Raw genomic sequence first — 72,089 nt, forward strand, 5'->3', positions numbered from 1 at the left:
GGACCCTTAATCCAATATAATTGATATTATTATAAGAAGGTGTTTGGACACAGAAAGACAAATGGGACTATGTCCTGAGATTCTGAGACAGCCATTCAACTCATATGCTAGAAGGATTGCTGGAAAGTCACCATCAGAAGCCAGGCGAGTGGCATGGAACAGATGTCAGTGGAAACATGGGTCTGTAAACAATTTAATGTCAGACTTGTAGCCTCCAGAATTGTGAGACTAAATTTCTGTTTTAAGATACTCAGTTTTAAGCACTTTGTTACAGCATTACTGGTAAATCGTGTGTCTTGACCCAATGGAGATGTTCCAGCTCAAAGACCAAAGTAAACATCAGGCACAGACTGAAACATGAATTTTATTGGGGGGCTTATGTGCAGGAGTAGAATCAGACAGCTCAGGAGGTGGCCATCTGAAGACTGAAAGTAGAAGGGAAGGCAGGGTTTTATAGTGGACATAGACAAAGAAGACACAGAACCAGGAGTGGGCATGCACATGGTTCTAAGAAAGTTAACTGCTTCTTAAAGTTTGTCTCTCTCGGCATAACTTCCTACAGAGTTAAAGTTGGGGAAAAGACAAGGAAGGCACAAAGCTGAGAAAGTACATGCAAGAATGTGTATAATGCCTGAGAAAGAATTGGACAATATTGGAAACTGCAAAAACATATTATGTTATAATGTACACTACCACACAACTCTTAAAATTCTTGTGCAACCTCTTCTGCTTACAAGTCCCTGAGCATGGGAATAGGAGGTTACAGGTTTACAGCTTGCAATACTGAGAAATGATGTCACAATTGCAATGTAAATAGCAACACAATGAACAAATAATACTGTCAGTATGCCAATAAGAACAGTATAACTCCTATTCATGGATGCTTAAGTGTGCCAAGAAGAAAAGGAGTCTACAAAACTTAATTTTTTAAAAATGGTTTATAGACCTCTCCCTTTGCAAGTATGCTAAGGCATTGGTGGCATTTGTATGTTCCTCAGATATATATAAGCTGCAAGCAGTGCCAGGCAGGGCACAGGCAACACCTTGACTGGCAGTAAGCATGTGTAAACCCATGAGGTTTTGTAGCACTACTTTTTTATTTTCTCAGTTTCTCTATTTAAGAGACATGTTTTATTTGTTATCTTAAGAACATGGGCAGTTAAATTAGTTAAATCTGTTACTTGTGTTACATCATTTAAAGCTCTGGTACTAGAGAGAAAAATACTAAGGGGTTATTCCTACTGTATTAAAGATCACTTTCCTTTAAGATCAAGTGATCTTGTAAAGCTGGGAAATTCTCTGGTGCACTGGGCAAAACTTTGTGAATGCTCTCTCACAGAAAAGGATATTCTAGAATAAATTTACTATCCAATATGATGGGAGATATGGCCAAAAACATTTTTCACATAACCAAACAGCACCGGAGGAGGCAAATATGATCCAGTTCATTTGCAGCTGCTTTGTTTTCCTGTTCATTCAGGCTGCCATACTGTGATGTTTCAATCACACTTTAACTTGGGCAGCCATCCCATGTGTCAGTACACAGCTAAATCAGAAGTATTATGTATTTCAATACCCAGAGGAGTTCAGGTGCTTAGTATGTCCTACTTAGCAACTCTCCAGATCAAGCCATCTCAAACAGATGTCACAGATGGGCCGGTCTTGCTTACATTACCTCTTAACAGTTGGTCTGGTTGTGGAGTGCTGCTATGGCTGCAGCTTAATCAAGGAAAACAGATGAACTTAGATGAAGCAGGAAATATGCCTAGCAAAAGCCAAACATAAATGTTTAGTGGGTACCTGAATAGGAAGATCTTATCTTGTTCGTAAAATTACTGTAGAGTTTTCTCCCATAGGGCCTAAGATATTTGCCACTAATGGGTGGGCATTAGCCTTATAATACCACACATTTTGTTCCTCCACAGGAGCAGGCCTTAGTGCCAATTGTGTCCTTTTAGGTTCTAAACACATCCCTCTGGCAATTATTTCCCTGGTAGATATATTTCTTGTGCCTCCTTTATATTGCAGTGTTGTTGGTTCTCTTGAGAACAGGAAGATGGGCTCCAGGGCTACACCAGTCTGTCTTATAGCACCCTCCAGCAGTATGCAACAGAATGAGACTGGAGGCAGTGTCCACTGAAGAACCAAGGAGATGCAGCCTTTTCCAGCAGGTCAAACTATAGACGGCCATATTAGTAAGTTGTTTTCATGCACCTCTGGGGCATGTCTAGAAGGTGTGACTGTTACCTTTATAGTTTAAGGGGGTCAATGCAACGGGCCATGCCAATAGTTCAAATGGGGAGACATCATGTACAGCACTATGATCCTGATTTAAATATGAAAGCACTTTACTTAAAACAGTGGTCCATTTTTTTCTTTACATTTTTTAGGGTTATGCTAGTTAATGGGTAAAATATAATTTGTATACTTGCCTTGGCTTTCTTTTAAAAGTCACATTTTTTGTTGAAGGTGCAGCTTTGATGAGCAGCTGACTGGAAGCACTTTCCAAGAAGCATTAGAGCAAAATGATGTGACTGACAAAGAAATTTGGCTATTTTTGATCCATATAACATTTTAAAATTAGCTAAAACCTTAACTAGTAGCACTATAGTCATCTAATATTTTGCAGATCAGTAACCAAGAGGTCAAGAAATCTTTTAATTTTTATAATGTTGTCTAAACATTTTTATGAAACTTATGTAATATAAAAATAACTATTTAGCATTTCATTTTTCACAAGATGAAAGAACAAACTCTTTGCAACTATTTGAAATAAAATGTTGTCCTTTAGGGTATGCCTTGAGGAATCAAAATGCTTAATGTTCTCAGGTTTGAAACATATTTAGTTTCATATTCAACTAAAGTTAACGAAAAGACTTAGTTCTTTTAAAAGTGAGAGAACTTGATATTCTTAAACAATCAAGAACATGATAAAGTTAATAAAAAGTACAAGAAATTAGTCCAATAAAACACAAACATTCTGCTTTACATTGATTATTGGGAAAAAATACCTTTATAACATTTTGCTAGAACAGACCAATAACCCAAGGAAACTTTGTTACTTTAATAGAGAGAAAAGTAAATTGTTTTTTGCATCAATATTTTTTTATACTAAAGCTTTACAAAAATTTTAATAGACTCATTAAATCTTTCGTAACTTTGATCATAATTTCCTCTTCTTTGAACCTTCTGCAATTTTCTATATTCAGAATTTGTCATTTTCTTCTCCCTTATTCTGTAACAATTATTTAGGACAAAATTACTTTTTTTCTTCCTTTTAATGAAAACGTAACCTTTAAATATTTCATACTTAAATTACCAAAATAATTTTGGAAACTGTCTTTAAGTAAACATCTTACAACATAAAAGTACCATCAAAATCAAACTTGTCAGAATAATGCTGTCATGGTTAGGGACAGGTGTCAACTTGGCCAAGTTGTGGTACCTGTTCATCTGATTGGGCAAGCGCTGGCCTGTCTGTTGCAATGAGGACATTTCATAGGATTAGGTCATGATCACATCAGCTACATCCACAGCTGATTCCATTTGTAATCAGCCAAGGGGGAGTGTCTTCTGCAATTAGTGATGCTAAATCCAATCATGGGAAGCCTTTTAAGGAGGACTCAGAGGAGACAGGTCCCATTCCTGTTTTGGCTCGTGAGCCTCTCCTGTGGAGTTCATCCAGACCATCCATCGGAGCCATCAGCTTCGCAGCCTGCCCTGTTGATTTTGGACTCTGCGTTCCTATGGTCACGTGAGACACTTTCATAAATTTTATATTTGCAAGTGTTCCCTGTTGTTTCTGTTTCTCTAGAGAACCCCAACTAATACAAATGCTAAATACTTAAAATACTTTAGTCAATGCATTTTGAATAGTAATAATGAAATCTTTTGATAAGGATTGATGGAACATATAGATATTACATTGTTCCCCCATAAGAAGCTCAATGATTCAATACATGATGATATTTTGTATTTAGAGTTTGGTTAAAACTTTTAGGGGTGTATCAGATTTAAGTATACGTCCATTACTGTAGGACATCAAATGAGGGTAAATGTGACAATCTTCTGTAACAGTTATCAACCATAGTATTTTAGAGGGATTTCTCATACTTTTGCCATTTGGTACCTGATGACTGCTCCTTTATGCCAACCTTTCTTTGTGTAATCATAAGGCAGCTTCCTCAGCAGGTGTGGAACATTTTAGGCAGATACAGTCTAAAACATCTGATTTTGGTTACTAGAAGAAGTTTTCTCAATTTAATTAATTCCCTGGCAGAGTATACTCTCATACCCACAGCTTCATTTACTGGCCAAACGGGGCTGTTACAGGGACTTTGTACCAGTCTGACAATATTTACTTTTTCTTATTCTTTAATTGTACCAGTTATTTCTTTTTTTTTATTAATTAACAGAAAAAAAGAAATTAACCCAACATTTAGAAATCATACCATTCTACATATGCAATCAGTAATTCTTAACATCATCACATAGATGCATGATCATCGTTTCTTAGTACATTTGCATCGGTTTATAAGAACTAGCAACACAACAGGAAAAGATATAGAATGTTAATATACAGAAAAAAAGTAATAATAATAATAACAAAAAAACAAAAAAACCTATAGCTCAGATGCAGCTTCATTCAGTGTTTTAACATGATTACTTTAAATTAGGTATTATTGTGCTGTTCAATTTTGAGTTTTTGTATCTAGTCCCGTTGCACAGTCTGTATCCCTTCAGCTCCAATTATCCATTATCTTACCCTGTTTCTAACTCCTGCTGGATTTTATAACCAATGACATATTCCAAGTTTATTCTCGAATGTCTGTTCACATCAGTGGGACCATACAGTATTTGCCCTTTAGTTTTTGGCTAGACTCACTCAGTATAATGTTCTCTAGGTCCATCCATGTTATTACATGCTTCATAAGTTTATCCTGTCTTAAAGCTGCATAATATTCCACCGTATGTATATACCACAGTTTGTTTAGCCACTTGTCTGTTGATGGACATTTTGGCTGTTTCCATCTCTTGGCAATTGTAAATTACGCTGCTATAAACATTGGTGTACAAATGTCCATTTGTGTCTTTGCCCTTAAGTCCTTTGAGTTGATACCCAGCAATGGTATTGCTGGGTCATATGGCAATTCTTTATTCAACTTTTTTGAGGAACCACCAAACTGCCTTCCACAGTATGTGCAACATTTGACATTCCCACCAACAGTGGATAAGTGTGCCTCTTTCTCCACATCCTCTCCAGCACTTGTCATTTTCTGTTTTGTTGATAATGGCCATTCTGGTGGGTGTGAGATGATATCTCATTGTGGTTTTGATTTGCATTTCTCTAATGGCCAGGGACATTGAGCATCTCTTCATGTGCCTTTTGGCCATTTGTATTTCCTCTTCTGATAGGTGTCTGTTCAAGTCTTTTTCCCATTTTGTAATTGGGTTGGTTGCCTTTTTGTTCTTGATGAGTTGAACAATCTCTTTATAAATTCTGGATACTAGACCTTTATCTGATATGTCATTTCCAAATATTGTCTCCCATTGTGTAGGCTGTCTTTCTACTTTCTTGATGAAGTTCTTTGATGCACAAAAGTGTTTAATTTTGAGGAGCTCCCATTTATTTATCTCCTTCTTCAGTGCTCTTGCTTTAGGTTTAATGCCCATAAAACCACCTCCAATTGTAAGTTTCATAAGATATCTCCCAACCTTTTCCTCTAACTCTTTTATGGTCTTAGACCTAATGTTTAGATCTTTGATTCATTTGGAGTTAACTTTTGTATAGGGTGTGAGGTATGGGTCTTCTTTCATTCTTTTGCATATGGATATCCAGTTCTCTAGGCACCATTTGTTGAAGAGACTGTTCTGTCCCAGGTGAGTTGGCTTGACTGCCTTATCAAAGATCAAATGTCCATAGATGAGAGGGTCTATATCTGAGCACTCTATTTGATTCCATTGGTTGATATATCTATCTTTATGCCAATACCATGCTCTTTTGACCACTGTGGCTTCACAATATGCCTTAAAGTCAGGCAGCGCAAGACCTCCAGCTTCGTTTTTTTTTCCTCAAGATGTTTTTAGCAATTCGGGGCACCCTGCCCTTCCAGATAAATTTGCTTATTGGTTTTTCTGTTTCTGAAAAATAAGTTGTTGGGATTTTCATTGGTATTGCATTGAATCTGTAAATCAATTTAGGTAGGATTGACATCTTAACTATAATTAGTCTTCCAATCCATGAACACGGTATGCCCTTCCATCTATTTAGGTCTTCTGTGATTTCTTTTAACAGTTTTCTATAGTTTTCTTTATATAGGTTTTTGTCTCTTTAGTTACATTTATTCCTAGGTATTTTATTCTTTTAGTTGCAATCGTAAATGGGATTCGTTTCTTGATTTCCCCTCAGCTTGTTCACTGCTAGTGTATAGAAATGCTACAGATTTTTGAATGTTGATCTTGTAACCTGTTACTTTGCTGTACTCATTTATTAGCTCTAGTAGTTTTGTTGTGGATTTTTCCGGGTTTTCGATGTATAGTATCATATCGTCTGCAAACAGTGATAGTTTTACTTCTTCCTTTCTAATTTTGATGCCTTGTATTTCTTTATCTTGTCTAATTGCTCTGGCTAGAACCTCCAACACGATGTTGAATAATAGTGGTGATAGTGGATATTGTTGTCTTGTTCCTGATCTTAGGGGGGAAGTTTTCAATTTTTCCCCATTGAGGATGATATTAGCTGTGGGTTTTTCATATATTCCCTCTATCATTTTAAGGAAGTTCCCTTGTATTCCTATCTTTTGAAGTGTTTTCAACAGGAAAGGATGTTGAATCTTGTCAAATGCCTTCTCTGCATCAATTGAGATGATCATGTGATTTTTCTGCTTTGATTTGTTGATATGGTGTATTACATTAATTGATTTTCTTATGTTGAACCATCCTTGCATACCTGGGACGAATCCTACTTGGTCATGATGTATAATTCTTTTAATGTGTTGTTGGATATGATTTGCTAGAATTTTATTGAGGATTTTTGCATCTATATTCATTAGAGAGATTGGTCTGTAGTTTTCTTTTTTTGTAATATCTTTGCCTGGTTTTGGTATGAGGGTGATGTTGGCTTCATAGAATGAATTAGGTAGTTTTCCCTCCACTTCGATTTTTTTGAAGAGTTTGAGGAGAGTTGGTACTAATTCTTTCTGGAATGTTTGATAGAATTCACATGTGAAGCCGTCTGGTCCTGGACTTTTCTATTTAGGGAGCTTTTGAATGACTAAATTAATCTCTTTACTTGTGATTGTTTTGTTGAGGTCATCTATTTCTTCTTGAATCAAAGTTGATTGTTCATGTCTTTCCAGGAACCCTTCCATTTCATCTAAATTGTTGTATTTATTAGCATAAAGTTGTTCATAGTATCCTGTTATTACCTCCTTTATTTCTGTGAGATCAGTAGTTATGTCTCCTCTTCCATTTCTGATCTTATTTATTTGCATCCTCTCTCTTCTTCTTTTTGTCAATCTTGCTAAGGGCCCGTCAATCTTATTGATTTTCTCTTAGAACCAACTTCTGGTCTTATTGATTTTCTCTATTGTTTTCATGTTTTCAATTTCATTTATTTCTGCTATAATCTTTGTTATTTCTTTCCTTTTGCTTGCTTTGGGATTAGTTTGCTGTTCTTTCTCCAGTTCTTCCAAGTGGACAGTTAATTCCTGCATTTTCGCCTTTTCTTCTTTTCTGATATAGGCGTTCAGGGCAATAAATTTCTCTCTTAGCACTGCCTTTGCTGCATCCCATAAGTTCTGATATGTTGTGTTTTCATTTTCATTCACCTCGAGGTATTTACTAATTTCTCCTGCAATTTCTTCTTTGACCCACTTGTTGTTCAAGAGTGTGTTGTTGAGCCTCCATGTATTTGTGAATTTTCTGGCACTCTGCCTATTATTGATTTCCAACTTCATTCCTTTATGATCCGAGAAAGCGTTGTGTATGATTTCAATCTTTTTAAATTTGTTAAGACTGGCTTTGTGACCCAGCATATGGTCTATCTTTGAGAATGATCCATGAGCACTTGAGAAAAAGGTGTATCCTGCTGTTGTGGGATGTAATGTCCTATAAATGTCTGTTAAGTCTAGCTCATTTATAGTAGTATTCAGATTCTCTATTTCTTTATTGATCCTCTGTCTAGATGTTCTGTCCATTGATGAGAGTGGTGAATTGAAGTCTCCAACTATTATGGTATATGTGTCTATTTCCCTTTTCAGTCTATTCCTCACGTATTTTGGGGCATTCTGTTTCGGTGCATAAATATTTATGATGGTTATGTCTTCCTGTTTAATTGTTCCTTTTATTAGTAGATAGTGTCCTTGTTTGTCTCTTTTAATTGTTTTACATTTGAAGTCTAATTTGTTAGATATTAGTATAGCCACTCCTGCTCTTTTCTGGTTGTTATTTGCATGAAATATCTTTTCCCAACCTTTCACTTTCAACCTATGTTTATCTTTGGGTCTAAGATGTGTTTCCTGTAGACAGCATATGGAAGGATCCTGTTTTTTAATCCATTCTGCCAGTCTATGTCTTTTGATTGGGGAATTCAGTCCATTAACATTTAGTGTTATTACTGTTTGGATAATATTTTCCTCTATCATTTTACCTTTTGTATTATATATATCATATCTGACTTTCCTTCCTTCTACACTCTTCTCCATACCTCTCTCTTCTATCTTTTCGTATCTGACTCTAGTGCTCCCTTTAGTATTTCTTGCAGAGCTGGTCTCTTGGTCACAAATTCTCTCAGTGACTTTTTGTCTGAGAATATTTTAATTTCTCCCTCATTTTTGAAGGACAATTTTGCTGGATATAGGAGTCTTGGTTGGCAGTTTTTTTTCTCTTTTAGTAATTTAAATATATCATCCCACTGTCTTCTAGCTTCCATGGTTTCTGCTGAGAAATCTACACATAGTCTTATTGGGTTTCCCTTGTATGTGATGGATTGTTTTTCTCTTGCTGCTTTCAAGATCCTCTCTTTCTCTTTGACCTCTGACATTCTAACTAGTAAGTGTCTTGGAGAACGCCTATTTGGGTCTATTCTCTTTGGGGCGCGCTGCACTTCTTGGATCTGTAATTTTAGATCTTTCATAAGAGTTGGGAAATTTTCAGTGATAATTTCTTCCATTAGTTTCTCTCCTCCTTTTCCCTTCTCTTTTCCTTCTGGGACACCCACAACACGTATATTTGTGCGGTTCATATTGTCCTTGAGTTCCCTGATACCCTGTTCAAATTTTTCCATTCTTTTCCTGATATTTTCTGTTTCTTTTTGGAATTCAGATGTTCCATCCTCCAAATCACTAATTCTATCTTCTGTCTCTTTAAATCTATCATTGTACGTATCCATTGCTTTTTCCATCTTTTTTACTTTATCCTTCAGTTCCATAAGTTCTGTGATTTGTTTTTTCAGATTTTCTATTTCTTCTTTTCGTTCAGCCCATGTCTTCTTCATGTCTGTATTAGTTAGGGTTCTCTAGAGAAACAGAATCAACAGGGAACACTTGCAAATATAAAATTTATGAAAGTGTCTCACGTGACCATAGGAATGCAGAGTCCAAAATCCACAGGGCAGGCTGCGATGCTGATGACTCCAATGGATGGCCTGGATGAACTCCACAGGAGAGGCTCACCAGCCAAAGCAGGAACGGAACCTGTCTCCTCTGAGTCTCCTTAAAAGGCTTCCCATGATTGGATTTAGCATCACTAATTGCAGAAGACACTCCCCTTTGGCTGATTACAAATGGAATCAGCTGTGGATGTAGCTGACGTGATCATGACCTAATCCTATGAAATGTCCTCATTGCAACAGACAGGCCAGCGCTTGCCCAATCAGATGAACAGGTACCACAACTTGGCCAAGTTGACACCTGTCCCTAACCATGACAATGTCCTCCCTCAATTTATCGATTTCATTTTTGAAATGGTTTTCCATTTCTGTTCCTATATTCAGCATTAGTTGTCTCAGCTCCTGTATCTCATTTGAACTATTGGTTTGTTCCTTTGACTGGGCCATATTTTCAATTTTCTGAGCATGATCTGTTATCTTCTGCTGGCGTCTGGGCATTTAGTCAGATTTCCCTGGGTGTTGGACCGAACAGGTTGAAAGATTTTTCTGTGAAATCTCTGGGTTCTGTTTTTCTTATCCTGCCCAGTAGGTGGTGCTCGTGGCACACGTTTGTCTGCTGGTCCCACCATTAAAAGGTGCTGTGGGTCCTTTAACTTTGGAAAACTCTCGCCGTGGGGCAGGTACGCCAACCGAAGCGGCTTGGAAGAGGGCCAGCTGGCCCGGGGGTCTGAACGCATGGAGGGTCACCGGCCGCCGCAGCCCGTGAGAGCGCCCGTCCAAATTTCCTATTAGGCCCAGGGCGCCAAGCGTGGCGGGAGGGCACCAGCCGCCATGGCCCAGGAAATTGCACAGTTCCCAGCCGGACTGGGGAGTCACGTGTTTGGAAGGCACCCCCCGTCACCCTTCTCCGCGGCCTGGGGATTTCCGATCCAATTCTCTCAGTTGGTCCGGGGGGCCGCATGTGGTGGGGGCGCCAGCTGCCGCGGCTTGAGGGGACCGCCTGTCCAATTGTCCCAGCTGGTCCGGGAAGGAGGAAGGGAGGGATTCTGGCCACTTGCCGCCCCTCCTGGGGAACCCTGCGCCCCTTGGCGATCTCACCGAAGCGGGTTCTCTCAGCCAGTCAGCCATTCCAGTATGAGGTACTCTGTCTTTTTGATCTCTGTCATCGCTCCGGGAGCTGTTCTGTATCGTTCCTACTCCCCTAGTAGCTGTTCTGGAGGAGGAACTAAGATCCGCGCGTCTTACTAAGCCACCATCTTCTCCGGAAGTCCTGTACCAGTTATTTCTTGATGCCCTGCCAGGGATTCCAGGTTTTTGGATTGCAATCTTTTTTAGTTAACGTAACTCTAATCTTAGACAGACCTTCTTGTCAGCCTCCTAATTTAAAAATCTGGTACACCTTCACGTCCATATCATCATTTATTTTATTAAATTCCTCTGAAAGTCCTGTTACTAAAGTGGAGGTGGAAGTCTGTATATCTCTTTCAAACTGCAACTTTCTTACAGATTTCTCTGTCTTCCTTGAGGCAGACTGTTCTAGCTGGCCATACCACACATAACAACAGCCAACTGACTGCAGCACAGTCAATTAAGAAGAGGACTCCTCCATCCAAGGGATCACCAAGGAAGCAGATCATTTTGGGATTTCCCACACAAAGTCTCCTTTCCCAGGATTCTTGCTGCTAGTAGAGGAGCTTCCTTGTGATCCTGGCTGGCTCACCAATTGTCCTGGCCCAATGGGGATTTTCCACATGAAAGAATAAAGAAAACACCAGGCATAGACTGAGGCATGAATTTCACTGGGGGACTTATGAACAGGAGAAGACATCATAAAGTTCCAGAGTCATCCACCTGGAGATTGAAAGTAGCACCCCGCATTGTTTAGAGGGGAAGGTAGGGATTTATAGTGGACATAGAGAAAGAAGGCACAGAGTAAAGAGAGTGGATGCACATGTTGCTAACAAAGTCAATTGTTTTTTAATGTTTGTATCTCTGAGCACAACTTCTTAAAATGTTGACTTTGGGGAAAGATAACAAAAGCACGGGGCTGAGAGTACATACAGAAATGCGCATAATTGCTGACAAAGTTGGGAGAGTTTGGGCATATTGAACAATGCAAAAACATTATTTTGTTACACCAAGACAGACATCTATTAAATACATTAGATTTAGCTTGTTTTATGATTATATATTGTGGCTGATTCAGAAACATTGATCCATATGCCTGATTCTCATTTATAGCATTAAAAACAGGTAATCACGAGTGGGTGATGGTGGCACAGTGGCAGAGTTCTCACCTGCTATGCCAGGGACCCGGGTTTGATTCCTGGTGCCTGCCCATGTTAAGAAAAAAATGGGTCATAATTCCATACTCACAGTTGAATATAGGTTCAAATTACTGTAAGTCTATCAACTAGAACTTACAGAATTCTGACAAATTTGGATTCACTACTTGGATATTCTGAAAATTACAGGCAGGAAAAACAAAATGTAATGAAAAGTGCATTGGATATTTAAAATACATAATGAAATAATTACATGGAATATAGTATGTTCAAGGTTTGAAAATATAAAACCACATAAGAAATAAAAAGTTTAAAGTATCAGATGCAAGTAGGATGCATGGTGTATGTAGGTTATAATTGATTTATGTTAGGATCTCAGGGTAAAATCTATACTGTGAAATTATTTGTGCAATTCAATGTCTTAGTTTCAAAGCCAAGAGGGTATTTTTGTAGTACCGAGGCTGTTGTGATTCCATCCCAAGTTAACTTTACGAATAAGATAGGAATATTCATCTTTGATATCATACCATTGTACCCTTTATATATACATATATATTCTTTTCTTCTGGAAGTATTCTGTGAGTAAAATGAATTCACTACAGTTCATGCAAAATGGTAACATAACAGTTCACATGTCATCAAGTTAAACTTGCTCACCGGGAGATCTGGTTAATCATGGCAAGAACGCCACTACCTTTGCAGTTATGAAATAAAACTAATGATGCATGCTCATGTGGACTGAGATCCAGGGATTTATGTAGAGGAAAATCAACAACATGTGAAACCCCCAGGTAGAAGCAGCTATTCAGTCTCTGGGCATTTTCTATCCTTTTCATGTATTTCTCCTAAGACACCAATGACATTATATTGCCCTTTTTATTTAAAGGTGTGCTTATCCCTGATATTCAGTGAAGAGTTAAAGTACAAGACTTCTTTTTTTTTTTCAGTTTTTACCTTTGCTTATAATATAGTATTTGGTCTATAGTTGTGCTCATGTATCTTTTGTTAACTAATGTTAAAGTAAATCAATGAATAAATTCATAGATATTTCTTCAGGAAAAGTGGGACTGTTATTTATTGAAATATATTTTTAATTTTTAAATAATTTTTATTTAAAACTTTGTAGGTTTATATAAATTAGGCAGAAAGTACAGAGTTCCCATATACTATCCCTCCTAACACCACAGTTTTCCCTATTATTAACATTTAGCATTAAAGTGATACTTTGTTGCATTTGATTAAACAATATTATTATAAATATAATTATACTATTAACTATAATCTATAGCAGTCTGTAGTTTACATTACCATTTATTCTTTTTAATTTGTTCCTGTAACATATATACTTGGTACAGTGTTTCAGTTTAGGATAATGGATAAATTTTGGGAAAAGATAGTAGTGACAGTAGCACAACATTTTGAAGGTAATTAACACCACTAATTGTATATTTGAAAGTGGTTAAAATTAGTTATTTTTAAACTATTTGCTTCATTAGTCCATCTGAAAGACTTCCAAAATAATCTTGTTTCTTTCTTTTGTAAATTAACTTCATTATAATATCTTACGTTAAATTACTTAAATTACAGAACAAAATTCTGAAACCAGGCTTAGCTCTTTCTTCAAATATTGACTCATAGAATTTCTGTAGGGTTGAAATAAAGTTAGAGACACACACACACACACACATGCACACACACAAGCAATTCATACTTTATCTTCAAAATTCTATTTAATTATTTATAAATTTAATATATGAATGCTAAAATACCCCAAGAAAGAGTGAAATATTATGTATAAACGCCCTAGTTTTGATATAATATATACAATGAAACATATAATTACTTGAAAGTATGCTTTTTATATGGTGTAAAAGTTCGTGACTGTTAGACATTAATATATTACTTAATTTTCAATCCATATATCTGTTGTTATTATGACAAGTTTCTGTGAAAGATATGGATTTAACTGCTTGGTTATAATTGCATAATCACTTCCTGTCTTATGTCTATGACACTGCAAGTTTCTAAAACTTCAGTATTTAGATATGCTGTTGACCTACAATAATTATCTTTTCAGTCAAAAGTGTTTTAGACTGCAAGAGTTAGAGTTGATCACATAATAAGTAGTCCATTAACCCACACATTTACTATGGTCTCAAGTATAACGTAGCCAAATCTGCAAGTAAAATGTAGCGTGCATACTTAAAATAAAATAATGTATCTGATGAGAGGTCAAATCTGTTTTCTGTCTATATAAATGTGTAATTTATCAGTAGGTATCTCATCTACTCCTCACCATTGAATTCTTAGGGTAAAAGCAAATATTTATTGTGGTTCCCTTTTCCCTAAACTATACTTGACTTCAGGACAAAATAATCCCACAGGCCAAGTATCGATGTAATTTTAATCAATGTCAAATTACTGGATTACATAATCTACCACAAATAGAATTAATAATGGAGGACACAAATGCAAAGTCAGTCTAATAAGCATTAAAGAAAATTAAGTAAGAAACTAGTCATCTGGAAACAAAATTTGAAAAACTAAAAGTAACTAGCAGAAATATTAGCTATGGAAAATAATAATAAAAATAAAGAGCACATTAAGTAGCATAAAGTGCAGAATGGATATAATAGAAACATATTGGCATACTAGAGGAGAAGACTGCATGAATAATTTAAAAGAGAGAAAGAGCAAAAACAAAGTTGACACCAGACATTTTAGCAGCAATACTGGATTTGAAAGTAATATCTTCAAAGTATTAGAGCAAAAGAATTTAGAAACTACCTTATCCTAGACAGCAAAACACTATTTAAGTGTGATGGAGGAATATGATGATTCTCATGCCCAGAAGGCCTCAGAGGTTCTGCCACAAAAAGATAAACATTGTAAGCAATGTGAAAAGGAATGTATGAAGTAAGAAATGCACAATTCCAGGGAGTGTTGCAAGACATATTTGAAGTAAAAGTGAACAATTATCTTGACTGAAGTTTGTTGTCTCTGTTGTTGCTGCTAATGTTTTTGTATTCAAAATCAGCAAATACAGCATGGAGGCACAATATTAGAATATTAACAGTGTCCACATATTTGAAAACTGTAAATGGGTAATTGATTCCTAAAACTCAACCTAAAATCGACTCTTCAATTTTAAATAAAAATTTTTGATTAAATATTATAGTACGTATAAGACTAACTGACCCACTATATTAAGATAACAGAAACATATCCGAATATATCAATAATAACAATAAATGTAAATGAATCAAATTCAAAGACAAAATTAACATATCAAACAAAAAGCAAACAATTTCAGATAAATGTTGCTGTTTCTACCAGTATCCCTAGTGTCTTGGACAATGCCTGGAACATAAAAGGTGAAGAAATACTAACTCAAGATCGATTATAAGTTCAAAAGTAAAATTTTAAACTATAAAAGTGCTACAAGAAAATAGAGGAGAAAATTTAGGTGACCTTTAGTTCATTGGTGACTTTTTAAAATACAATACCAAAAGTACAATCCATGAAATAAAAACTGATAAAATGGATTTCATTGAACTTAAAACTTCTTGTCTGAAAAGGAACTTTTAAGTGTAAGAAAAACAAGCCACAGTCTGAGAGGAAATATTTGTAGAACACATGATGCAAAATGATTTGCATCCACAATGTAGAAAGAATACTTCAAACTCAACAATAAGTAAACAAATAAACCAGTTATAAGATGGGCAAAAGGCCTGAAAAAACACTTCACCAAAGAGGATACACACATGGTAAAATGAGCATATAAAAAATTCTCATCACCATATGTCATTTGAGGGTTGCAAATTAAACAAAAATAGATACCACTGCATACCTATTTAAATGATTAAAATTCAAACACTGACAGGTATGTGAAATAACAAGAACTCATCATTCTTTACTGTTGGGAATGCAATGTGGTGCAGCCAATTTGGAAGACAGTCTGCCAGTTCTTTATATACCTAAATATGCTCACTAAATGATCCAGCAATCTTGCTTCTAGGTATCTACCCAAATGACTAGAAAAAATGCCCATATCAAAACTTGCAACCAAATGTTTATATCAGCTTTATTCCTAACTGCCAAACATTGAAAGCAACCAAATTGTATTTCAATAAGTGGACGGATAAACAAGCCATGGTACATGCACAATGGAGTAATATTTGGTGATTAAAAAATAATAATAACTATCAAGTTGTGAAAAGGCAAGGAGGAAACTTAAATGCATATTGTTAAGTGAAAGAAACTGTTGGAAAAGCTACATACTGTATGTTGTGGTTTAGTAAATCTGCCGGAATGCAATATGTCAGAAATGGATTGGCTTTTACGAAGGGGGTTTCTTTCTTAGCTTCTCTGGGGAAAACTCCAGACTTCAGCTTTTAGCTAGCATCTCCTGGACATTTTATTCTCTGTTTCCAAGTATCTGTGCTTTCTCCAAAATGTCTCCTTCTTAAAGGACTCCAATAAGAAGATTAAGACCCACTTTGAATGAGTGGGGTAACATCTCCATTGAAACAACCTAGTCACAAGGTCCTACCCAACAATAGGCCTGCCCCCACAGGATTGGATTAAAAAAACACAACTTTTTCTGGGGATACATAACAGTTTCAAACCAGCATAATCCACCCTCCGGATCCCCAAAGGACATTTTCTTTCTATATGCAAAATATTTTCATTCCATCATAATATCACAAAAACCTTAAACCATTTCAGCAACAATACAACTATAATACAAAGTAAAAAACAGTAGAAAGTCTTATCAAAATCAGTTACAGGCATGCTTTGTTCTAGGGCCAATTTATCATCTGGCTGGGGACCTGTAAAACTCAGAACAAGTTATCTGCTGTCAAAATGTGAAGGAGGGACAGTCAAAGGATAAAAATCCTCATTTTCATAAGGAGAAATTGGAAAGAAAACAGGGGTCACCAGACCCAAACAATTCCAAAAACCTGCATGATATACTCCATTAGATTTCAGTGTCTGCAAATCATTTATACAATGATGCTTTATCCTTGGAGCTTCACAGAGTGGAAATCCCACCCTTTTCAAGGGCTTCTGCAGTAGCTTTGCTTTCTCCAAATGCTGGGGTGAGGGTTGCAACATTGGGGAATGGTGGTGAGACCACCTTGTTCTTGGCCATACCCTCCCCAAGTGTCTGGGTGAGACATGGACTCTCTGTCATCTTTGGGCCATGTGATAAACCCCTTCAGCACAGTGAAGTGGTAGACAGGCTATTCCCAATCACTGGAGAATGTGTTCCACCCTCTTTGAGATCTGGGGCAGTGCCTTCCTTCCAGCATAACAGGGCAGCTGAGCTCCACTCAATTCCTCAGGCATCTGAGAGCCCTGGGGAGATAACATTTTGCCTGAAAAATGGGGCAGAAGGCCCACCCTCTGTAAAGTTCTTGACAATCTCGTCCTCTCCACATACATGGGCAGGTCTTTCTTGGACTGAGATTCCCTGGCTCCAGACCCTACCTTCCATGGTTCTGCCTTTAAAGTCATTTTTCCTTTTATGTGTCCTTTTTCTGTCTCTTTTTGTCCAAACTGGCAGTGGTTGCATTCATAAAGATCTCACAAAAAACATGTTGTTTTGGCATGCAGCATACAAGGGTCACAACTATCAGACAACAGGAATTTCCACAAATCCTTTTGGATAACTTCAAATCCTATCTTAGCTTTTTATGAAATAGCTGACTGGCTCTATGCTTATTTAAATGATCGCATGGGGCACGATTCTCTGGGGTCTTACTTTCCTGAATCCCAGAATTTTCCAGACCATCGATTTCTTGTTTCTTTGTACCTAAGAGATCAGTTCTCATCTTATCCCTTTCCTCTTGCATTTTACTATAAGCCACAAGGAGAAGCCAGGCTGCATTTTCCCAATTTATTTGTAAATTTCCTAAGCTGTATTTCTCAGATCATCACTTTAAAATTATCCCTTCCATCCAGCACTAGGACTCAATTTTGCCAAATCTGCCACTTTAAAACAAGTGTTGCCTTCCTTCCAGTTTACAATAGCACATTTATCAATTCTAAGACCTCATTGGAAGAAACTTTACTGTCCATATTTCTACCAACAGTTTCTTCAGAGCAAATTAGGCCTTCTCTACCAAGCATCTCATAATTCTCCAGAATCTTCCCCTTAACCATTTATAAAATTGTCCTAACATTTTTGGTATTTGCAAATTGCAGCACCCCACTTCTTTGATACCAAAAACTATTTCAGCTTGTTAAAGCTACCAAAATACAATATATCAGAAATCGATTTGTTTTTACAAAGGGGTTTTATTAAATTAAAAGTACAATTCTGAGGTCATGGAAATGTCCAAATTAAGGCATCAACAAAAGGATATCTTCACTGATGAAAGGCCAATTGTGTCCAGTTCCTCTGTCACATGGGAAGGCACATGGTGATGTCTGCTGGTTGTTCTCTCCTGGGTTCATTCAAAATAGCTCTCTCAACTTCTTGGGCTCTTCTGGTTCCGGTTGTGGTGTTTTCTTTCTAAGCTCCTCTGGGAAAACTCTTGATTTCATCTCTTAGCTTAGCACCCTCTGGGGCATTTTCTTTTCTGTCTCTAAGTGTTTTTCTCCAAAATACTTTCTCTTAAAGGACTCCAGAAGCAGATTAAGACCCGTTGTGCTGGTTTGAAGGGAAGTATGCCCCCTAAGAAAAGCCATGTTTTAATATGGATCCCATTTCTTAAAGGTAGAATAATCTCTATTCAATGCTGTGTATTTGGGACTGTGATGGGATCATCTCCCTGGTTGATGAGATTTAGTTAAGAACGGTTGTTAAACTGGATTAGGGGATGACATGTCTCCACCTATCTGAGTGGGTCTTGATTAGTTTCTGAAGTCCTATAAAAGAGGAAACATTTTGGAGAATGAGAGACTCAGAGAGGGCAGAGAATGCTGCAACACTACAAAGCAGAGAGTCCACCAGCCAGCGACCTTTGGAGATGAAGAAGGGAAATGCCTCCCGGGGAGCTTCATGAAACCAGAAGCCAGGAGAGTAAGCTAGCAGATGACGCTGTGTCTGCCATGTGCCCTTCCAGCCGAGAGAGAAACCCTGACTGTGTTCGCCATGTGCCTTTCCAGATGAGAGAGAAACCCTGAACTTCCTCGGCCTTCTTGAACCAAGGTATCTTTCCCTAGATGCCTTTGATTGGACATTTCTTTAGACTTGTTTTAATCGGGACATTTTCTCGGCCTTAGAACTGTAAACTAGCAACTCATTAAATTCCCCTTTTTAAAAGCCATTCCGTTTCTGGTATATTGCATTCTGGCAGCTAGCAAACTAGAACAGATTTTGGTACCGGAGAGTGGGGTGCTGCTGCTGCAGTTTGCAAATACCAAACATGTTGGAACGGCTTTTTAAATGGATAAGGGGAAGATTCTGGAAGAATCTTGATAGAGAAGCTTGTGAGAAGCTTGATAGAGAAGGCCTAGAATGCTTTGGAGAGACTGTTGGTAGAAATGTGGACTCTAAAGATACCTCTGATGAGGACTTAGAAAGAAATGAGGCACGTGTTATTGAAAACTGGAAGGAAGGTGATCCTTGTTTTAAAATGGCAGATAATCTGGCAAAGTTGACTAATGGTATTGGCTGGAAGGCAGATTTTAAAAGCCATGAACTTGGATATTTAGCAGAAGAGATCTCCAAATTAAATGTTGAAAGTGCAGCCTGGTTTCTCCTTGCAGCTTATAGTGAAATGCGACAGGAAAGAGATAAGCTGAAAAGTGAACTCTTGGGTACAAAGAAACCAGAAATTGATGTCCTAGAAAATTCTGGGCTTCCAGGAGAGGAGATCCCAGAGAATAGAACCCTGTGTGAGGATTTAACCAAATGTGAAACCAGTCAGACATTTCAGAGAAAGTCAGGATCAGACATGGAGTTATCCAGGAAAGATTTGTGGAAACTCCTTATATCTAATGGGCATGATCCAAGGCTACTGCATAGAAAGCCAACGAGAGTGCTGTGGGACCTGTATAAACAGAGCTGCTGCCAGTCTGGACTGAGGGGTTCAGAGAAGGGACACATTGGAGGAAAAATAACTTCAGAGGCAAAACCGTGGAGGCTGAGGTCTGAAGTCAGGAAGCTTCGGGCCAGGAGAGTGGACCCACCCAAGCCCGTGGAGAGGGTGAGTTTGCCCCAAAGGCAGAGAATGGGCCTTCCACCTCGTTGCAGTGGGAGAGTCATGCCGCCTCAGGTCTTGGAGAGAGTGAAGCACGTTCCTTGGGGTTTGGGGAGAGCCTGGCTGCCACCACATGGAGGGGTTGAGCGTGTGCCCCAGAGATGGCAGAGAGCCCGGGTGTGGCCCCAATGCTTGGAGAGGGTGGAGTCGAGAAAAAGGTGGTCTCCCCAATATCCCCCAAGGTTGCATTCAGAGAGAGGCAGGCATAGGCATTTGGAAAGGGTGGGACTGCCACTTTCTAAAGCCCTGAGGATAAATGAGTCTCAGACTTTGAAATCTAATGGACTTTGCCCTGCAGGTTTTCGAAACTGTATGGGTCCAGTGACCCCTGTGTTCCTTCCTCCCTATGGAAATGTGTATATGTATCCTATGAGTGTTCCTCCTTTATATGTTGGCAGCAAATAACTTGTTATGAGTTTTCAAAGGTCCAGAGCAAATGGAGAGAATTTTGCCTTAGGACGGACCATGCCTGTAACTGACTTGATGAGATTTTATACTGTCTCTAATTTTCTACTTCATTGTATTGCTACTGATAGGTTTAAGGATTTCTGATATTGTTATGAAATTAATGTATTTTGTATTTGGGAAAAACATGTCTTTTTTAGGGGCCAGAGGGTGGAATGTGCTGGTTTGAAGGGAAGTATGCCCCCTAAGAAAAGCCATGTTTTAATATGGATCCCATTTCTTAAAGGTAGAATAATCTCTATTCAATGCTGTGTATTTGGGACTGTGATGGGATCATCTCCCTGGTTGATGAGATTTAGTTAAGAACGGTTGTTAAACTGGATTAGGGGATGACATGTCTCCACCTATCTGAGTGGGTCTTGATTAGTTTCTGAAGTCCTATAAAAGAGGAAACATTTTGGAGAATGAGAGACTCAGAGAGGGCAGAGAATGCTGCAACACTACAAAGCAGAGAGTCCACCAGCCAGCGACCTTTGGAGATGAAGAAGGGAAATGCCTCCCGGGGAGCTTCATGAAACCAGAAGCCAGGAGAGTAAGCTAGCAGATGACGCTGTGTCTGCCATGTGCCCTTCCAGCCGAGAGAGAAACCCTGACTGTGTTCGCCATGTGCCTTTCCAGATGAGAGAGAAACCCTGAACTTCATCGGCCTTCTTGAACCAAGGTATCTTTCCCTAGATGCCTTTGATTGGACATTTCTTTAGACTTGTTTTAATCGGGACATTTTCTCGGCCTTAGAACTGTAAACTAGCAACTCATTAAATTCCCCTTTTTAAAAGCCATTCCGTTTCTGGTATATTGCATTCTGGCAGCTAGCAAACTAGAACACCCGTCTTGAATGGGCGGGGTCACATCTCCATTGAACCAATCTAACTAAAAGTTTCCTCCCTTTTAATACATCCTCCCATATAAGATTGGATTAAAAAAGCATGGATTCTCTGGAGTACATAACAATTTCAAACTAGAACACATCATGATTAAAATTACATGATATTCTGGAAAACACAAAACTATAGGAACAGTAAAAAGATAGCTTCCAGGGTTTCAGAGAAAGGGGAGGGGATGAAAAGCTAGATGGAGGACAGTGCATTTTTAGGGCCATGACTTTTCTGTTTAATACTGCAGTGGTGAATACTTGGCATTGTGAATTTGTTAAAACTCATAGAAGTGTAAAACACAGTGTGATCCTTAAAGTACACTATGGATTTAGTTAAGAGTAATGAATAGTATTGGTTCAATAATGATAGCACTGTAACAATATGCCACTCTAATGTAAGATTTTAATAATAGGAGGAATTCTGGGGGTGAAAGGGCATATATGGGAACCCTCTGTACTTTTTGCATGATATTTCTGTAAACCTAATGCTCTAAAAATAGTCTATTAAAAATTCAAAAAATCAAAACAAAGTCAAAGGGTGAAAAAAGAAGCCTAGACAGAGAGTGACAAATAAAAATAAAAAATAAAACACTATCAAAAGTGATCAAATTAGCAGCTAAAGGCAACATTTTTCAGATTGGTCAAAAACAAAGCAAGACCAGGCAAATAAAAATTGTTCTAAATCTCTTTATAATAATGGACCCCTAAAACATAACTTCTTAGAAAGTTTAAAATTAAAAGTCATGGAAAAAATTTACTAGAAAAATACTAATTTGAAATAATTTTATTAACATATGGCCAAATACATTTGAAATTTAGCATTTGGGGCACAGAGGAATAGTAAATAATGGAAGACATTTAACTCACTAGGAAGAAAAACAACTACACATTTAATAAAACTCTGAAATAAACAGAAAAAGAGATGAAACTATAGTGAGAATCTGATAAATCCAGAAATATAGTAAAAGATTATATAATAAATCTCACTTAATTAATGGTTTAGAGAAAACACAAATATCCTTAAAGATACAAGAAATTAACAGCCTTGTTCATACTTATATCTATATCTATCTCTCTCTCTAGCTATCTAAAAGAATGAAATCATAGTGAATCAGTTTTATAAACCATACTTTCTAACCAAAATGCTATAAAATAATTTCCTAAATATTTAACAATTATTGAGGGACACTAAAATGCATAAGCACAACATAAATCAGTAGCTTCTAAATAATATATAGGTTGACAGTGAAATCATGAGGAAAATTTAAAATTAATGAAAAATGATTTGATAATAACAAATAGCGAAACTATTGGAGGTAATAGCAATAATTTTCATAGCAGTAGTGCTTATATTAAAAAAGAATAAACAGAAACTAAACAACTGTTAGAAACAAAAGAATTTAGAATAACAAAATTTCATAGAAAAACAAGAGAAAAGTGAAGACAGACATAATTTGAAGGATGAAATTATTTTGAATTAAATACTCTGTAAAGACTAATAAAATGTTAAAAGTTGACTATTAATATTAGTGAAAGAAAGCTATGAAGAACCTTACATTAATACATTTGAAAAATTAGATGACATGATATGCTTAGAAAGATATATCAAACAGGTTTAAGAATATATACAATGCTTTAATCCTTCCTTTATATATTAAAGGAAATAAAGCAGAACTTAAAATACCATTGCTGGGTATCTACTCAAAGGACCTAAGGGCAAAGACACAAACGGACATTTGCACACCAATGTTTACAGCAGTGTTATGTACAATTGCAAAGAGATGAAAACAGCCAAAATGTCCATCAACAGAAGAGTGGCTAAACAAACTGTGGTATATACATACAATGGAATATTATGCAGCTTTAAGACAGGATAAACTTATGAAGCATGTAATAACATGGATGGACATAGAGAACATTATGCTGAGTGAGTCTAGCCAAAAACTAAAGGACAAATACTGTATGGTCCCACTGATGTGAACGGACATTCAAGAATAAACTTGGAATATGTCATTGGTAACAGAGTCCAGCAGGAGTTAGAAACAGAGTAAGATAATGGGTAATTGGAGCTGAAGGGATACAGACTGTGCAACAGGACTAGATACAAAAACTCAAAAATGGACAGCACAATAATACCTAATTGTAAAGTAATCATGTTAAAACACTGAATGAAGTTGCATCTGAGCTATAGTTTTTTTTTTTTACTATTATTACTACTTTTATTTCTTTTCTCTATATTAACATTCTATATCTTTTTCTGTTGTGTTGCTAGTTCTTCTAAACTGATGCAAATGTACTAAGAAACGATGATCATGCATCTATGTGATGATGTTAAGAATTACTGATTGCATATGTAGAATGGTATGATTTCTAAATGTTGGGTTAATTTCTTTTTTCCGTTAATTAATAAAAAAAAAAAAGCCCTCTCAGAAAGAGAAACAAAGCAAACAAACGAAAAAAATCCTCTCAGAAAGAAAATACAAGTTCCAGACAGTATTTCAGGTAATTTCTTCAAAACTTTAAAGGAAAAGATCAGTTACTTTTATTTCTGTTCCATAGAATAGAAAAAGCAGACATATTTTCTAAATCATTGTATACCTAATCTCATTCTTTAATGTAATTAAAAATTTAATCCTATAGTATAATTAAATAATAATATATTTAAAAAATCATGTTCAACCCAGGAATATAGGGACATTATAACATTAAAACTTTACATAAGCTATATATATACACATATATATTGTGTGTGTATGCGTGTATGTATACATGTGCTGTATGTTCCATAAACTCACCTCATAGATTCAGAGGAAGCATTTGATAAAATTCAGCACCTAGCCAAAATGAAATATCTTAGAAAGCTGAGGATATATTTGATAAAATATCTACTTTGAAAGAACAAAGCATCGTTTATACCTAGAAAATATTAGAACTATTTACTTTAAAAATGAAAAGAAAACAAAAGTATGTTTCATTATCTCTTTTACTCATCAATGAGCTTGAATTCCTAGGGAGTGTATAAGGAAAAAAAATTAAGGCATACTTATACAAAAAGAAGGAATAAACTATTTACGCATAGTATGGTCTTCTTTAAAAAATAATATGTAAGAAAATTATTAGTACTATTAAAAGAATTTAGCAGGAAGTTTTCTAAGATCATTAAAAAAAACAACTTAGCTGTACTTCTAAACACGAACAGCAGATAGTGTGAAAATCTAATTTTGAACTTAATAAAAAATAAGACAGAAGTAAATCTAACAAAGTACATTTGAGAACTGTAACAATATATTTTAAAACTTCACTGTAAGATGTTATGTGAAACTTGAATAAATGATAGAGGTAGCAAATTCATGACTGAGAAGTCTCAGTTATAATATTGCAATTTCTCCCCAAATTGATTTCTACAGTTAATGTAATTTAATTTTATTCTAAAAGAAATGCATTATCTTTTTTTTTAATTCATATGAAAAATGAAGGGATCAAAATAGCCAAGATCTTTCTAAAGAAGGCAAAGAAAATTATACTGTTGACTTTGAAGATGTTAATATAAAGATATTAATTTTGAGAGTAGAGTATTGATGCAAGGGGATGATGCAAGGCAATTGGCCGATGCAACCGGTTATAGTGCCCAGAGAATAAAATATTAATATATGGAACTTAGATTTATGATTGAATTGATATTGTGGATGATTGGGGAAAGGAGGACTAAATCATTCCATCTGCTGTAGATAACTGCAGACAACTATAATTTCATATGCTGTGTGATTTCCCTTCCTGCAGCAAACCTATCTCTCTTGATTGTAGCCATATTCTATTGGTGTTTGGCTGCTAGATATAGACTAGAAATTAATATTATATATATATAATATTTAATAATGTTTGTTAGGTTATATAAAATATAGACAATCTGAGATAATGCCATGCTGAAGAATTTAGACTTGAAGTATCACAATATGTTCAACCTACATTTCCTTACATTTTCTCATAATTGGAATGGATCAGTGGTTTTAGCTGAGTCCTAGAACTGAATAGAGTTGTTAGTGCATGCCTCTATTTTAAAATAACGATGTGCTAGACACATTTCTATGACTCACAAGGTAGAGAAAAAGTTAAATCATCACTCTTCACCCTATTCTAGACGTGGCCTAGATTTGTTCATGAGTAGAAAAAAAGGGTTGGTACGTTTCCCATCTCATGTTTTCCCATTCATCTCACGTCTTATGAGATTTCCTCAGGAGAATGCCAGGGTATGCCAGGAAGGGAATAAATACCTCTACCAGTGGATGGAGCCTCACTGCTGTACAGAAGCATACAAACTGTGCGGTTACTTCACCTATGAAAAAACTGTTTATGTGTTCCCTGGTGTTTTGAGGGACATAGAGCTATATTCTTGTCTTCCCTTGGAAAATTCTAAAGGCAAAAAGCAGTCGAAGTTCCTCATGACCACAGAGCAAAGAAAAATTGCTGAAGCAGGTAGAGCTTGCACTTCCATAATTTGCTGTTTCCAAAAGTGCCAGCACTGCATCTTGTATAAATGTGCACGAAAGAGGACACACTTGGAAATATGCAGAGAGAACCTCTTGCTGGAGCAAGTTGACATAGGGGCAAAATAGGCAGGTTGGGGTATATTGCTGAAATCAGAGAACTTTCAAGCACTCCTGGGATGTTTTAGAGACTCCAGGTCACTGGACGTCAGTATTAAATATCCCAATCAAATCACTCAGAAATAACTCAAAAATAAAAGAACCAGTGTTTGCTTCACCAGAGGAATGAATGAACGTACCAGCATTCATCAAGTAAGACCTATTTTTTTTTTTCCTTTTCATTCCTAGAGGAACCATGTTCTGCTAGCAACTTAAGGAAGAATTACAATAAGAAGTAGAAGACCCATTGGAGAAAAGTGAAGAAAATTCTTCTTCCCAATTACAGGACTCTGGAATTCTCCATGAAAATATAATAATTGCAAACACTGAGTGAGTACTTACTAAGTACTGGACATTTTTAGTGTATTAATGCATTTAATCCTTGCAACTATCTTATGGGGTTGTAATCATCATTACTCCAATTTTAGAATTGAGGATACTAAGGTGCATAGGAGTTGAATAACTTACCTAAGGTAATTGTTCTACTTTGCTAGCTGCCAGAAAGCAATATACCAGAAATGGAATGGCTTTTAAAAGGGGAATTTAATAAGTTGCTAGTTTATAGTTCTTATGGCCAAGAAAATGTCCCAATCAAAACAAGTCTATAGAAATGTCCAATCAAAGGCATCCAGGGAAAGATACCTTGATTCAAGCAGGCCGATGAAGTTCAGGGTTTCTCTCTCAAGTGAGAAGGCACATGGCAAACACATTCAGGACTTTTCTCTCAACTGGAAGTGCACATGGTGAACATGGTGTCATCTGCTAACTTTCTCTCCTGGCTTCCTATTTCATGAAGCTCCCCAGGAGACATTTGCCCTCTTCATCTCCAAAGGTCGCTGGCTCGTGGGTTCTCTGATTCCCGTGGCTATATCATTCTTCTCTGCTCTCTCTGAATCTCTTATTCTCCAAAATATTTCCCTTTTATAGGACTTCAGAAACTAATCAAGACCCACTCAAATGGGTGGAGACATGTCATCACCTAATCCAGTTTAACAACCACTCTCGATTATATCACATCTCCAGGAAGATGATCTAATTACAGTTTCAAATATACAATGCTGAATAGGGATTAGAAGAAATGGCTGCCTTTACAAAATGGGATTAGAATTAAAACATGGCTTTTCTAGGGGTCATATATCCTTTCAAACCAGCACAGTAATGCACTTAGAAAGTGACATAGCTGGTATTCACATTTGAGCAATCTGTCTCTGGAGCATATCTTTTTAGCCACTGTTCTTAACTACATCCAATAGTGATAGAATCTTTGAAGAGAGTGAAATAATGTATTGAAATTTTATTTATATTAAGAAACAGGACTCTTCAAACATCATGCAGTACCTGGAAAAGTTTCTTAGAATTCCAGAGAAATTATCAAAAGACTGGATTGGGAGAGTCAAGCAAGCTTTTTGAATGTGGTTGTGTAAAAAAAATAAAATCTTTGTTTTTTCCTTTTGGTGTATGCCTAATATATTGATTTCCTATTTTTTATGTTTCCCAGCCTCTTAAGGTGGGAAACATAAAAACACACAAAAGTTATTGTGTTAAGTTATTGATTTCCTATTTTTTTCAAATAATAAGGTGGTATATAGGAATCCCGTATTTTATGCATGATTGTTCCATAAGCCTAAAACTTTCCTAATAAAGAAAGGAATGTTGCAAGCTTCAATGTTAATCTATGCATTTATATTAAAATTAAAGAAGAATACTGCAACACTTCCACGGTAATGAAGCCTCCAGCATTCTGCTTTATCTAATAGACAGTGCAATTTCTTTCACTACCTAGTGTTTCTTTATCAGGTAAGGAAAAGAATTTTGCATTCGTAATCTTAAGGGCTGATTTAAAAGGAGAAATATGATGGAATTACTGAACAATTTAGTGCCTGATTTGATTCTCTTCATTTTTACCACTGCAAGATTTTTGAAAATCCCTATTAGGTCAATCACGTAAAGGTCTTGGTTAATCAAAATTTCCAGGTAGTATGTTTATTTTATCTCAAAAGAAGCTCCTGTGAAATTATCATTCTATGTGCCTTTTCAAATTGAGGATTTAGAGGATTCTGAGTCTGATCTGGACACGTCTTCTGCAAAGCAAGAACTTCTTAACTTTTGGGAAAACGGCACAGAAAGGGTGGGACGTATTGATAATTTATTTTTTTCTGACATCATTGGACAGAATAAGAAAGCAAATGAATGTAGTAAGCTTACTTACTATATGAATAGATTGTTTTAGACAGGAGCCATTGCAGATTAAAAAAAAAAAATCATCAGGAATCTAAGGAGTATAGGTAACAAGTTAGTTCAAATGGTGCATATGCCTAGGTGGAATACAGATCTTTAAAATGTCCTCAATAGTCTGACTTCCTGAGTCCTTTTCACTTTCTTGATGAGCTATATAGGATGCAAAGAAGCTCCATACCTGGCGAGCTGGAAAGGTGACCTCGTTTGTTTTGTCAGACAGACAGCAAAAGGGTGATGTATGCATGTTGGACAAGGCAGGCACAGAAAGGATTATAATTCTATTTAGAAAGTTTCATTACTAAAATTTTCATTCAATAAGCATCCCATAAATTTGTCCAACATCGACATTTAACCCAGATCTGGACAGCTGTCTCAGTTAACCACTTCATAGGCTCAGCTTCGGAATCAGTGCAGAGTCCCAAAGACCAAGAATAGAAGAAAATGCCCAGCCTCTCAAAGTGGGAAACATAAAAACACACAAAAGTTATATTTCACATATCACAGCTGTAGGCTTTTAACTATTCAGGAGTGACTATCCGTTGTTTTTAGGAATGAAAACCTAATAAGGAATGTTGCTCCTGGGAAGGTTCTCCATGTATCAATTTGCTGATATGCTAGAGACTTGACTGTAAATTCTATGATGTACTTATTTTGACCTTGTTTTATCAGCCTAATCCTCTGAAGTGCTTAAACCTGGAATTGCTTTTATACGTCTCTTGCAGAAAAGTCAAAATTCTTAGCTAAACATAGGCCTTAAATTGCTTCAACTTGTTTTTTTTTTTTTTCCTTTTTATTATACCTGCTTCATTATTAAAAAATGTTTTGAGGCAGTAATGCATTATTTAGTATTTTAAGTTATAGTTGGAAATTTAGCTTCTAGGGAGGTTACATTAGAAGTAAACCAAGAAATGAACGCTTAAGGATTTTCCTCACATACAATTATCTAAAAATGTGTTTTTAGATAAAAAAGCAATATTCTTCTATTTTTAACTTCTTTTGGACCTTCTTTATTACTTTTTAAGTATCACCTTTATACGTGTAAATAAAATTGAATCAAAACTCTATTATCTGCAATGATGGATATCCAAAATGGCACCATTTTTTACAGTGTATTACAGTGTAGTAGATTATGTGGAATATACATATTTTCAAAAGACTGTAAAAATGTAAAAACATTTTTAGTATAATTGTTTCATGAAAGATTACTCTCTTAAAGTTTCATGTTTCTCTTCCTGCTAATCGTATTTATAACAAACGTAAAACTCTTTTTTAATGCTTTTTAAATACATTTTAAAATAATTACTTTTTCTTCAGTATGTTTTATTATATTTATTGACAATTGTGTTTCAGCAATGTATTTTTTTGTCATAATCTTTCAATTCCTCAGGGTATTTTAAGAGCTAATTGTTGGCTTTACACTTTTGGAAACTCAATTTTATCTGTTCCACCTGGAATTATCAATATCTGGAGGACAAGAAATTAACAGAATGAATTTAAGACTGGTTGACATGTCAGAATGCCAATTTGTCCACCAACAATGTGCTATGACTATTATCTGATGATTAGAATACAGAGGGAGTAATTGATGGAGGCAAAATACAGTGTAAATCAAAACATATTTTGATATCCATAGCTGAAGAACAAACTGTGACCTAAATAAAAACACAAATTTACCCCTTATATTCATGGGGTGAGTCACTCTTCTTTATTTTAGATTGAACCTATTGCCTAAACTTCTTTTTGGTTTGGTATTTCAGAACAAACTTTCCTCTGTGCATTTATTTACACACAAAGATAGACATATGATTTTTAAATTTCTTTACTCGATAAAGACTTTAGGAAGCCCATCATTTTTCTCTGGGTAGGGATAAAAACATATTAGCATTTTCAAAATGATTTTGCCTTGATTATATTTAGATGCTGTTATTTTGTTTTAGAAAACCCCCCCAGTTCATTTTAAAAAATCATATAAAACAAGGTAAATGTGCATTCATTTTGGAAAAGCACCTCACCTCCTTTTAAAAGTAAGTCCTGGGTGGGCCACAGCGGCTCAGCAGGTAGAGTTCTCGCTTGCCATGCCAGAGACCTGAGTTTGATTCCTGGTGCCTGCCCATGATAGAAAAAAATAAAAGTAAATCCTGGTTATTGTAACAAGAGTGAAAATCCCTAAATTTACATTCATACAGTGGTGTTTTGTTGCACCTGAACTTAAATTCAATTATGGTTTAATTGCATAAATATTTTCTCAGTCTTTTAACTTCTAAAGGAGATACATATTTTTTTTTTAGATTTGTAGTTAATTTTAAAATTATTTATTTGTTCTATGGAAAGAGGATTGCCTCAATTTATATTTGATATATTAAAGGCAGCTTTAATGTGGTGAATTAGACATATAGTTAGTGAAGCAAATTAAATATATGGCATATCTATAGTCTATTTATGTCTTGGTATGGAAACATTGTATATCCTTAGACTATTATTCTTTATAAAATGATCACTGATCTTTTTAGACCTAATCTCATATGAACAAAACTACTGAAAAAATTTTGAACTTTGGGGAAAAACTGCATAGAGATGATTCCTCAAAGTTGAGCATAAACCATTTTTTTGTGTGTAAAAGAATAGGATATCTTGAGAATGGCCATAGAAGGGATTTTCATGAATTTTTTTCCATTGGTAACAGTTCAGAAATGAACAAATTACTTATCTGGTATGAACTTACTAGCTGATGACTGTCAGAGTATAGAAAGTTCCCACATTTTTATTTTTTTTTTCCATTGCAAATACTTTTCTTAGAACATCCAAATAATCCACTCAGCCACAGATTTAGAACGATTTGCTCTGTCTTATATGATAGGAAATCATCTTTTCTAATAAAAAATAATCTTAAATTGTGTGATTCTTCAAAGAGGCCTAATTAATGAAGTGAATAATAGCATGTGCTGATTATACCTAAGAAGGAAGCATTATTCTGAAATATATTTACAAATGCCTATCCTAGACCTTTCTTTGGCTTAAGAAATTAAAGATTTGTATTTTTTTTTATTCCCTAAACTCCTGCTTAACATTTACAACACCAAGAAAAATATCACACTGCTCAGGCATACGCTGATGGAACTTGAGAAGAAACAGAGTTTTTTAATGGATAACTCTAATTTTTTTTACTCCAATAAAAAGACTGAGGCATGGGGAGACAATGAGATCTTCTGAACAAGGAAGAACCTGTTAAACTGATATTTGAATGTATATAACAATTGTAAGTGGTATTCCTTCTCTGACGAACATCTCCTATAGCAAAGGAGCCAATTTCCTTCCCAAGTCAAATTATTCCACATGTAGGAGCCTCATACCATTTAAAGGAATTAAATGATTTACCAAAGATCAAAATGAAAATTAATATCAGAATTAGTATATACTAGTTTTAAATAATTCACATCAATGGAATGTATTATGGCAAAATTAAATTTTAATTATTTAATTTCAAATAGTATATTGATTTGGAAGATCTAATAGTTTAGTCTTAGACTGGATAAAGAAAGAGCAATTAATTATTTTAATAATATATCAATTATACGTCAAAGTAACTTTACTTGAAAAAAAATTTTTGAAATAATACTTATCAGACTATTATTCACACTATGAAGAAAAGCATTTTCTAACACCTATCATGTGTAATCAGCCATTTAAAAATAGCATTGTTTTTAGTAAAATTATTGTTTAAAACCTCACTGATTGAGGAGGGAATATTCAAGTTTTTTGATAATCAGGATGGGGCGGTGCAATGGTGGCTCAGTGACAGAATTCTCGCCTGCCATGCTAGAAACTCGGGTTTTCAGAGCTTGCCCGCGCCAAAATAAAGAAAAAAAAAAGATAATCAGAATGACCTTCTCATGATACAGTGTTAACATCCTCTCACCTTGTATTGTGGCTTGAGTGTGTTTCCATATCCTTTCTTCTGCAATATTTGTGTATAACTACTTCTAGAGTATCATGTCTTTTTCTATTCATGAAACTCTACATGTATTCTGTCATGAGGACCTAAGATGCTTCTATGTTCTATGAAATGCTGTTTTGTTGAAATAAACATTGTTTAATACATAATACTTCAGAGGCAATTCTAGCAAAAACTGAACAAGAAGTCACTGGCAATGATGAATGATGATCACAGTTTAAAACAATTCTTTGTAATGTCTCTGTAATTCTCTCTCTCTCTCTCTCTCTCTCTCTCTCTCTCTCTCTCTCTCTCTCTCTCTCTCTCTCTCTCTCTCTCTCCCTCCCTCCCTCCCTCCCTCCCTCCCTCTCTCTCTCTCTCTCTTTCTCTCTCTCTCTCTCTCTCTCTCTCTCTCTCTCTCTCTCTCTCTCTCTCTCTCTCCCCTTGCTTCCCCCTCTACAGCTTTATCCCCTGTCCCCACTCATTCTTTTTCTTATTCTCTTTCTCAGCAGGAATACAGTGTTTGGCAATGCAGATTCTGAAACAAAATAACATACCTGTAGATGAATTTAATGATATCTTAAGAAAATAAGCAAACTAACTGTGAGAAACAAAGAAGGAAATTGAAAACCAGAGCAATAAACCACTGTTCTCAAAGATATCTTGTTTGGATTATTAGGGACTTAGATTTATATTAGGTCAGAGATCAGTTCTTTGGCTGAAACAGTATTTATAGGTAGAATAGGGATGCCTACTTAACTACAAACTTCAAATTGTTAAGATCTCTGCACATGTTTTGGAAGGGTAGCCTAGGGAAAATTTTTTTCCATTGGTTCATAGAGAAAATCTTCAGCCTACAAATAGGACAGAAAACCAGTTTTTCCTGGCAGTCTTAACTTTGGATCTGTCTAACCAGTATTAGCTTCAAATACATGTAGGCCTATAATGCATGTCAGGAAACAACAATAAAATACAGTTTTTGGAGGATGGTAGCTATGTTTTTCCTGGCAGAAGCAAATGCAAAGCCATTTCAGAAAAGACATAAAGTTAAATCAAAGTAAAAATTAAAAATCTACATGTAATGCTTCACTGAACATTCATTCAATTTAGAAATGAAAACATGAATGATTTTTTATATCACAACTGAAAGTTAACAGATACAAACAAAAATTGAAGATCTTTGAGAAACTTTAGATACTAAAACTATTTTGAATAATTCATATATTCATATTTTGAACATATGAATAGATATGTTTAAAATAAGGATGCTGAGCACACTATTGAGATAGGCAAGTTTGAAAAAGAACCAAAATTAACTATCGTGAGTGGAAAGTATTGTTGCTTTTTCTTAATTAGATGTTAGTTTTAAAATGCTTTAAATTTAACTGTGGAGAAACTTAATGAATTGTAACACAGATTTGAGTAAATTAACCACAATGCACCATAGAGAGGAAAAAGAGATGCCAAATTACCAGAGAGGTGATGGGATGTGGAAGAGAGAAAGAGAAGTTGCAACATATATCTAGTATGAGTTCAGATAGACAGAATAGGATAGAAGCAAGAATTGATAAATTAAGGCAAAGAACTTTAAGAAGCAGTAAAATTGCAAAATTTGAGTTCCAAACATAACAAATGAATGAAAATAAAAATGAATTTATAGCTAAATCAAAAGATTGAAAATGTGGAATTCCAACATAAAGCAAAGGGAACACAAAGGTAGATAATTACAGCAGAATATTACTTAGATTAGCAACACACTTTTCACTTGCAACAAATGAAATTAGAAAAGAATGGGCCAAAAAGAATTTTCCAAATGGAATTGTGTAGACAAATATGCTATTTCAAGAGTTTGTATAGAATAAGGAGGGGAAATTATATTGATATAGAAGAAACAAACAAACCAAAAACATATAAGACCATTTAAGAGTAGAGGGGATATACACAACACTTACCAAATTATTAACTAAGATATCTATTGCATGAAGAAATACATTGAATCCAGAATCATTCAGATTCAAGGTGGAACATGATCTATGTAAAGATAAGCATTTTTGGCATTTATTTGTTATGACAAATGTTAAAATATTAGTTGAACTGCCTCCCTCCTAATCAGCAAAATTTTTGTGTGATCATATGGGGAAATCTAGCTTGTCCAGCTCTGCATATGATGGCATGAAATTATTCTGGAGTCAGGGTTTTCTTGGCAACTCAGATTTTCATTCAGATCCTAACATCCAGAGTAGCATATGCAAATCCTTCAATGATGCTGCCCCAGGCACAGATGACAACCCTTTTCATAGACAAGGTAGATAGACAATTAGTGAAGACACAACAAATTACAGAAGCTAAGGCCAGCATTTTCTCTCAGATTCAACTACTTTTGTTATATTAACCAGAGTTCCTGATTCTTTGCTTTAGGTAGTGCGCCTTCTTTAGCTGACTGCATTCTAGACCCTCTGGGAATGAAACTCCAGAGGACCAAACAATCATTCTAGAGATTAGACTTTGCCCATCTCATTATTAAACTGTATCACATTCTCTTTCTCTCGTAAATACCTACATACACACATGCACATATACACATTCATGCACACAGGCTTCTACTCTTTATAATGCCGGTAATATCCCACATTCTGTTCTTCCTATTGCCTGATGTCAAACTCTTCTGTTAGTAGATACCACAGGCACAGCTTTTGGCTAATCTCTGTGCCACCAACCATAGAGATTGTGGCACAATCTTGGCTAATGTTTTCCTAATAGCCAAGCATGTCCCTAGTCTGCTCCCACCTTACCCTGAACTACAAAATCTACACGTATAAAAAGGTTATCTTTATTGTGTGTTGCTCAAAGTCTCCTGGAATTCTTCCCCACACCCTGATTCATGTGAGCATTTGAATCCCAGCCATCTTGAATAGTTCCTTCTGCCAATGGGACCCTAGTTTTGCACTTACTGGAGTGCAATGGAGACACTGATTGAGCTCCAGAAGTAACAGAAAGAAATGTTTTTGAGAGCAAATCTCAGGAGGACTTTGGAGGAAAAGAGTGGAATACTTAGTATATTGTCCTCCTCATTTTATTTCTAATTGTAAAGATAGACCTTATTTATGTCCTTAATTATTGAAAGGAGGACCTTAAGCTTCATGGGTACTAAAGAATGTACTAAACTTTACTAAAATGGACATTGGCATAATCTCCTTTTGATTTGGCTGTGCTAATGTTTTCCTGCAACTGTAGAATAAAGAAAGGCCTAAGCACTCAACTATCTATGAAGTTTTTCTTTTCCTTCTAGCCCTCTAAAAATAAAACAGGAACTAGACAGGAAAAACTAGCTCTAATGCTTAGAAGGACCGCCTAGGCCAATGCCTCCAGTAAAATGAAACGATGTGCTTCTCCACTCAAAGCTCTTCATTTTCCTTGCCTTTGAGGCAACAATGCTGAGATAACTGTGATTGGCAAGTGGATTGGTTGGCTGACCCACGGTGGCCACTGAGTCTGCTTAGGCTTCAAGGTTGCCTTCAGTCTACCAAGAGATGTGTTTCTGGTCACAGGTGATCTTCTCTTATTTTTAGGGATAAAAAATATGGTAGCTTAAGAACACAGTCCAAAAGAATTAATTTGCTGATTGTGCAATTGCCTAGAATGGTCTGGTTAGCTTGTGATGCCACATGGTAGATGAAGATCAAGGATTCAATATATGGAATTAAAGCCACATGCTTTTTATCATTGGATTGCTAGACATGATTTTCAACAGCATGGAAAAAACAGCACATTTTGAATGCTGGAAGATAAATGGGGGAAGATAGTGGAGGGACAAATAGGAGTTCTTTTCTCATTTGTTTTCAATCGCTATGCTTAATACTGTCTTCCTAGACAAAGAAAATTCTGATTGTGTGAAGATAGGAAATATTGCTGATCTGTTAACAAAAAATCTATCTTGCAAATGCAATAAAGTACATGAAGTTGCCTAGGAAAAGTTCCTATATGACTATATTGGAATCTTAAATTAGCATGGAAATGATGGTGTTTTTATGTAAATGGTTTTGAAATAGCAAAGTTAAAATTATATGTGTTCCTTTTACCATAATGAGTATAGACATATAAAGCTATATCTGTCCGTGTATCATATGTGATATATATACATGTATATATATATGTGTGTGTGTGTGTGTGTGTGTACATATATATATATATATGTACACACACTCATGTGTGTGGATCCTAGATGAATGTAAAAAAAGCCATGCAAGTACTGGAGGTAAACTTGGGTGAATTCCTCACAGGAAGTGTGGGTGTGAGAATACAATATTACTCAAACACACAGGTGCTATTTAAGAAAAGAGATTGGCATGTTTGACAATATTCAACTTAAAAATAAAGAGATCACCATAGCTGAGTTAAAACCAAATCAAGCCTGTGGAAATAATTGTAAAATATATCCTTATAGGCAAGCTTTTAAAAGCTAGAGTATAACACCCACAAAAATCTACTACAGTTATGAATACACATTGTATAGAAAAATAAATGTAAATTGTCAATATGTGTGTAATTGTTACAAATGAACAGGAATCCAAGTTAAAATAATGCTTAAATTCTGCAAAAAATGTGAATATTTTAGTTTGGGTAGTAGATGAACTAATTCAGAGAAATTTTGAAAGTATTGGAAAACTAATCACAAATGATCATCCTAAGTGTGGAAATTTTGAAAATGATGTTGTTGTTTTTTCAGCAGTTTTGGCCAGAGAAATTTTTAACCTTTTTCATTACTGAAATAAATTGGCATGAAAAATTAAACAAATTCCCTGCACATCACACAGTCAAATGAAGAAGACATTAGTGTAGAAAGCACTGGCGATATTTAAGAGGACGACCTTAAAATATTAAAACCATTTTCAGGAATTTAAACACATATTGACGTTGAAACTCTAAAACATACATAGATACCCGATAATATTTTTAAATTAAAAAATCTGACATAATTACCACTTCTTTTTTGAGAAGTGCTTAAATATGGTATATATTTGTTAGAAGAAAAAGTAGGATCCTTCCTCATGTAATTGGATTTTTATTTTATTTTAGAGGAGGAAGAGGTTTAAATATAAGTTTCATCCAAATTATTTTAAGTTAGGTGCAACCAAGAACCCAGCTTGCTTAAATTTCCACACAGAGACATGAGCTAAATTCAGAGCATTCTAGCCTTATGGACTCCTTGTGTCTTCATTGCCCCCTTTCATTATCTGCTTATTTATATTTTCTTAACCTCATTTTCATTTATTCTGCTAGTCATCTATATCTCCCATACTTTTGTTGTAAAGCTGTTTTGTAAAGATTCTTACATACTAATATCACTATTAGAATTTATGCACGATTCCTTCTCTTGGATGAACAAAGTTAATATTGATAGAAAATGATCTCCATTCTATTTTCAAATTAAATTAATTTAGTTCTATCCTCTTCTAAAGAAATTGACACTTGTTCAGTGATATATTTCTGCAAAGTATAAAATGTGAAGTCACAGGAAATGTGAGAAATTACTGTAGTACTTACAATACTATGAGTCATTGATCCATTGAATAGGCACTGTATGGATATCCCGTCTTTGGAAAACTGAAATGAAATACATAGAATGAGTAACATTCCAAACAAAACAAAATAAGACTTAGATTATTCATTCTAAATTAAACTGCAAATGATTTACTCATACCTACATTTTTCATCACATTTTATCCTTCTGCTGACATGGCAGACATTAACCTTCCTGTCTTTAATGTGTTGGTGCATATTTTGAACAAATACCACAGTAGAAAAATCCCCAAATAAAGCTCAGGTGCCTAATTCAAAGATCCAGCTGGTTTCCTTAAGGAAACACAGTCTGCATAATGAAAATCTCCTGCTGCAATTCACGTATCAAGAAAAGTCAGTGACAGTCTTTTCTTAGAATAAATGACACAACACTGTGATATTAGTTCTGACATCTATTGCTACCTTTAAGCACTGAATTTCTACTTAGCCAACCATTACTTCTGTTTAATCAAAATACTTAACCCTGCAAAACCAAAACACTAGCACTAGTTGGAAGAAAACAGAACAGGATATATATATTTTAAAAGATTTTTCACATTGAGTCTTAAAATATTAAAAAATATATTTTATATCAGGAGGCACCTAAAAATTAATTGTCTTTTATTTTTGATGTTAGAATCTATTGATGATCATGTCTTGGATCCATTTTGTCATTGGAAATTGCAAAATCATGATACTCCTGTTCTAATTTTTTTTAATGCATGAGCTCTAATAATTATATGGACACTTTTTGATTTAAAATGTTGATGTATTTCAATCAATTGCTTTGTTAGTCCTATTGATAATAAAGTTGTCCATTTGTTTTTGCCAGTAGAAACATCTTCAAATTGACTCCTGAGCCCCTTATAAATGACTCTGTACTCTTTAATAATTTTTGTTTGCTGCTATAGCAACATAATTATCAGGATCATTCTAATCTAAATAATAAAATTTTGTGTTATAAATAATCAAATTTGTGTTATTAATAATTTAGTCAGGGCAAGAGATACAGATCAGGAATCCCTTAGAACTACTGGTTTTGTCACTCTATCTTCCTTCCACATCACCTTTTCAAATTTTTTTATATCTTTTGTGATAACTGAGAATTGTCTTATTCATTTATGTGAGTTTTCTTTATTTCTATGCTTTTTCCCTACAACCATCTCTGACAAGTCTGGGTTGAAAACAAATTCACCTTATGCTCAGAACAGTTAACAAATTTCTTTATGTTTTTTATCTTTTATAATTTATTATCATAAACCCCATCTGCTAGTTAATAGAAAAGAAACTGATTTTATTCCTATGAAGTTCAAAACTGGATCTGATTAATTAAATAGTCCTTTTAATAATAATCTGTCTTCCAAGTTTCTCCCATCTTCCATCAACCCAAAAGTCTCTCTGAAATAGTGCTGGGTTTCTATGACTGCATCGTAGAAAACGGTTTCCTGATCCATATGGCATGGAATATCCTCTGTCCTTTCTTGATCCTGGGAACTAATGTGTCCCCAAGCTTAACTGCACAGCTGGTATAACTTATAGTTTGGTCTTTCTCAGTTTTAAATATGGCAGCTTTATATTTGTACTTTCTGATTTGATGAGCTATCTGAAACTAGGTCATATCCTCTGTGACCTCCTTAATTCACGCAATTGTCTCTGATCTTTATCATTTATCATTTTTCAGGAGTATTTCCTCAGAAACCTAGAGTGATCCAGGAAAAGACTACAAAGTTTTACTCCACTTAACCATGCTGAGTGGCCCACATATTCTTGGATTTGGACATAAAAGGTTCAGAAACTAAATTATTAAGTGAAAATTGTAAGGTAAAATCCTTTTCCTTGGAATTGCTTCATAACTCCCTTTAGACCAATTTCTGTGTAATTTTTACCTCTGAACAGCAGATGTCAGAACACAGAGGTATGGAATCTTCTTTGCCTTGCACTGTTCTTGCATTTTCCTGCTTTGAGCTATGGCCCTTTTGGATAGAAATGTCTAGACATTATCTAAAACATTAACTCCTTCTTTCTCATTCCATTCTTAGGGTAAAGAGTTAATGTTTGACATTTAGAATCTCCTCTATACTATGGGAAAAACTCTATGGCCCATTCCAGCTACACAAAGTCTATTGCCTTCTTTGAGATGTCAGCTCCTTCCCTCTGTGATGATTCAGTCTCACAGAAGACAGCTGAACATGAATAGAAGATCAGTTTAGCTCGGATGGGGGATGGGATTATGATGCATTTCTTTAAAATTTGCTCAAATATATTACCCATTTTAATGCTAAATCTCATAAGGCTATTAATATGGAAGACGATAGAGTTAAAAGTCACAAAAATGGAATTTGTGTATGTGTAGCTGTGTTGTGTTAAAAATTCCTACTAGAAATGTGATATTGTTATTCCATAGACTAGAACAGATAAATAGCAGTTTTCCACATACTACATCAGATGACAAACTAGAATCAGGTGGCAGGTGTAAGAGAAAAACACAATCATAGCCAAACAAGAGTTCTTAGGTGATGGCCAGCTGAAAGTTTGGAATTGTAATCAAATTGAGAGCTGGAAGCATCATTCTGTCCTTCTTTATAGATTAAAGATATGGCGGCTATGAAAAAAACTTGATACAGCAGGATCAAACACAGTTACTTAGAAGATGAATTATAAGGCTGACTTTAAAAATAGCTTCAGAAACAGAAAAGGGGAATAATATTTGCGGGATTCAAAAAAGAATGTATCTCTAAAAATGATGTGTTGTAGAATAAAATAGAAAAGATCTACAAAAGATTTTGCATCCTCAACAAAAGTCAAGCATCACCCCTATAACACAGCAGCAGGATAAGTTAAAAATACATCAAGATAAGAGAAACAAAAGATAAGAAAAAATACATTTAAAAAAAAGCAGTAGAGAATAGAATTAGGATATAAAACCAAATTAGAACAAAGCTCTAGGAAGGTAAGATATAATGTGATAGAAATATATCAATTTTCCAAAAATCACATATATTAATGCAATATAATTACAAATAGAATACCAATGCAATTTGCTTGGGAGATTGGATACAATGATATTAGTATCCATGTGGAAGAGTATTATCTCAGAGTAATTTCTAAAATATTTTGAAAATAATGAGAGCTATCTCAAGTCAGAGATTAGAAAAGAAAATGTTGTAAGACAATGCCAATAGCGATATTTCAGTATTGACCCAGTAATAAATAAATAAATCATGGGAAACCAGTAGAATATTCAAAAATATATACCAGTATATGTATATATAGGGCCTCATTGTATGTTTTTCATATTTTTACATATAAGAAAATTAATTAAAATCTGTTTAGAACCTGACATCATACATCATAAATTCCATCAACATTACACATCATGGAATATAAAACACAAAACTTTAAAACAATTAGCAGAGGGCTTAAATGACTCTGCATATATTATACAAGTGGGAGAAATATTTTATAAGCAAGCCAAGAAAATAAGAAACATTAAGAACATATCTGTATCTGAATACATGAAAAATACATTTTCTGGAGTTCAGTGTTGTCCAGTAAACTTTCTGCAATAGTGGAAATGTTCTCCTCATGAACTGATCAATATAAAGTTATTAGCCATGTACAGCTATTGAGCACTTAAACTTGCAGTGTTACTGAGAAACCACATCTGGGAAATGGATATTGTAATAGACAATGATCCTACTATGTTAACAATTAAATAAAAAAAAAACAAAAAAATATGCAACATTTCTTCTATCTACAATCAAATGTTCATATATATTAGTAAGAAATTTCACAATGAAATACAGCAATTTTTTTTTTTTGAGAAGCTAGTTCACAGAACAGCAAATACAGATGGCAAATGAGCAAGTGAAAAGAGACCCAACTCTCTAGGAGTCAAATAAGTGAAGTTTAAGTAATAATTAAATATCACTTCCTACCCATCAAACTAGGGAAACAATAAAATAAAATGTATAATGATATCTAGAGCAATCTGAAAACTGGAGTGGAGGAAATACTCTCAACCATTTCTTTTATAAGAAATAAAATTTTATTTCTTTTTAAAATGAAAAGTTATTTTAACTTCTTAGAAAGCAATCTGTTGTTTTCAGCTAACATAAACGTGAATGTCATCTTGACCCAGAATTCTTACCATTCCCACACTCAGGAATCTGTTTCTCACAGTACCAGTCACAGTGGCAAATACACAAAATTGCCAGCAGTGTCAAGAAATAAAATCAAAGCAAAACAAAACCTGAAAAGAATGAATACTCATTATTGCATAAACTATTGAATTAACTGAGGATATATCAATATAATTTAAAAATTGAGGTTCATCTATACAGGATGATTTGAGGGAATTTTTATAAAGATCAGTTAGAAAAAAATCAGGGAAGTTCATATAACACATTTATATTTTAATAAAACAAACACTAACAACAATAAAAATTGGTATATGACTATTCATAGTCCAATCTGAAACTCCTCCAGGTTATAAAAGAATCCCCCAGAATTATGTGTGCTTCTGACAGGATATCTCTTGCAATATCCCCCTCCGGAAGTTTGCCTAGAGAATGAGGCTTATTATAAATTTCTCCCTAAAGACCACTAGGAAAAATCCCATTTTTATTTCCTTTAGTCACCAAAGAATTCCAGACATTGTAAGACATCTCATTTCCCCTGTAACCTTTGCCTCACATGGTTTTGATCACCCTCTAGTCTGATATTAACTCTTATTCCTTTTAATCTTCAACCTTCAAAAAATTGTCCACTGATTTCTCTGAACTTCAATGTCTGTAATTGGCAGATATCACCTATATCCTTAAATCATCTTTAAAATTTTTCTTCACTTTCTGACTATAAATTTTTCAAGAAGTTGCTGGTTGTTTGTGTGTGTGTGTGTGTGTGGCTCTGTGTGAGTGGTTTAACACATTCCATTGAAACTGGAGTTGTGATAGCCTTATCTTTTTCTTCTGCTTCCAAATGATTTTTTTTTCTCTTTCCAGCTCTAAAATGCCACAGCATTGCCTTGAGATTACACAACTCCCTGCTGTTCTTTGCTGCAAGTAGATTCCTTGTTTCTGAGTTTATTCATGACTGTTATAATAGCCAGTTTACTATCTTACTCTTAACTATGACTGAAATCAGTCTAAATTCAGTGACAAGTACATGATAAATCCAGTAACCTGGCCTTTATTTTCTTCTAACCAACATAGTTATCCATATTGCTTACATTCAGTTTTTTCTTTTCTAACAATTGTACCACCACTAATAAATCCATTTCAATCGTTCTACTCATTGACCACGAAATACATTTTTTACTTGCTTCTTCTATAAATATGATTCAAAAAATATTCAATTACAAATTTATCCAATCCATTTACCTTACTACATAATCACTCCAAAACTGTGTGTGCGTGTGTATAGTCATGGACATATCACCATAGAAAAGTCTATAAAAGGACGCTTATCAATTTGGTAACATTTTTTGCTTTGCTGGTAGGTGTAAGCAGAATCAGGGAAGAAAGGAACAACGAGTTGTAAGAAATCATGAAATTCAAATATGATCACATGCCTTTAGAAAAATTCACACTATAATTTGACATTTTACATTGAGTATATCTTATGCCTTATGCCTTATGCCTGATGGCAAGTCCTCATGATACTTGATATTTAATCATTTAAAGAATTATTTATGCCATCACTATTCCATCCTTGAGGACAAAAATCAATAACAATAAACATTTATAATATTTGGACTCATGGAGTAGAAACCTATTCATTTGGATCACATGGTACAGAATCAGAAGAATGCTCTTCAGTTCCTGTTTTTTCAATATAAAATTTGATGAATGAAGTCCTACATAGTCTAGGGAGATGTGATTTATGGCTGGATTGACATGGCAGTAGTTTGTTTTCGATTTTGGCTTGTTTGGGCAAGTCTTCAAAAGTTCTTAATTTGTGGAGAGAAAGATATTAAGACATAAATTGAATATCATGCAATAAATCACTGTGCACCTTACTCAATACCCATCCTGGAATTAAATCTCTGATCTTTCATAGTTGTTTATTGCACTACTCTTGCAAGAAGCAGATGTTACTCAGATGCTCCATTTTACCCAATTGCTTCAACAAGAATGAACAATGATTTCAGCTGGAATCACTTGATTCTAGGTCACGCTTTAAAGAAACAAGGTCTTGAATTGTCTCAATGAAATGACAACTTATGGATAAATACAAATTAGTTATATTTTAAATTCTTTGTTCAGATGACTATAAACTAATACATAATTATTTTATTCAAGACAGCACATCTAAATCAATAAAAGTGAATGAATGAAAATAAAAGTTTTAGGAGTTCATCTTCCAGAATGACTGTGTGAAGAGCTGCTTCCTCACAGCTCAACCTGGACAGCCAACAACTCAGTGGTAATTCCTGCAGATCTCAGGTGGGAGTTATAAAATCTTGCTTGAGAGGAAAGCTTCCAAAGTTCTCATCAACCCACAATAACATATTGAAGAAGCTAAATTACAGATGAGTTTAGCTAAGAATTTGGGGCTCCTTCATTTTGCACCCAATCCTACACATATAAAGGAGGCTGTATCTCAGACATATAATGCTGAGAGTACCAGGGCTGCAATATTGGGTAACACCAGCTAATAGGGCAGTGGTTCCAGACCAGGAAAGGCAAGCTAAGAAGACCAGGGGCTACCTGCCCTGACTCAGGGCACTACTCGTAAAGTAGCAGTGTTATTTAGAAAAAATGGAACAGCATTCCTCACTCCCAGCTCTAGACAATGTCACCAAGATTTTGCCCAGGGGGAAATGCAGGTCTTAATAACTGATAAATCTGAAATTCTCCCCAAAATAACTGTCTTTATTTGAAGCTGAGTGAGAAGAAGTTCAAGCCTAAGTTGGAAACTGCAAGCATAAGTCTGCTTTCAAAAAACAATGCATGCTTTGGTCTAAGTAAGCAGTGTTTGTTTCCGTTTGCTAAAGCTGCTTGCCCTAGTTTGCTAGCAGATGGAATGCAGTATACCAGAAATGGAATGGCTTTTAAAAAATGGGATTGAATAGGTTGTTAGTTTACAGTTCTAAGGCCAAGAAAATGTCCCAATTAAAGCAAATCTATAGAAATGTCCTATCAAAGGCATCCAGGGAAAGATACCTTGATTCAGGAAGGCCTATGAAGTTCAGGGTTTCTCTCTCAAGTGGAAAGGCACATGGCCAACACGGTCAGGGTTTCTTTCTCAACTGGAAGATCACATGATGAACATGGGGTCATCTGCTAGCTTCTTCTCCAGCTCCCTGGGAGGCATTTTCCTTCTTCACCTTCGAAAGTCACTGATTGGTGGACGCTTTTCTGCATGGCTCTGCAGCATTCTCTGAAATGGCTTTCTCATGGCTGTGTCATTCTTCTCTGCTCTCTCCAAATCTCGAACTTTCTCCAAAATATTTTGTCTTTTAAACGACTCTAGTAAAGTAATCAAGATCCACCTGGGTCTTAACCTGGGTGTTAAACTAATACGATTTAACACCCACTCTTGAGTGAATTATGTCTCCCTGGTGATAATCTAATTAAAGTTTCCAACATACAGTATTGAATAGGAATTACAAGAAATGGGTGCTTTACCAAATGGGGTTAGGATTAAAACATGGCTTTTCTAGGCTACATAGATCCTTTCAAACCAGCACACCGCTAAAGTGCAACAGACCAGAAAGTGTTTGTTTGTATAATGGAGATTTACTAGCTTACAAATTTATATTTCTAAAGACCATGAAAATGTTCCAATAAAGGCATCAACAGGATACTACCTTCTCTGAAGACAGGCCACTGGCATCTGGGGTTCCTGTGAGACAGCTAGGCTCAGGGTCAGTATCTGCCGGTTCTTCACTCCTGGGCTTCATTACTTTCAGCTCGGTTTACAGTGGCTATCTCTCTGTGTCCTACTGGTCCTCTCTTAGTTCCTCTGGGGTTTTTCTCTCAATGCTCTCCAAACTTTTTGAGGTGTTTCTCTCTGAGTTCTCAGGGTTTTTTCCTTTCTCTTATCCTCATAAAGAACTCCAGTAAAGGATTAAGACCCACTCAATGAAGCAACCTAATCAGAAGTTCCCACCCATAATAGTCCTTCACCCACAGGAATGGATTAAAAAAACATGGAATTTTTTGGTGTACATAATAGCTTCAAATCAGCACACTCTATCCTCTGGACCACACAAAGATGTGTTCTTTTCATATACTTCACATACTTTAAGTACAAAGTTGCATCAAAATCAGTTATAGCATGATCTGCATATGGCAAAATATCCTTCTGGTTTTGGAACTGTAGAATTTAGAACAGGTTAACTGCTTCCATTATACAAAGGAGAGACAGCCATAGGATAAATGTTCCAATTTCCATAGGGAGAAATTGGAAGAAAAACAAGGGTCACTAGAACCAAACAGTCCCAAAATCCTGCAGGGCAAACTCCATTAGATTTAAAAGACTGTGAATCATCTATAGAAAGAAATCTTATCCTTGTGGTTTGAGAGAGCACAGTCTCACCCTACCCAAGAGCTTACACAGCTGTCCTGCTATCTCCTAACACTGGGATGAGGGCTCCAGCATCTCCAAGCCTTGGGGAGAATGCCATGTTCTTGGCCCTACCCTCCTCAAGCATATGGGTGACATACAGACTCTTTGTCATCTTCAGAGTTCAGGTCACATCCCTTCAGAAAATTGGGGTGGTGATCAGGCTCTCTTTACTCACCAAGAAGGTGCTCCTCCCTCTCTAAAACCTGGGGTAGCAGCACTCTTCCCAAACAGGAAAGATGAAGGCCCATCTTCTGCAAACTCTGGGGCAAACTCACAGTTTCCACATGCATGGGTAGGTTCACTCTCCAGGCCCGAGATCTCTTTGCTTTAGACCTCAAGTTTCCCTGGTGCTCCATTTGAAGTCATTTTTACTTTAATCTGTCCCTTTTAGTCCATGCTGGCAGTGGTTCCATTCATAAAGATTTTAAAACAATTTTTTTGTTTCACATGCAGTACACAGGGTTCTCAACTATGAGACAATAGTACTTTCCTGAAATCCTTTCTGGATAGCTGTATTGCAATCTGATTGTATTGAAATTGTTGGCTGGTTTAGTACTTGGTTAAAGCCTCAAATGGAGGACTGTGCTCCTGGGACTCATTTTCCAAAAGCTCAGAATTTCCAAACTATCAATTTCTCAACTATTTATAACCAAGAGTTCAGTCCTCATTTATCCCTTCCCTCTCTCATTTTACTAAAAGCTGAATTTAGTTTGCAAATTTCCGTAGCTAGAAATCCAAGTTCATCATTTTCGAATTCTTTCACTCACTATCAAGACTCAATTTTGACAAATTCTCTCCACTGTACAACAAGGATGACATTTTTCCAGTTGGCAGGACACATGCATCAATGCTGTCTAAAACCTCTTCAGAAATACTTTTAGGGCAGACCACAGTGGCTCAGCAGGCAGAGTACTTGCTTACCATGCCTGAGACCCAAGTTTGATTTCCAGTGCCTGCTCATTCAAAAAAAAAAAAAAAAGTCTTTAGTATTCATTAATTCTACCAACAGCCTCTTCAGAGCAATCTAGGCCTTTCTTATCAATCATCTCACAGTTCTTCCAGAATCTTCCCCATATCCATTTATGAAGCCATTCCAGCATTTTTGGTATTTGCAAATCACAACATCCCAGTCTTCTGGAATCAAAATATGTTTTGGTTTGCTGAAGCTGATGGAATGCAATATAACAGAAATGGGTTGGTTTTTACAATGGAGATTTATTTGCTTTCAAATTTATTGTTCTAAGACCATGAAAATGTCCGAATTAAGGCATCAACAGATAATATCTCCTCTGAAGACAGGTTGTTGGCATCTGCATTCCTCTGTCAGGTAGCAAGGCACATTACCAGTGTCTGCTAGCCCTTCACTCCCAGGTTCCATTTCTTTCAGCTCTGGTTTACAGTGGTTTTGTCTCTCTTTTTTCTGTGGGTTCTCTTTTGGCTCCTCTGGGGATTTTCTCTCAGTTACTCCAAGGGCTTCTTCTCTCAGCTCTATCTAAACTTCTCTAAGTGTTTCTCACTTAGATCTCTGGGCTTTTTCTGTCTTTTATCCTCATAAAGGAATCCAGTAAAGGATTACGACCCATCTCTCAATTGAAACCACCTAATCAGAAGTTCCCACCCACCACAGGTCTTCACCGACATGAATGGATTAAAATAACATGGAATTTTCTGGGGCACAAACAGCTTCAAACCAGCATACAATGATAGGGAATCTTGTACCTACATGAAAACAATAAACCAAACCACAGAGCAGCTAATCTATAGGACATCCAGAGCAAGAGATAGCTAACAATAACCTTATAGAAGTCAATACAAACATGGCAGCAAAAACTATCCATGTATAAGGGTATGAATTTAATTTGATCAAACTATGGGACAATTTATTCCCCAATGCATTGTCAAAAAAATGGAGAACTCATATACCCCTTAGTGGAGGCTAAGAGCTGAGTATAATTAGGAAAAGATAGCCAAAGAGGGCCCTTCTTCAATCCCTGCCATGGCAGGGTGACTGTGCACATGACCATGAGCACCTCCTGAGGAACAGCGTTGTGGTCTTCACAGTGGGGAAATGGACTTCTCTAAATTAATGCAACATGAAAATCAAATAAATAAACACAATCACAACAGAGTGGAAGATGAATCAATATTCATAGTTGCTATGATATATTATCTAAAGTTCCCCATTTTCAACAAAAAATTATAACACATGCAAAGAAATAAAATGTATGATCAATAAAATAAAAAAAAATCAGACAATAGAAACTGCCTTTGAGGAGGTTCAGATATTGTATGTAACAGAAGAAAACTTTAAAGCAGCCATTATAAATAAGTTCAAAGAAATGAAGGAACCCATGCTTAAAGAATAAAGCAACATATGATGACAGTCTCATTAAACAAATAATATATTAAATATATGTAAATTATACATGGAACCAAATTGAAATCCTGGAGCTAAAAATCACAATAATTGACATAAAAATTTACTAAAGGTGATCAACAGTGGATTTGGAAAAACATAAGAAAACATCAGTGAAAGAAAGATTGATAGAGATTATGCAATTCTGAAAAGTAAAGAGTAAAAAGAATGAGAAAAATTACATCTTACAGAACTGTGGACATTAAGCCAACCAGAACATGCATAATAGGAGTAACAGAAGGAGAATACAGAAAGAAATATTTAAAAAATCAAACAAATTGTAGCTAACACGTCTCTAATTTTTTAAAAAAACTACTGATATACACATCCAAGGAGTTGAATATATTCCAAGAAGGATGAACACAGAGATCCATAAAGAAACATATAGTAAAAATGATAAAAGAAGACAGCAAAAAGAAAATCTTGAAAGCATTAAGAAAATCTTGAAAGCAATAAGAGAAAAGTAGCTCAACATATACAAAGGAACATTAATAAGATTAACAGTTGACTTTTTATCAAAACAATGAAGCCAGAAAGTAATGAGATGATATATTGAAAATGCTAGGGGAACAAAAATCAACCAAAAAGTTTATATCCAGAAAAAAAATCTTCAGACTGAAACCATGTGACACCAGACAGTAACATAAATTCAAATAAACAGAGCATGAATTAAAATAATAATGTAATTACAAAAAACAGTATGAATGCATATTCACATATATATATATATATACACACACATACTCTCTTTTCTCAGCTTCTTTAAGATAAAAAAATTATAAAATAATTATAACAATGTATTGCTGCTTTTGAAACACGTATAGATGTAACATGCACAACAATAATTTCATAAAAAGAGAGTAAGAACACCTGAATAAGAATAAATTTTCTATATCTCGAAGGAACTGTTAGTAAAAATCAGAAGTTAATTATTGTCAGTTAAAGGTGTAAATATAAAATTCATAGAGCAACCACAAGGAAAATAACTAAAAAATATAGTGAAGAAATCATTGAAGAAATTCACATGCTCCAGTAAAAATAATCACTTAATGCAAAATAAAGAAATAAAGAAAGAGGAATAAAAGAAGATTTGAGAACATGTGGAAAGCAAAATGTAAAATAGCAAAAGTAATCCAACTAAAAAATAATTAAACATTGACATTAATTAATATTAAATGTAAATGTATTAAACAATTAAATCAAAAGGCAGATTTAGTTAGAATGGATTAAAAATAATGTTAAATTTTATATTAACTAGAGGATACACATTTCAGATTCAAAGACAGGAACTGGGTGAACGTAAATGTATGGAAAGGAAGATGAATTAGCATGCAATAACTTAAGCAACTATCTTAATATCAGACAGAACAGGCAGTTAAATCAAGATATGTTACTAATGATAAAGAGAGACATTTTATAATATTAAGTGGTCAGAAAGATATAGAAATTATAAACATATATGTACTTAATAACAAAGCACCAAAATATATGTAGCAAAAACTGACATTATTAAAGAAAAAATAGACAATTCAACAATAATGGTTGAAGACCTCGAAACCCCATTTTCAATTATGAAGTAAAAAACTAAGAAGACAATCAATAAGGAAATAGAAGACTTGAAGTACACTATAAAGCCTAACAGAGATATAAAACCTAACAAGCATCTCTAAGAACACCACAGACAACAGGAGTAGAATATAATTTCTTCTTAAGTGTGTATGCAACAATTAATATGATAGACTACATAAGATGCTATAAAACAAGTATCAAAAATGTAAAAGGCTCAAAATCAATGTAAGTATACTTTCCATCCACAATGAAATAAAATCAAACATCAATAACAGAAAGAAAATTGGAAAGACATATATATGTGGAAGTTAACACATAAATAAATAACTAATGGGCCAAAGAAGGCATCACAAGAAAACTTAGCAAACATTTTTAGATGAATGAAAATATAATTCTTTGTTTGACAGATTTCACAAACTGGTTGATTTAAACAACAAGAACTTATTGAACCAAAGTATGGAGCCCAGAAGTCCAAATCAAGGTATTGGTAGGCCAGAACTTCTTCAAGCTCCACCTGAAATGAGTGAAATCACGTCTCTCTCTAATCAAAGGTTAATACCCACAATTGGGTATGTCACATCTCCATGGAGGTGGAGCTTGATTGGTTTACTGGAATCCTATAAAAGAGGAGACATTTTTGGATAAAAGCTTAAGAGAAACACAGTCAAGAGGACCACAAAAGCCCATGCAGAGACCTTGGAGAAGAAGAAGGAAAACTGTCTGAGGGAGATTCATGAAACAAGAAGCCTGGAGAGAAAGCTAGCAAATATTACCATGTTCATCATGTGCCTGTCCAGCTGAGAGAAAGAACCTGAACATCATTGGCCTTTTTGAGTGAAGGTAACCTCTTGTTGTTCCTTTAATTTGGATATTTTATAGACTTGCTTGAATTGGGACATTTTCACGGCCTTAGAACTGTAAACTTGCTACTTAACAAATTCTCCCTTTTAAAAGCTGTTCCACGGTGGGCAATGGTGGCTCAGCAACAGAGTTCTCACCTGCCATCCATGCCAGAGACTCAGGTTTGGGTCCCAGAACCTGCCCATGTCAAACAAACAAACAAACAAACAAACAAACAAAAACTTTAAAAGCTGTTCATTTCCTTGTATGTTGCATTCTGGCAGCTAGCAAACTAGAACACTCACATTTATGGGTAATTGATTTCAACAAGGGTGGAAAAAAATTCAGTGAATAAAGAATAATCTTTTCAACAAGTGTTACTTGTTGTTATTAGATGTGGAAAAAAAAAAGCCATTCAACGGGTTGGGGTGAACAACAGGAATATAATTAGTTTGTGGTTTTGAGGATAGGAGAAGTCCAGAGTCAAGGCATCAACAAGGTAATGAATTCTCCCAGAAAACTATTGCATTCTGAGCTGCCTATTTGTGATCATTAGGTCCTTGAATTTTCCATCACATGATGTACTCTCCTTTCTTTGACAAGTTTCACTGACTTCCAGCTTTTTCAAGTGAAGTCAACACTTCAACAAGTTTTACTTGTTGAAATAACCATTTAGTTATCAACATGCAAGAGAATGGCATTGGACCTCTAACTCACTTCAATACACAAAAATCAATTAACAATGGATCCCAGAATTGCATGCAAGTGTTTATCTATAAAATTTCTATGGATAGATGGAATCGTGAATCCAAGTTTGATGTTTTCTTGGTCTTGGGCATGTTCTCTTTTGTCCACGTTCTGCTGGATGTGGACTGATTATAAATATGATCTCATGAAAATGTTACTTCAGGTAAGGCAGAATATGCCCAACTGAATCAGCTTGGGCTTTCATGAAGATTACTGAAATCCTTTAAGAGCATAATGAAATTCATGCAGAGAGCATGTCACAAGAGAAGCAAGAAGCTGGAAGTCAGTGAAACTCGTCAAAGAAAGGAGAGTACATCATGTGATGGAAAATTCAAGGACCTAATGATCACAAAAGGCAGCTCAGAATGCAATAGTTTTCTGGGAGAATTCATTACCTTGTTGATGCCTTGACTCTGGACTTCTCCTATCTTCAAAACCACAAACTAATTGCATTCCTCTTGTTCACCCCACCCCGTTGAATGGCTTTTTTTTCACATCTAATAAACTAAGACATCTTACATGAAACGTGGGGTTACATTTTCATGACCATGATGCTTCAGTTTGCTAAAGCTGCCACAATGCAGTATACCAGAAAAAATTGGCTTTTATAAAGGGGACTTATTAAATCATATGTTTACAGTTCTAAGCTCATAAAAAGTCCAGACTAAGACATCCAGACAAGATACTTTGAATTGAGAAAAGCTGATGTCTGTCACATGGGAAGGTACATGTCTGGCCTCTGCCAGTCCCTGCACCCAGTTCCATAACTTCCAGCTCCTGACTCCAGTGTCTTCCTCTCTAAGCATCTGTGAGCTTTCACTTAACTTTTCCAGGGCAAAACTCTGGCTTCTGGCTTGCTTAGCATCTCGTGGCTAATGTTGATGTCTGTTGGGTTCTGCATCTGCAAACATCCACATCTAGGCACCTGCTCTCTCTGTCAGTATTCTAAGCATCTCCAAATGTCTGTGTCTATGTCAGCTCTGGTTCCTGTCTAGCTTCTGTCAGCTCTCTCAGCTCTTGGCATCTCCTGAGGCTTCTGCATTTTCAAAAGCTTGTGTCTGCATCTGCGTCTGTGTCTGAGGTTTCTTCAAAATGTTTTCACTTTTAAAGGACTCCAGTAAACTAATCAAAGGCCATGTTAAATGAGTAGGGTGACACCTCCATCTAATCAAAAGATCACACCCAAATTGGGTGTGCTACATTCCCATGGAAATAATTCAAAAAGTCACAACCATTATTGGGTTTGTCAATCTCCAAGGAAAGAATTTAATCAAACTTTCCACTCTATGCAATAGGTCTGCCCCCACAAGATAGGATTAGGAAAAAAAACATGGCTTTTTCTGGGGTACATAACAGTTTCAAACTAACACACTTGGATTAAGCAATACTGTCTCTGTGACACCACAAATAAAAGTGACAAAAGAAAAATTTGATGAATTGTACTTCACCAAAATTTAAAATTTTTGCGTTTCAAAGGACACCATTAAGAAAGTTTATAAAACATCCCACAAAATGTGATATAATATTTTTAAAACATGTCCCTTATAAGGAGCTTTTATTCAGAAAATAAAAAAAAAACTCTTGCATTTCAAAAAGAAAAGAAAATGTGTCAATCTAAAAAATGAGTAATGTATTTGAATATATACAAAGAAGATACACAAGTAGGCAGCAAGCACATGAAAAGATGTTTTCCAGGCAGCTGGAAATACAATGGTATTGTATATCATACAATGGTACTGACATCATATATCATACAATGGTATTGACAAATACCATACAATGGGTTGGCTTAACAGCAAGCATTTATTAACTCACTGTTTCAGACTCCAGAAGTTGAAAATCAAGCATTAGCAAGGCCATGCTTTCTCCTTAAAGTCTGTGGTGTTTTGATATTGACTTATCACATTCCTTGGGATTCCCTGGCTTTTATCTCTGCCTCCCTGTGTCTGTTAATGGAAGTTTTCACTAACTCCTGGCTTTTTTCCATGGGTTTCTCTGTCTTCTGACTTCCTATTGTAAAACCTATAATATTATGGATTAAGACCCACCCTCATTCAGTTGGCCACACTTAAATAGGGTTTTAGAAGACCTTATTCACAAATGAAAGCACAGTTTAACTGACAGCATATTTTCAAAGAGTCCAATTCACAAATGAGTTCACACCCACAGGAATGTGTATTAAGGTTGAAGAAACACATCTTTGTTATGCTATACAGTTCAATCTACCACACTCCTCTAGGCCATGAAAGAGGGAAGCATGAAGACAAATGAAATTAGAAATTCTGGACAGGTGGAATCCAACTTCAGGCTGCATCATACAACATTATGGAAGAGAAGGGGCTCCCTCTTTGTAAGCTATCAAGGCCCCGGTACGAGCCATAAAAGAGGAGGAAGAGGGCTCCTGGAAAGGTTCATAATTGTGTATAGCTGCCCAAAGAACCTCAGATACAGCCCAAGAAACAGGAACGCATGGGTTGCTAAGACATTCTTGTGCATGGACCAGGATAACAAGGAAGTTAATTCTGTGAGTGTGATGAGTCAGAGGGGAATGATGCTCCCCATCACCCTTACCGTGATATTACTCCCTTTAAAAAGGCCTAGGGATGGAATGAAGGACTCTGTCACCACCATGGATTGAATGTCCTATGTCTCCAGTAAGATGGATGAGGAAAAGGGGGGAAGTAAACACTCATAGTCCTTTTAGATAAAGTTGCCCAAGTGGCAAAAAAAAAATGTAGGCATTTACAGGGAAATCAAAGGCAAATGTAGTTCCTACTGATGGTACGGCTTGGTTCATTGAGGACTCTACAAAACTCAAAGGAGATATTACAGACAAAACTCCCATAAAAACATATTTTGAATATGGGACAGCAATTCTCATCCATAATGTGAAAGCTGGAATCACTTTTGTAGATGTGGAGAATTACTTCCAGAAACTATTCAGCTATCCACCTGTACTCCAGTCAGATCTAAGTACCTTATTTACAGCATAAGCAACCCAGCAATAGAAACACTCCCACCCACCAGTGACAGGGTTAGAGAGGATTGGAATGGACAACTCAAATAAGACCATTACTAGGTGGTGAGCCCATCTAAATGTATTTGGGCACTGAACACGGCAAGGTAAGGAAACAATGCAGTGGAATGTTATTTAGGAAATAGTGGGTTTTAGGGAATAGACGACCAGGAAGTTCCCTGTTTAGGCTAGAAATTCAAAATCCCAATCTCAGTATTGGTTGGCTTTTATAAAAGGGATTTATTAAATTGCAAGTTTACAGTTCTAAGGCCATAAAAATGTCCACATTAAGACATTCAGAAAAAGATACCTTAACTCAAGAAAGGCCAATGGGTCCGAAAGGCCTCTGCTATCTGGAAAAGGCATGTGGCTGGTGTTTTCTGGTCCTTTGGCTTCTGGCTTCAAACAGCTGCCCTGCGGGCATTTCATTTCTGCATTTCAAGTCTTTTGTCTGTGTCAGCTCTTAAGGACTCCAGTAAACTAATTAAGACCCACTTTGAATGGGCAGGGCCACATCTCCATCTAATCAAAAAGCATTCAGGTGTGTCACATCACCATAGAAACAATCTAATCAAGAGATCCCACCCTATAATATTGTATCAGAATTAAAGAAAATGGCTTTTCTGGTGTGATAGTTAGATTCAGTTTCAATTTGGCCAGGTGAAGGTACCTAGTTCTATTGCTGTGGATGCGAAGCTCATCTGTTCTGTTGCTGATTACATCTGCAGTCAGCTAAGATGTGTGCCTGCTGCAATGAATGATGTTGGATTTTTTTTTTTTTTTTAACATGGGTAGGCACCGGGAATCAAACCTGGGTGCTCTGGCATGGCAGGCAAGCATTCTTGCCTGCTGAGCCACCGTGGCCCGCCCAATGATATTTGATTTAATTGGCTGATGCTTAAATGAGAGAGTTCAATGTAGCATAGTCCAAGCAGCTCAGCATTCCTCACCTCAGCACTTGCAGCTCAGCCCAGGACTTTGGAGATGCAGAAAGGATTCACCCTGAGGAAAGTGTTGGAACCCAGAGGCCTGGAGAAAAGGCCAGTAGGATCACCCTGTGCCTTTCCCTGTAAGAAAGAATCTCAGGTGAAAGTTAGCTGCCTTTCCTCTGAAGAACTAATGAAATAAATCCCCTTCTATTAAAAGCCAATCCATCTCTGGTGTGTTCTATTCCAGCAGCTATCAAACTAGAACATCTGGGGTACATAACAGTTTTAAGCCAGCACAAAATGCTACACTTGTTCTTTTCCTAACGTTTCCTCTCAAGTTTTACTCTGCTTTAGTTTACATACTCCTTATTAACCTGAATCTAGTTTCATTTTCTTCTGAAGTGGCTAATAGTCTCAAAAGTCCATATAGTATTTTTCACTTCATGTATTGATATATTTTCAGTTGTAAAATTTCTATAATATTATTTTTCTTATTAATTTCCACTTTTCTGCTGAGATTCTCCACCAGCCCACTCATTACATTCATCCTTTTAGTTAAATGTGTTTTATTAAAATCATGTTTGACCACTTAAAATATCTGTGTGATCTATTAATTTCCTCTTTCAAGTATGGGTACACACATGCCTTCTTCATGCACTGAAATGCTTTTTCAATTGTATATAGAAACTTTGGCTACTATATCACTGAGTGTATAAATTTTTGTTGATAATTTTTCTAGCTATCAACTATTTACTGGCAGACCTATTAAAGCTTGGGTTTGTCTTTGTTAAGGCAGATTTAGCCCCTACAACTGCAGTGGAGTCATTCGGAGATTTCATCTGACACTCTCTAGTGTTCGATGAGGGCTCTCCATTCTGGCTAGTTGGATGGTTTCCAGTTCAGTGTAAACCTCTGAATTCACCATTGGAGTATAACTGGTGTATCTAATTTATCCCCAGGATCACAGACTTGGGTCGTCTGTTGTCCAAACCTGAAAACATTTCCAATATATATTTTCCCTGGTTTTATAGCTGTTCTCAGTTAGAAGGGTAATTTAATACTTATTGTTTCATCATCGCTGGTTATTACATATTTATACTTATAAAACACAGAATAAAATAACAATAGTAGTAATACTAATAACAGCATTAAAATAATCTTTCCTTTTTTAAATGAAAATTAACAATTTCTATGTAATTTTTCAATATAATGAATGCTGATTCTTATTTTAAAACATCTATTTTTATACAAATGTTTAAATAATAGTTTAATATTAGTTTAGATATTATAATATTTCTAGACAAAAATCATCTGTTACTTAATCTTATTACTAGTATCATTGCTTTGGCAGAGTGAAAGCTTAAAGAATTGTCAAATATAGCTCAGTTCCTGAAGATACTAATTATGGTATTTTGTTCTTTGAATTTTATAAGGAATTTTTTAAATTTTTCTTTTTGATAGTGACAGAAATGCGTTAAATATCTTTGAAAAAATAGTTTCTGATACCATAAAATAATTATTTCAATCTATTATTTCCTCAAACAGATTTAAGTTGATGTTTTGCAACTTTCTTCTAATTTTCTTGAAACCCTTAATTTCTCCATTTTCTTTAATTTAATGTAAAATAGTTATCAATTTTCCATTTAATAGAAAATAATTACCTAAAATTGATTATTAAAAATGCAATTATTCCTGAATACATTTTATTTATACCACAAAATTGTCGTATAAGTAAGCAGTTTTTAAAGATTATTATGACTTACATTATAATGTCTAAAGAACCAGTGTATGTTATCTGATCTTTGAGGATTATCACTTCTCCCAGATGCTAAAAATTCTTAAATAACTAAAGTAGCTATTTGTAAAAAAAGTAACAATAATCAAGACATAAATGAAATGCATTGAGGATTAGAATATCACTTATATAGAAATTTGTAAAGGTGACTTTATGTCTAGCTATATTTTCAAATTCTTAGCATAATACTATTTATTCCTTCTTCTGTCTAGCAATGAACAGTAGCCAACATTCATTTATCACTTTTCTTTTTGCCTATATACCATATGTCTATGAAAGAAAAATGTAATTGTTTGGACAGTTATACTTGAAGTTGTCCTTGAATAACTGACTGGAAAGCTGAAGTCCATATTTTACATTTTATTATTGTGTGCCCTGTTGATTTATAATAAGTTTCTTTATACCTCACAAAGTTTCCTAAATGCTAACAAATAAAAAACTTGTATGAAGAAGTTTGGTTGATACATTCAAATAGCCCTTATGGTAGAAATTTCTACTGAGTCATTCTAATTAAATGAAATCAGACTATGTTTTAGTTTTATGTGTCTATGGTAAATCCAAGTATAATTAATATTGTAGATTATATTTAACAATAAAATGCTCTATTATTTATTTTAAGATATATTTTCCATTGTTTTGAGTCCTCATTTATTTATAATTAGTTTATGTTAGATCACAACAGCTGTGTCATTTCTTTAACAATTTGACTCAGTAGCAGAATTGCTTGTAGCTTTAAGATATTAGCATTGCAATATAAGGGGCCATAGTTTATTGGGTAAAAGCAATACACCATAGAATATAAACAAATAATGTTATCAAATGAAAATGAGGTGGGGTATATTTAAAGAAAGAGAGAGAGAGAGTTTTTCAATGTTGAAATTAACATAAACCATGGAAACCACAGCCAGGGTGTTTTGAAATATTCATTTGAGATTAAAGATTGAAAAAAAATAGAAAGTGAAAAACCTAGGTCAAAATTGGATGGGGCTATGGATTTCTACTATTTTAGTGACCCCAAAGTCTAGAGGCAAGTGCATAAGAGTGTAAATGGTATTGTTAATAGAGAATTCTTATTTTCTTTCCAAATAAACCTTTACAAATCTTAAAGAAACTAATTTTGGACAGTAATTCTATTGTTGAAGAAGTAGCTAATTTTAGTCTTTCTGCTCCTAGAGAAGATGGCATAGACTTACTTTTTCTTTATCCTTTTCTCTAGATACTACAAAGTATCTTGAAAATATCCCGATAAGCAATAATAAAAGGATCTGAACAGTAAAAGAAGGTGGATTTGTTAGGTTCCTCAGGGTTTAAAGAAGGATATCCTGGTGAAATCTCTATATTTTATTTTTATGTACCACATCCTGACTGAGTTCTAGAGAGAGCTTCAACCCAGAGTTGCCAATAAGCATTGGAAAAAATGAAATATCACACACACACACACACACACACACACACACACCACAAGTAAAGCTTGTTCTCTGTCCAAAAGACCGGAAAGGGAAGTCCAGTACAGAGCTAAGAGGGAACCTGTCAGCTGCCCCTACCCAGTGGCACCAGTGGTACCCTTAACCTAGGCAGGTTGACCTACTCACCACTCAACACCAATGGCAACAGTGGACCTAACCCACTTTCCCCCAGGTCCAGGATGCCCTATGTCTCCTGGTCCTCCACCCACAGCTGAACATGAAACCTGAAACTCTTGTCATCCAGTGGCAGAAGACTGCCCAGGCCAGTTCATGGCTCCAGGTGGCTAGAAAATAGGCCTGAGACGAAAAATTCTCCTTCCAGCATCCCCATCCCTTATCTAATGACTCTGGGCATCCCATGGAAGTGTGTTCCACTCCCACTCATGGCACCAGTAGCTCCAGTGAGGAGGCACATGCAGCAAGAAGAACAAAGCAAACCAGTTTAGCAGTGCAGGGACTGAGCTAGCTAAGGTATCACTGAAGCTACGGCCACAAAATGAGCCCCAACATTACATCTAAACTGGGCAAGTGCCTGCTGAAGTTGAAGATTATATAGGATAAAAAGTCTCCTAAAATAATATCCAAAATATCCATGATACGTAGAAAATCAACCAAGAACCAGGGAAGTCACAACTGACAACCAAGTGATGCCAAGTCTGGAATTATCTGACAAGGATTTTAAAACACTTATCAAAATATCATGATGTTTCAGCAAAAAAAAAGTTTTTCATTTCATTTTTGTTGAACAACTCCCTGATAGGAACTTGTTTTCTATTTCAACAATTATTTAGGTATTAAGAGTTTTTAAAGGCTACAGCTCATATCTTCCTGATGATATTATAAACTCACTGAAATTCTAGTTCCCACATTGGTTTTCTTTGATTTCTAATATTGAAGAGGAAATATTCTTACCTGCTGAATGTTAGTTTGAAGAATCAAAAATGAATTTGACTTTGAAGAGTTCTCAAACTTGTATGCACAGCTGAATTATCTAGCTATTTTAGTTTAATATAAATTCTTAAAACGATCTCAGATGAATTAAAACTGAATCTGTGTAGCTTAAATCTGTCCGTTCAGTTATGATAAAAACAAACAAACAAAAAAAAAACAAAAACAAAAGCCACACCAAAATACTTCTTCATAAAAATAAACACTAATATAGAAAGAGTAACCAGTTCCCATTATTTCTTGAAATGTGAAAAATCTAGAGAATGAAAAAAGAATATATAGAGCTGAGCTATACTTTGAAGGTAAGAATATTTCAAAATAGGGCTTTTCATCTTCTTGACAAAGGAGTAAAATGCAAATCTTCTGCTTCCTTAAACAAGCACCTATTTCAATAATTATATTCACCTCTGATTACTACAGGCAATACTTTCACAAGTTAACTTTCTTAGTTTGGCATAATAATTTATTGGCGCAAAATTGAAAAAGATTATGGGTTGAAATGTGAAAATACTCGCCACTATAATCCTTCTTTCTCCCTAATATTTGGTTAGAATAACGGAGTGACAGAACTCAAGAGAATGTCTGTAGTTTTATATATCCCTCTCCCTCCACTTTCCTATTCAGCCAATGTTGAGGGTTTCCCTAAGCTGGAGGAAAGTAAAGAGCACTTGAGATTTATCATCGATGCTCCTTTTTTAAAATTAAATAAAGCAAAAAGGCATTGAAATTAAATTCTTATGAGCTAAGCTTTATCTAGTAGATATGTGCTTTACGTTAATATTATTGCTTATATATTATTCTATTCAGGGATAGAATTGCGGTTTTTTTTTTTTTTTTTTTTTTTTTTACATAAGCAGGCATTGGGAAGCAAATCCAGTCTCCAGTATGGCAGGGGAGAACTCTGCCACTGAGCCACCGTGACCCGCCCTAGATTTGCAATTTTTGTCATCTACTGAGAATGATATTTGAAGTTGAAATAATGAGCAACCCTAAAAACTACATAACTAGAGATGATTTTCTAGTACTTTATGTAAGATTTCACAATCTCTATTCATATAGGAGATGGAAGATGCAAATTATATTTTTTGCTTTAAAAAAACTGCCCATCATGGTTACACTACCATTTTATAATCTAATTGATAACCAGTGGAGCTAGTGAATTTTAAAAATGGCATAGCTTTGAATGTCTTTTAATTCTTGGGATGACATTTTGGAATATTGAAATTTTCTGCCACCTCTTGATTCAATTTTAAAATATTGTATTTTCTTCAAAATCATCAATTTTATCTCATTTCAAATTTCATAAGATTATTGGTATTCTCAAATAAATAATTTTTGTTTTTAGTAATTGACCTTTTCCTTGTTGCTTTTTTATTCCATTAATTTTTTCATTATATATTTAATAATTTTATCTATAAGCAATTAACCCAGTATGTCTGTCTTCTATCCTTGATAACAAATAAATAGGTAAAAATCTTCCATCACTAAAAAAGATCTGTGGGACCTACAGTATAAATTTTACTATTATGTTAAAATATAGGTTCTTAGAATAGTGATATTAACTTATTTGTATTTTCTGTTTATTTTGTATATCAATTATTTAGCTGGTGTTTTAGTTTGCAAACTGACAGAATGTGATATATCCGAACTGGAACAGCTTTTAAAAAGGGGAACTTAGTAAGTAACAAGTTTAGAGTTCTCAGAAAGTGAAAGTTTCCAAGTTAAGGCACCAACAAGGGGTAATATGTGAGAGCATCTCTGTCAGCTGGGAAATCACATGGCTGGCATCTGCTGTCCTTGCTCCTGGACTCCATTGTCTTCAGGCTCTGTTCCTGTGTCTGTTCATGACTTTGCTTCTCTGGAGCTGGCTTTCATCTCTCGGCTTCCCTTGACTTTCTCCAGGTTCTGGCTTACTTAACATCTCATGGCAACGTCTGCTGGGCTCGAACATCTCCAAATAGCCATGTCTCTGTTCTCCACATGTCTGCATCAGTACCAGAAACGCTGTGAAGTTTCTATCAGCTCTGAGGCTTCTATTGTTTCTGACTCTCTCCAAAATGTTTCCTCTTTTAAAAGATTTCAGTAAATTAACCAAATACGAGTCACATCTTCGTCTAATCAAAGGTACTACCAGCAATTGGGTAGGTCATTTCTCCATAGGAACAATCAGAAAGATCCCATCCAGCAATATTGAATGAGGATTAAAAGATATAACTTCTCTGGGGTACATAGTAGTATCAAACCAGCACAGCTGGCAAAAAAAGAAAAAAATGCAAAACCAATAGTGCTATTTTTATGTGCTAATATATCTAAATGTAGCAAAATGGAAAGAAAATTAAAAATATGGTTCTATATCATTTCAAAATTCAATTCACCAGTATTCTAAGGTAGCTGTCAAATACTTTTAATCATAGTAGGAGGTACATCCTAAGAATTTATATTAACTAAAATCTTTCTCAGGCTATTGTTATAGAAATGAGTGCTATAGAATTGCTATAGAAAAGAAATTCTGAAAACATAAAAGAAAAAACAGAGCGCATTTAGAGATAAAGAGATTAGAGAAATGGAATAATAATGAGCGAGAGAATTGAGGCAGAGGAAGACAAATTAAAACACTAAGTTCTTAATATAATAGTCAAAAAATAAAAAGATCAACTTACATATAGCCCATTTATCAAATAAAACAATCAGAAATCAAAGCTTGAAATAAAAGAATAACAATGTCAGTTAGTTTAGAAGAAAGCATGTTGTGATATGGTAAAGATATTGTTATTCAAAATACACTTTAAAAGAGAAGGGAGTTCGAGATTTTATATAATTTAAAACTAGAGGGAAATATATAAATGCATCCAGAGACTCCATTTGAAACTCATTTCTCATCTAATCAACAAGTGGAAAATATCGTTTTGCTTGAAATGTTCTTCATTTGGTATACCTAGGTATTATAAGAAGCTAAAAGCAAAAAAAAACAAAAAAAACAAAAGGTTTAGGAGATTATGGTAATGCATCTTAAATTGCATGAAGAAATGATAGGATTATAAAAATGTCATGAACTGTACTTGCAATTCTTTTTTTGTTTTATGTGACTATTTTATAATAGCAAAGTATACTTTAAATGTAATAGTTGGGGGGCTGCACTTGATTGGAATTGTTGTAGAGTGTTGTTTGACAGATCTTGTTTTTCAATACTGATTCCTTCCATTCCCATTATTTTCATGCATTATATTTTTCTTTCAAACCTATTCTTCAGTGCTCAACCGAGTAACTCCTATTGTGCATTCTAGTAATCCCAAATAATTGGGACAAAGTGAAATGTGTTATGTAGAACACAGAGAAGCTTAATCAGTTAAGACTTATCCATGTTTCTGATCACATTAAAGAAAATAGGCTAAGAGTTTAAAATAAAATGAAAAGCTCAGCTTACTTTTTCTTGTGTATATGCATAGTTATATGTCCATGTATTCTGAAACAAAAATATGATTGACAATACATTTTTCACTGGCATATACTTCTTTATACCTTGTTATCCAATAATGATATTTATACTTAATATTTTCTAATCCTAGATATTATTCCAAATTTCTTATGGGTTTGTAGTGAGATATGATTTACAGATTAATCTTCCTTATTAATAATATTAATGTTCACTGGCTTGTGAATGGTAAAAAGAGCCTCTCACTTTTTGAAAGGAGAATCCATCCGTGTTGGGTGTATTAACTAGGGTTCTCAAGAGAAATAGAATCAGCAGGAGATATCTATCAATATGAGATTTGTAAAAGTGCCACACCACCATGGGGATGTGAGAGTCCAAGGTCTGTGGGGCAGGCTGTGAGCTGGCACTTCCAAGGAAGGTCCTCAACAAACTCTCAGGAGAGGCTGGATGGCTGAAACAGAAAGGAGAGATTGTCTCTTCTGAATCCTCCTTAAAAGCCTTCCAGTGATTAGATTAGGTGTCACTTATTGCAGAAGACACTTAGATGTAATCAGCCATGGATACAGATTATGATTTGCATCCATGAAATGTCCTCACAGCGACAGGCCAGTGCTTGCTTGACCAGAGAACTGGCACTATCACCTGGCCAAGTTATTGCATGAACCTGAGCGTCACGATGGGATTTGGTAACTTTTAGCCAGAATAAGAACAAATAATATCATTATATCCAATAAATGTATTGATACTAATCAGAAACTTGTCACTCAAGATCTGTTTTAAACCTAAAGCGTGAATATTTGGATGTTTCCTTATAGCTAGAAAACCAAAGTTTTAAAACTTAATGAACTTTAAAATAAACCTGCTCTTAAGGGGGAACTAAACAAATAATCATGAAGTGGAACTGGCTAAAATATGCAAAACAGAACAAAGTAAAGAACAATGTACCTTCTCTTTTTTTTTTTTTTAACATTTTGAAATACAGAGCTGTACAATATAAATCAAACATATCCCTTGCTGGCATAGCTTTTAAACCATGAAATGTTACAGATTTGTAAACTAATAATTTTGACATAAGAATAAAGAATATTTGAAAGAATTTAAAGATTAAAAGGCAAAATTTGACTACACACTGAAAAATAAAAAAATAAGGGTTGAAAATAGGACAGTGGCACCTTATCAGAGACCAGAATAGAATACATAAACTTGGAAACAGGAAAATCTGAAAGATAAGAAAAAATGAAACAAGACTAGGTTACTATAGAGATTTACACTAAAGTCAAACCAATAAAAGCTTTTCCACAATGCATATTGGAAAGAAAATTAAAAATTAATATCATAATGTGGGTGAATTTGTTGAAATATTTTCATATAAATGCTGTTAGGTGTTGACTGTTTTGTCAGTTGAAAATAATCTCAGTTTTTACATATTCTTTGCATTAAATAGTATTTCTGGGTTATAAAAATATTTCTGGCTCTCTGAACTAGAAGAAACTTAGTCACAGTTAAATTAATGGTATTTTAGATTAAATGAAAGCCAAAATTTAAAGAATGCTCCTTCAACAAGATTTATTTCTACCTAAGAGTGCTATACTATAGTTTTCATCCTACAATGAAAATGATTATTGATGTGATGCTACTAAAATAATATGATTCTTAAAAATATCCTATATTTGTCACTGGTTAATTTGTCATACACTGGTAAACTGAATAATCCCTGGATTTATGTTATGAGACATTAATTTGTATGAGAAAATATTCCATCTATTCATTGAAGAATTAGTTTTGATAACATACGTAATTCTGACAAAAACAAAAATAACATCATTTTCCTTGTATGAAAGGTAATGCGCTTTCATTAAGTTTTAAACAATTGCAAAGTAGCCAGGTTTTTAATTCATTGTACCATATTACCCTAATTATAATCTTTTAGATACCAAATGTATATTTGTAGAGTATGTATTTTGATATTGCATAAAAATTAATTGATACAAATAATTTAAATAGGCAGTTGATGATCTATTTAATAAATTATTACTTTCGTAACTTGTTCAATTCATTGAATTTAATTGGGATTTGGTTGAACTACATAGAGAAAAATACGTGAATTAGAGTTTCAATAAGACTGAGGAACAATGAAATTAGGCAAATGGTGAGTGAAAGAATCTTAGGTACAAGAAGTGTTCATTACTTTGCTCTAGGAGGTTGTAAACTATATAGTTATTGAAATGCCCCCTACAGAAGGCACGGAAACCATTTCCGAGTCTGTTTGGTTCACTGATGTGTCCACTTGCAGGCAGCCTCCCACATGGACAGCTGTGGCAATACAGTCAGAACTGACAGTATATGGTGAGAGAATGGCAGTATGCAAAGCATTCAGTAGGCTGAATTAAAAGCAGTATGGACAGTAATAATGCATGAACCAGGAGATATACTAGTTATCGGTACCAACATCTGGGCTGCTTATAAAGGCCTCATGACCTGGATGACAACTGAAAGCAGGAAAAATGGACAGTCATAAGTCATCCCTTTGAGGATAAGAATTGTGGAAAAACATCCAGGATTCCTGCCAACAAGAAAATTCCAGGTGCCACTCACACACCAGCAGCCATTGAACATCCCTAGAGAGTGAACTTAATACTTCTGTGTCAAGTATGTAAGCTATCACAATCAAATTAAACACATCAGCTGGTCACTAATCCTTGACTCAGTGGCAAGTGGATTGCATTGGTCCCTTTCTGCTCCTGGAGGGGATGAGCTGTGTGTTTGCTGCTGTGAGCATGGCTACAGGACTGTCGTTAGCTTTCCAAGTGGGGAAGAAGAACCAGAGTGTCATGATGAAGTATATGGATAAAGTGATTGCTGGGTATGGAGTGCCTACAAAACTAGACATGATTGGGGGACCCCTTTCATGAGCAGAGAGCCCAATCCTGGGCAATGGATCAGGACATCATGTGGATGTCCCATCTGCCTAACAATCCCACAGGTATAGACCTTATTGAAAAAATAAATGGCCTGTTAAAAGAACAGCTAAGAGATGATACTGAACTCCCTTGAATGCAATGCCATGGGCTGCAGCCCCAGGTCCTATTGAAATGCTGATGGCGGACTGATATAGGCTCTGAAAATACAAATTAAAGGGCCATCTGCTTTGCAGCTTAAAAGGAGGAATGATAGTAATTTGTTGTCGCCTATGATTCAGACCATACAAATGGAGAAGAGTGAGGTCCTTTAGTCTTAGTTATGGTCTATGCAGCCATGCTGGTTGGAAATCTGAAGCCATTGGGAGTAAGAGTCACCTAAAATATTGTAATCTGACACAAAAAATACCCGGTAAAATTTTCCACCAATCCGGCACCCCTTCTATTCCAACAGGAACCTTATATATAATTATGTGGACCCTTTTTATACCTAGTCATTGTGGAGGACTCCCAAAATTTGCAGGAGGAGACCATCTGGTATTTAAAACTTCCCATAATGTTCCTCTGCCTGGTACCTGTTGTCAACCAATTAAATTCTAGCATGTATGTTGTTACATCAGCAGGAATTACACCTTATGGTTCCCCACAGAAATATTTATTTTCACCCTTAGCACTCTAACACCTTCTTCCATGGGCTTCCGTGGTAACTCATGCCCACAATGGAACTCAATGTTGTGTTTGCACAGACTTACCATCTTCAGGCATTACCGGAATTCCTTGGACTGTAAGTCCTGCAAATTGGACTGAGTGGAATACCCTGCTGGCCTGTCAGAATTCATTGCATCAGAAAATCTGGAATCAAATCTTCCAGTTACAGGACATTGTATGTGGGGACACCACTACGTTATATAATTCCCCTTTTTGTCTATAGTAGCATCTCTTTGTGGGGTTGCCATCTCTGTATAGGGACTGCTAGTGTTCTGTGGTCTCATAGATGCAATATCTGTCCTGTTAGTAATGTCGTCCGCTGCACGGGGTGGATCGTGGGAACCCAGGACCCAGGACTCACCTCCATATTGACAGCAGGTCATTGCATGTAGCTGCCTACATGACGAGGACAGATATTGAGGATTATCAGACTTCCTCAAGGGGGAAAGAATGTATACATGTATCTTAGGCAAGTCATTGAAATTCCCTTCCTTTGATCACTGTTGTTAACAAACCCCTGTGTTATGAGACACTGATAAGACTCTGTTTTAACACCTTTGTCCTAAACCCTTATAAGCCTTTGCACTCTCCCTTTCTCTTTGCAGAGCACTAGCCTTCATTTTCTTTAGCCAGCCAGTACTATGGAAAGAACCTCTCCTATTCATAAGTTGTACTTAAAATTCATGTCTAACTGTCTGCCTAGGGTGTTTGGGCCTTTGGGCTGCCCCTATCCAAGCCCTCCAAGAGCTGAGTTGGAACACAGGCCATGGACCCTTTTGTATTGGCAGGCATATAATCATGAAACACAAGGGGCATTCTGTTGGGGAGCTTATAGAAAATTTGTTGGTCCCGGTGTTACACAGCCAAACAGCTGTGTCACACTGTCAACCACTATTTCTTCAAATGTGATTTTCTTTTATTCTGCATAAAATACACTTCTGTGTTTCCTTCTTAATTTCAGTGATTTTCCTAATCATTATACTTTAATGGTTCTTGTTCTTATTCCACATTTTAATGTTAATATTTTTAAGAGTTTTCATTGCTTACAAGTCTCACTTTCCTAAGCTGGGCTCATTGCTTACGATGACTTCAGTTGTACTTCTGTGATGACTCTTTCCTAATTCAATTTACATGGTCTTGTAAGCCAAGGTAAAAGGTTCACATTTTATTCTCTGTCCACTGGGAAGGCAATAAAGAGTTTTAAGGAGACAGTTGCTGTAATCTCTGTTTTATTTTGTAGAGAACCTTTATGTTTTCTAGGTGGTACTTGAATAAGTGCTATACAAATAGGAGCAGAAGGGCATACTGCAGAAAACACAAATGACAAATTCTACTTCCTGTACAACTAGAACACATACTCTGAATAGAAGGTCATTAGTTGTGATTAGTCAGATTTGTATCATTTACTCCTGCTCTAACCAAACACTGCCCCATGGGAAGCATTATTTGGTTTTCGTTAAGTCAGGTGCAACTCCCCTTATAGCGCCAAAACAGGACAGTTGTGAAATTCAAGATGTATTTAAGAAGAAGAAAGAGAGAAAATGATTCTAGCCTTGGGTCAGTAATTATCACTAAACTTTGGGAGGAAGACAATAGGAAAGTAAGATAAGCCATCAGTAGGCTGCTGCAGCAGACTCTTATATGTGTTAATCTGAATTGTAGAAGTGGAGATTGAGTGAAAGAGAAAGCCAAGCTTGAGATGTATTTTGGATTCAAGAAAAGCAGAACTTGCTAGTTTAAAAATGTGCTCAGTTAAAACAAAGGAGGAGCCAAGGTAGTGGTGCCCCCATAGGTTTTGGAGAATATTAAAAAAAGAGCATATTAGGGAGAAACTCAGTTTAATGTTTGATATGTTAGTTAAGAAAAGCTTGTGATATATTTAGGTGAATAGGTTAAAGTGAAAGTTGAATACCTAAACATGAAATTACAGGAATGATGTGTAGTAGACATGTCTATTTAGGAGTCATCCTTTTAAAGTCATGAAAATTTGCGGCTCACTTTAAGGGAAGGTGTAAAGATGGAAGGGAAGGGAGCTATTGCAGATGCTGAGGACTTCTGTCTTTACAGAGACAGTAGCAAGGGATTATCTGAGAATTAAAGGGAACACCCCCAAAGAGGAAAATAAAAGCTTTGTCACCAAAGCCAGGAGGCAAATCATAAGAAGTAGTGGATTGTCCATATATCCAATTCCTCAGAGAAGTCAAGTAAGATTTAAAAACAAAAATGTGTCATCAGTGGCCTTGGAACATGAAATTTAACCACTGACATAGTTTGTAGCTGTTGGGGAAGTAAATAAAGAATACAATGATCAATTTATATTAAAAAGAAATAACTTTTAAGAGATTTGGCTATGTAACAGGATTATGAAACAATTGGGGCCACGATATGACAGAGTTGTGGTGATAAGGGGAGGGATGAGTTTTATGTTCATTTGTGTTTTTTAGGATGAAAGAATGTAAAGGAAATTTTTATAATTCAGCAGGCAGAGAGAATTGTAGCAACACTGTCTGTCATAAAGAGTGTTCACCTTTTATTCTTTAAGTGTGCAGTTTCTGAGAGACTTAAGTGTTTCTAAGTAATAAGGCCAGGTCATGAAATATCCTGTCCAGAGACTATTAAGAAGCAAATGAATTAGATAGCAATGTAAGCTTCTTGGCACAAAAACTGCTGAAGGACCTTGCTGAAATGCAAATGACTTTATTATGTTGAATTGCATTAAACTTCATAAAAAGTATAATGCACATAAATCCCATGAAAACTGTTTGCGCTGAGAAAATAAAATTAATTAAATGAAGGCATACATACAGTAGATAGTGCCATAAAGAAGCTTTATAAACGTATTGCATTTTATGTGCCATTTAATGTTTGTATTGCATTTTTAGCTCCTTTATAAAGTACTCTATTGTAGGGACATGAACTAGAAGATATTCAAAGGTGAACACTTGTATTTGATTAGAAATTTGCATCTGATAGGGACAAAGATTTATTAAACAAGCAAAACTTGATGGAATGTTTATGTCTATATTTATTCAGTACCTTTATATTTTCATTAACCTTAGTATAAAGAAAAATATATTTCCACTGACCATCAATTCATTTAAGTCTTTTGAAATAGTCAAAATCAAATGCTTGGTATAAACATTCATTTAAAAGTGTATCTAATACAGAGAGCCCAAGTTGTTTAACTTGGAAAATTATAAACACATTCTTAATTACAAACAAATGATTTTCTCTGGGAAGCTTTTTCTCTCACATTTGTGGAAGAATCCAACATGAAGTTGTTTTCTTATAAATGATCTTTATATTGGTTAATGTCAACGTGTTCCATCCAAACATGGTAAGAACCCGCTTTTAGTTTAATGTCTTAGGATTGTTATTTGTTCCATCAAGGGAGAATACATACCAAGAGAACTGTGGGCATTTCAATCAGTAGCACTAAAAAAATGTTAGGATATCTACTTGTGTTAGGTATTCATGAGCAGAGTTTAATGGAGTCAGGCTCCATTAAATCTAAATCGGATGCTGTCAGGAAGTAGTGTGATTTGATGACTGGGTATTTTTAAAATAAATCTTACATTTAGAAAGACTGGACAGAGGCTATAACTGTAGTTGGTAAAGAAGCAATAGTCACTCATATTAGCCAGGAGAGGGAGATAATTACACCCACGTTTGGTCAAAATTGGCGAAGGGGTGTTGTTTTCACCTTGATCCCTCATGATCAGATGCATACGTTTTTTGATGCTAATATTCTGTGAAACTGAACACAAAGGCCCAGCCATGAGTCCCAGACCAACTCATCATAGCAATGCCACCTTACAGCTTAGTTCGATCAATCCAACTCTTGGACATCACGAGCTGCTTTTTCCTTTCTCAATATATATATGCGTAGGTTCAATATGACCAGTCCATAACAACTGATCCACAACAAAGATTACCACCAAAACACAAGGAAATGTGAAGAATCACCTGATTTATGGGACAGTGTGATCAGTGTGACTGAGAAATAGAAAGACTAAAAATCATTGCAATTAAAAAAACAGTAGAGAGAAACATAGTGAAAAAAAAAAGGCGACATCAGATACATTAATACAGAGAGCAGGAGAGACCCTGAGGCAATTATCAGGATAATTAAATAATCACAAGCTAAATTTTAATATTTTGGGAAATGCAAAAGAAAATATCAATCTTGAAAAAGATAAAAATCTAGAGGACTTCCATTATTAGATATTAATAATTTTTGGAAGGCATAGTCATTAAAACAATGTGGTATTGGAACATGGACAGAAAAATAGACAAATATAGCAGCAATAAATTCACTTGTAGCATGTTGCAGCATAGTGTAAATGTGGAGAGGATGGTCTTCTCCTAAATGTTGCTAAGCCAACTGGGTATAAGTGGGAAAAAAAATTACATCTTGACTTCGAATTCACAATATACGCAAAAATAAAGTCCAGATGTAATTGGGATGAAAGCAAAAAAAATTAATAAAAATTTTAGAAGATAGCATAGGAGAATACCTTGGGCACCTTGATTATATGTTTGTTTTTATTTTTAGTGATACTAAATATAAAGGAAAAATCTATACATTAAAACATAAGTTTACTTTCATTTTGCTTTTATATTCTGCTGGTTGGAATTTGAATTTTTGCAACTATTTAGATAACTGTTTGGAAGTATCTAAAAATGTCACAATTCTACTTTTCGACATGAGCCCAAGAGAAATAAGTACATATTTTCAAAACATGTGTACAAGAATCTTCCTAGGATCTCTCTTTGTAATAGCTAAAATCTCAGATGACTGGATTTTACATTTGCTTTTGAATCGACAAGTAAATTGTGATATATTCACACAGTGGATGCACTAGGCAGCCTCTAAGGTGGCTCCCAATGATTCCTGCCTCATGGTATTTAC

The 72,089-nt window shown here is 35.3% G+C and overlaps 1 long non-coding RNA gene across 2 annotated transcripts; it reads left to right on the top strand.

Moving 5' to 3' along the window:
* The first annotated feature begins 853 nt into the window (after nucleotides 1-853).
* On the top strand, nucleotides 854-58,975 carry LOC143646156 (uncharacterized). Of its 2 annotated transcripts, none has more exons than XR_013157349.1 (5): nucleotides 854-1,054; nucleotides 2,029-2,195; nucleotides 26,280-26,420; nucleotides 39,500-39,604; nucleotides 58,921-58,975. It is a non-coding gene; the product is annotated as an uncharacterized LOC143646156 (long non-coding RNA). The 2 variants fall into 2 exon arrangements; XR_013157348.1 differs by lacking the exon at nucleotides 58,921-58,975 and adding an exon at nucleotides 42,822-43,064.
* The last annotated feature ends 13,114 nt before the right edge of the window (nucleotides 58,976-72,089 follow it).

The sequence above is a fragment of the Tamandua tetradactyla genome, chromosome 9 (genome assembly GCF_023851605.1).
Source record: "Tamandua tetradactyla isolate mTamTet1 chromosome 9, mTamTet1.pri, whole genome shotgun sequence".
Lineage (NCBI taxonomy): Eukaryota > Metazoa > Chordata > Mammalia > Pilosa > Myrmecophagidae > Tamandua > Tamandua tetradactyla.